General features: G+C 35.4%; 2 protein-coding genes and 1 long non-coding RNA gene across 3 annotated transcripts; all 3 read left to right on the forward strand.

The window, feature by feature from the left end:
- The first annotated feature begins 18,889 nt into the window (after positions 1-18,889).
- On the forward strand, positions 18,890-24,302 carry LOC121427882 (piggyBac transposable element-derived protein 4-like). The gene is made up of 2 exons (XM_041624455.1): positions 18,890-19,519; positions 20,746-24,302. Exons 1-2 carry the CDS (start codon positions 19,171-19,173, stop codon positions 22,272-22,274), a joined length of 1,878 nt encoding a protein of 625 aa, XP_041480389.1. The 5' UTR covers positions 18,890-19,170; the 3' UTR covers positions 22,275-24,302.
- A 21,690-nt stretch (positions 24,303-45,992) lies between these two features.
- LOC121427641 lies at positions 45,993-49,223 on the forward strand. Its single transcript, XR_005971707.1, has 3 exons — positions 45,993-46,213; positions 47,108-47,200; positions 47,727-49,223. It is a non-coding gene; the product is annotated as an uncharacterized LOC121427641 (long non-coding RNA).
- Positions 49,224-55,024: 5,801 nt separating this feature from the next.
- Positions 55,025-58,853, forward strand: LOC121427569 (collagen alpha-1(X) chain-like). Its single transcript, XM_041624024.1, has 2 exons — positions 55,025-55,704; positions 57,604-58,853. Exon 2 carries the CDS (start codon positions 57,773-57,775, stop codon positions 58,622-58,624), a length of 852 nt encoding a protein of 283 aa, XP_041479958.1. The 5' UTR covers positions 55,025-55,704; positions 57,604-57,772; the 3' UTR covers positions 58,625-58,853.
- Positions 58,854-72,089: the final 13,236 nt, after the last annotated feature.

Below are 72,089 nucleotides of genomic sequence, written 5' to 3' on the forward strand. Positions count from 1 at the left end.
TAAGCCATTGATTTAGTAGCCCAGTTGATTTAAAAAAAAACCTCTCCACTTGAACTCTCCATAATTAATAGGTCATTGCAAGCCATACTGGTCAGTTACCAAGGTTATGAGATTCCCACACTGGCATGATGGGGGAATCATTTTGTAGACCCCTGCCTCATGAAATGAATATCAGTAATTACAGTCCTTATATCTCCTTCTCATATACAACTTCAACTAGGGCTAGTCTGCAATGCAGACTCTGAATGGCTCGCGAGGTGGGATCTGCTACTGGTTTGCGAACCAAACCAGCCTGAAAGGACGAGCGAAGCGAGCCATTTCTCAGTAGACCCAGTCTGCTATGCAGACTCCTTAAATCAGCTGTGGTACACACTGCATATGTGGGTCTACATTTGTAGACTAAACCATTTGGGAAGAAAATTACAAAGGAGTACAATTATTGCATGAGTAGTACACAGTGAGTTACAGAGAATGCTTAAAATCAAAGTGTTAAATAAAAGAAAGATTATTTTAAGTATAAACTGGATAAAAAATTCAAATATCACAGCAAAAGTTTGATCCATATTTTTTAAATATTACATTAAAGCATGCTTTACACTTACTCAAATATACTACTGAAATGAAATTTTGCAATTACAATCTCAAATCTCTTCCTAAAGAGTGTAGATGGTCCACCCACAATCCAGAATATATAAAATGAAATATAATTTTTTTCTTTCTCTCTTTTTTAGCCCACTGACACCTGACCTTCAAATAAAATTAACTCTGTCTCGATTCTCAAAACTACCAGAGGTTTGGTCTCATCTCCGCAAACATTTTTACTGAGTATGAGATCCACTCCCATTCACATTAAAGGCCCATCGCAATTTTGTGAAAAAAGGGGACCAGGAACAAACAAAAATAACCCCAAAACTAACATAAGTTTTGTTATTTACAACGCTAGTGGAGCATGCAAGAAACTTGCATCAATTTCAGATCCCAAAATCAATCACAAGTCTTGCAATCAATTGCAAAAATGCACTCCACTGCTGGTTGATTTTTTGAAACAAGAAGTTCAAATTGATTTGCATAAGTTAAGATTGATGTATCAATTCTATATTTGTGAGGGTAATTAGCAATAGATTTCATACATTTTCTGGTAACATTTCACAAGTTTAAATCTAGCAGGGATGTGAAGGGGGTAACAGAATAGCTTCGACCCGTTTTTATGAACTTTCTTAAATCAGTTTTTGAGCCGTCTTGGAAGCAATCTTAAGTGGTCTTTGAAACCAGTTTTGAAAGAATGGAGTTGTCGAATACAAAGGAGAAGAGGGGGATTGGGGGGTAGGACCCTAATGAGTTGTGGCATATGAAGAAGAAGTAAATCAAATTGGGCTTGTTTTGAACCTGGAACATGTATCTCCCTATTCCAAGGGTATACAGTTAAACCCATAATGCCACACAGTGGCGACCCCCCCCCCCAAAAAAAAAAAAAAAAAAAATCATGACCAAGAAAAAAAAGATAAACAAGAAAGAGCAAAGGGTAAAATCTGATATTATTTTCTGAAAATCATGTCAAAATCTATCACAAAATTGGATTATTGTAATAAAATTATCACAATTTTTGCTCACTCACTTTGCGCACCTTTTAACATTAATTTTGCCTGATACGCCATATCTGGCCCCCTGAAAATATCAGGCTCATTATGCCATTGATGCCTCAACATATCTACATTATTTACAGGCATAATGCCAAGGCAAAAAAAGTTTAACCTCAAATCATTCAATTTCAACCCCAGGTATTTTTTTTCTCTCTTTTTTTTTAGAGCTGATCATCGTACTTTTTCAACACGAATGTCAATGGAAAATAAATGAATGGAATATGCTGGATGTTTCTCGGATCAAAATGGGAAAATGGCAGATTTCACAATGCCACATATTTGTAACAATTTGAATTTCAAACCCTGCTATTTGACTTCCATGACCTCTATGGTAGAAAATGACAAGGGCAGGTAATCTACATCAAATGATGAAAACAGGTGTGCACTTGTACTCTAAAGACAGTGACACAGTTCAGAAATATGTTCAACTCTGAAAATGTAATACAGCGGGAGGCGTGATAGAGATAGTGCCTAAGCATATACACTTAGTTAAGATTTTATTAAATAATATAATGAGCACCTTTAATACCTCCCACAACAACTGAGTTTAATTCACTTTTTTTTTCATTTATTTTCTTTTAAAAGTGCAAAAGTTCAATAAATGAATATACATTTAGGTACAGTCTATTTACAAAACATAGATATATGATTTAATGCAATTTCTTTGGTTTATAATTTTGATACTCATTGACAATTCATTTCCTTGTGTTCACACTATTGTCCAAGGCAGGAGGGGAATTCCTGCACTTCATAAAAACTTCACCAATTGAATGTGATTTTATCTAAAAAGGCATTTTCCAACAGGCTCAATGCTTTATTTTGGAAAGGTTTTTGGCCTTGATTACTTTTAATTTCCAGAGGGGTATTTCACACAGATTTAAGTATGACTCAGAGTCGCACTTAAATGCCTCGTTGTGTGTGGTATAATAGGCATGACCTCGTCGGCCAGATCATGCCAAGAGGACGAGCACCACTGCATATTGATCAAGAAGATTGCATGTTACATTTAAGTACAACTTAAGTCATACTTAATCTTTGTGAAACACCCCCCTGGTATTTTCTTTGCAGTACTTTGCCTTACCATTAGCAAAATACTTGATATTTTTTCTCATCGGGAGGTGTGAAGGCACCTAATGGCAGATATTAGATGGGTTAATATAATCCTTGGAATGCTCTAACTAGGTTCATTAGCATTGACCTTGCTGTGATATGACCCTCTATGAAGAGCCCCACAATTAACCCGAGATGAGTGTTTCATTGGATGCTGGGTATTGATACATCCCAGCACAGATCATTTAAAAAAATTAAAGTCCAGATGAAAATAATACCTATACGGCCTATGTATAGTTAAAAAGAAAATGATGCCAACGAAAAAATTAATGACGTGATTGGATACCTGACAAATAGATTAAGGGCACAATATTCTCACCAGGGGGGTGTTTCACAAAGATTTAAGCATGAATTAAGTCGCACTTAAATGCTGACGCGTACATGATATGCAACGCGCGATCTTATTGATAGATACGCATTAGTGCGCGTCCTCATGACACGATCTGACCAATGCGGTCAAGCCTTTCACACCGTACGCAACTTGGTATTTAAGTGCGACTCTAAGTCATACTTAAATCTTTGTGAAACACCCCCCTGGATATACAAAGTTCAAAAGAGCTGATGTTGGCCAAGATTAGCAATCATCCCATTGATATTATATTTGAAGACATCTAAAATTCTAATGTCTTTCTCAACAACTGTATCTCAATGATTTGTAATGAAATGAACTCTTTTCATGAAATTGATTTGAACTGAATTGAAATTGGAAATTAAAACACATGCAATGTCAAATATTGTCTTGGATTTTTCATTGTTGGATCTTCCCATTCAATGTCAGTGATCAATAATGAGGATACCATTATGTCCTTGAATGCATCATAACTAGAAACTTTCATCCTGCTGCAAGTACAAACCAGCAGGAAATCAGAATCTGAAAACAGTGGATTCAAGACCCTTGTGATGTTAACAAATCAATAATCCTTTCTGGATATCCACTGCACTTTAAATTCCAATCACAGGGTTACCAGTAACCATCTAAATCCTTTCCTCATCAACATTCCTGGATGACATAAAAGCATCCCCATGTTTAACTTCTCTTGTAAAGTCGTAAAAGCCTTCCTGACTTTAAACAGATGAAGGTGAATGTTTTTATGGAGCGAACTTGAAGGACACACTTGAACCTGAGAGCATTTCACAAACAGTACTGTAAGTGATTTTCACGGACTAATTTACTCTCAGCCAATCAGATACAAAGATTGTCAGTAGCGTATAACATTTTCTGGTGCAAATCACTGACAAAATTCTTTGTGAAATGCTCCCATAGAATGGAACTGACCACGCTACCTTTGGGCTTCGACAGTTCTTATGGTTTTGGGGTCTTCATCCCTACAATCATCCTGCACTTGGTCAACTGATGACAAGGTGATATCTCTGTGATATGTCACTGGACATTAAAAATTTAAAAGAGCATCTCAAGGATCTGTCACATCTGGCTGATCTAGCCAGCCAACACTGACATATCAGGCAAGCCATTCCATAATTTTATCCTATTTCTACATATCAAAGAATATAATTTTCTTAATACCATATCTTATAAAGGATTCTTGCAGAGTAAGACCGTGCCAGGTCAAAAACAATACAATTTCCAGAGCCCTATTGTTTTTCTACTTCTTATGGTAACAGTACAGGTGTACTTCTGGAGTTTTTTTTTTCACAATAGTCGGCCTCTCATGACTATTTTTTGCATCGAGAAATCACTTCGTGTCATTAAGCGAATGGCAATCATTGATAAGAAGAAATAGGATGAAGTTTCATAAGACAGTTAGCCATACATACATCTGCATACCCTTGCTAAATCCTTCAAATGTGACTGCCTCTCACCTAACTAGTTTACCTTATAGTCTACATATATTAGCTTCCTTTATATAGATCATGACAAATCCTTTTAACCCTTTCCCCCCCCAAGAACCACAACACCTTACCTCGAAGATCGCCTCTCTTCATTCATCGCTCTGTCATCATTCCTTCTGTTTTTCATCCCTCATCACACCATCATCCACTCCCCACTCACCAATCTTACATATCTATCTAATGAGGTTTTCACACCTATTGCAATGACCACAAAGTGTCTGTTTGTATAAATAAAAATTATGTGCCAAAGGATTCTGGAAGAAATTGTGTAATTGCTGAGAAATTAGCAAATAAGCACAGGATTCGGGTCAAGCGTCGGGCCGACATTTAAAGCAATAATAATACACTGTCCCACGTGTGCTTATCTGTGTTGGTGATCTTCAGTGTGAACATTTTTCAGGGTAGATTTTAAGATTTCACAAAGTTCAGTTTATGTAACTACCAGATCTAGATCCTCGATGATATAGTGACAATTAAGCTTGGTTTCACACACTTACCCGTGAAATCGGTGTTTACTGCAACTACTTTAATTTATCTTTAAAGCTGCATCTTCTATGCATCCTGCAAGAATCCCTTTATCACTGGTCCACACATTTATCATAGACATGAAAATGGGTGATTTCAAGTTCAGTGTTGGTATTGCTGATCTGTTGCTTGGTATTGGGAACACTATTTTGATTGCTGATCTGTTGCTTGGTGTTGGGAGCACTATTTTGATTGCCTAACCATGCTCCATTTCCAGAATTTACAGAAAATGATCCAAACCACATTATCAATACATGTAGCTCAATTATATGCTTTTTACACTGCATTTCCATATTCCCACACTTTCCTTAACCCCTGATTATGATTAACCCCGGACTACCCTTAACCCCATAGGCCTGTATTTTGAACTCGGGCTTAATTCCCTGGTTTAAAGTTGTGGTTGTAACTATGGATAGCCAATGGGGCATAAATCCTTAAACAGTACACATCTGATTTATTAAGTCATATGACACCCAAATTGTCTGGGAATGATATATTTCTTCGTTATGAAAGCTAATGGAAACATAAGAAAAATACAATTTAAACAGAATTTTTGAATTTTTGGCTCCCCATAATTGTAGCACAGAGTTCCTGACTTCAGAATATGGGCCATACTATTTGCTTAGCCTGGGGTTAACTCATTGAGTGCTTCGTGCACGTTACGTATCCTACTATAACATGCCACACTCGTGCTCGCACGCCTACTATTGATTGCTTTGTGCTTGCATTGTTTCCTACCCTCGCCTGCTTCGTGCATGACTGCGCACATTCGGAATTACAATCATTGTTACGCCGTTTTGCATTGTATTGCGCATCGCATGCACGCCGTAATTAGCACTATTGTGTGCAGTGCGAACTCTGCTTTCTGACAGATCAACTTACTCACGCGGTTTAAATTCGACTTTTTCGAGTATTTCTACATTTTTTTACAAGATATGGCTCCGCCTCTGAGAGGGAAGAGACCTAGGTTTTTTGATCCATACAAAACACTCCACAAAATGGAACTACTTGATACAACTCATATTTTAGCGGTAAAGATAACAACCAATCCATATAATGAGGACACCATTATAAGGGGCATGAAATTTCCTACAACTTTACTACACAATATTTTGTGGATAAACTAATCGTTAGAGAGTTACAAGCAATTGTAATCATGACTATTGAAAGGAGTGAATACGACTCGCGATCCCAAAATCAATGTGGCACAGGGGGGTTTTGTGGCTGGCACATGGGATTAGCATCGGATTAGCACTGTGGCATTGGGTTAGTAGTGTGCGTGGCATGTTAAGAGTTAAGGGGAAAAAAGTGCAGTGTGAAAAGCATAATAATATTCATCTGAGGATAGCCTCATTTTAAGTTTCGTGCTCTCAATTATGACATAAAAATTACCCAAACTCAAACACCAATAGGTCCACAGGGAATAACATGTAAATACAGTATACCCTACCTGATTTTGCTAATTACACAGTAATAAGGTTTTTATTTTTTGACAAAAAAATATGCGCTGAATATTAAGGAATTTTATACACACAAATCATTCAGTGGGTTTTACATTTCTTGATTTAGAGGAAATACTTAAAGCTTAAGGCTGTACTTGTATATTGAGTCAAGAACAATCAAGGATAAAATGTCATCACACCACGTTAAAGATATCACTCTTCACCTGAATACAGATCAAGAGCATCTTCAATTCAAAATAATCGTAACCTATCTCAATAAACATACTCTGCCTACTTGTTAAAGATACACTCATAAATACAGCACCATATCTTGCTGGTTAGTTTACCAAAGGATGGTGAATGGAGATGCACAGCATATCTTGGATGTTTCCTTCTGTCAAAGAATGAACTGGGGGCCGTTTCATAAAAATGTTCATAAATATATGCATAATTATACAAAGGCTTGGACTATGAAGTGCCAAACTGAGAGCCCAAATTATTTTCTGACATTAAAAAAAAAAGAGTTTTAATAGATTTTCGTATAATCTCATTTTCATTGCAACAAAATAAGTCACAATTTCACACTTAACATTGATTTGTTTTAATAGGTAGGCCCCTAAAAACTTTATTCATCATGTACACATTTTAACTTTATATAAATGTAGCCAAAGTTGTGAGAAGAAACTTAATATTTAAGTTATATAAGAAGGACAATTAATCTTTATCAGCAGATAAACTTTTGAACCAAATGATTTACAGGTTCTTTTTTCCACCATTTACCTCACAATTTCCAACAGATATATATAGGAGCTAATATCCAAAAGTAATAGTAGAAGTATAGTTATCTTTTTTTGCATGAAAGAAGATGAATATTTGCAATCTATTTCAAGAAAAGTTGTCAAAACAAAAATGAGAAATGAAAATAAATAATTTCATCATAAAAAGAATATTTTCAATAAAAAAGCAAAAGCAAAATAAAAAAGCTTAAGTGGGGGAAATGTGTTATTATTAAAGAGTATCAAAGAATAAACAAATCTACTTCGAGAAAAGGTTGTTAAATTTACCGGCCAAAAAGAGAAATGAACAAAACAAATTCACAATAAATAAAAGAAAATTAATTTTGTCTAACAGTAACTACATTCCCAAAAGCCGAAATAAGGGGGAAAATGTGTCATAATCTTCTGATTCGGCTTCCTTTAAACTGCATTCCAAGTGTTATTCACACCTGTCACATCGTTACATGTTATCAAGCTCTTTATTCTTGTTCCGATTCTTGAAAGGAACAAAAATGGAAGAAATGGACCACAAAGTGAACAAAGTCTCCAAGAACACCTTAAAAATATGCCAAAAGTCAAATTTCCTAGGAATGGAATTGGGTCAAGTGCAAAGTGCATGCTATGAATGAAGGGAAAACAAAAGACTCATGGTGTGTCGGTCTAGCCCTGTTTGATGTTGGGTAACTCTGCATTCAAAGGACCGGCTGCTGGTATTTGATCAAGGTCTGACCTGTGAAACGCTTGGTGAGGCACGCAACCTCCTCCAGTATCCTCTCCAATGGCCATACAAGAGATCCTGTAAGCACTTGTTGTGTATCAGTCAGCCTCCTAAAATCAATTTGTCAATGATCATCAAGTGGCAAAGAACAAAACAATTAGAGCGATCTCGGACCTACTTCTGAGGTCTATGGAGTGACCATGGCCAAGATATTCGGTCATGTGAGTGTGTAAAATGTGAAAGATCAATAATGGATTTTAACATAGATATTTACAGAAAAGCTGTCAAGAAAAAATTGAAGCATTGAATAAACTCATCCCAATTATCAATGAGCATAGTCTTTGATATTCTGGCATATTAGGCTATTTCAAAATTAATTCAGTTTATTGTTCATATCTTTGATAACCAACAAACATGATAAAAGAAGCATTTTGAAATGTAGTGTAGAATCACTTGTAGATGGAGTCATGGAGTTATTTTTCATTTTTTGGATGCAATAGAAAGTTTTCACGATCATGACATGGAAGCTTTCTAAAACGCAAATTCCTTTGAAAATACAAGTCAAATCTCAATGGAGAGCTGAGAGGCTTTTGTTGAAAGTTGGAGGATTGGGAGAGCAGCATCTTCTTATGACTCTGGACAATGCCATATTTTGAATTGTTTGTCCGGTTCAAATCTTTGGATGATGAGGTTAATAATAATATGAGGTTTTAATACCCCAGCTACAACATGATGCCCAAATAGTGTTAGATTTTACTCATTACTCACAGGAACAATAAAATACATGCATACTCCTTTTGAAAAACAATCCTATAGAGAATCATGATTAATTTGCCTGAAAGTAGCCACAGTGATATCATATCTACTACAGATCCAATCTACTGCTGCCCCCTAAGGGCAAAAGGAAGCAAGTGATAGTTCAACCAAAGTGGAAATATTTATATCTAATATTATACCTTGTGTTCTTTGGGGTCAATTTATTTCACAACTTTTATAGACCAGGGGGGTGTTTCATAAAGCTGTTTATAAAGTTACGCACAACTTTACGCATGGCTGGAACACGTTCTTAGGTCATAACTCAATTACATAGGGATATCACATTGCACAAGAAAGGATCAACAGTTGTGCGTAAAGTCATTCGTATCTTACGAACAGCTTTATGAAACACCCACCAGGAAAGATACCAGTAATGTAGTACTGCATTGAGGTCAGAGTAACCAATAGGGCCTTATAATTTTGCTTTTTTACAGATAATTTATGTGCCAGGTTTTGGCTTTTGATTTTTATAATTTTATGGGACATTTACCTTGAAATGGTATTACCTGCTGAACAATATTTTTAATAAATCATATCATACAAGACCCAACTAGCATTCATGCTATTTTCTGGTTCCTATTACCCATTATATTTCATTATACTTTTTTGATGTATAGTTTTTTATGCTGTAATGTTTTTTTTTATGATTAATAAAATTCAAGTTCAAGTTCAGTTCAGTTCAAATTATATGAAGCATTGTTATTTGCAGAATGAAGAAAATTCATACACAACCGACGGTATTGAAAAAAGAGAGATTGTGGTCGTAAACTTAAACAAGGGAAACTTGTAAAATGCAACATGCAGTGACGCCCCTTAATATTTTATACACTAATTACTGTTCAAAGGGGGAACAGGGGCACTGCATAGGCCAACAATGCAATAACATATTAAAATGTATGATATGAATATCATCTGATGGGTAGTGTTTATGATTGATAGCAGTGTGTTAAGATGGCATCTCACATTCTCCAGAGGGTCATCAAGTTTATATCTGAGTCATCTTGCAGATTGTAACATCATCATACAGCGCATCAATCTCCTACACTGACCAGATCATGGCTCTAAGATTACTCAACTCCCCTTCTGAGGCCCTGTGGTCATTGATTCCAATACGCCATCTACCTCTTATGATAACGTAACATAATACAAAACAACAACAGAACTAAGAACAACAGAAAACTACTATTTAGCAAAATGTTGACCAAGAACTATTTCACCTTTTTTCACCATTTGAACAGTCTTTAACTCCTACATGTATAACTATATCAGAATTCTTTCTGAGTATTGGCCCAGGGGGTAAAAAGGCCTAAAAAGGGCAAAAAACAAAAGGCTGATTCTCTTTCACATATATCTAGAAAGTAGCACAACTAAAATGTTAGTCATGTCACCAAAAATAAAAAAAATCAAAGATGAAATACAAATCTACATGATGCAGTAATCAAGAGCACTATAAAAAGCAAGAATGTATTACAAACACAAACATATGATCATTTTTTCTTAAGTAAACAAACATGACAGTTTCATGAGTCATTGCCCCTTAGGCCTGATAACCTCAACCTATCTTATAACATGCCAAGCTTGGAATGGCTTGGCATGGTCGTGTCAATTGGCAGTCATCATATTTCATATCATAACCTATCATTCAATTGTACATTCATATTACTTCTTCTAGTGGTATCATAAACAATGACATGTAACTAGTATCATATCAAGTCCTACATGTATTTGTTGAACAAGCTATATGGACTTACGAGTTTATGATTCAAATTTCTTTGATTCCAGTGGAAAAATTTTGGAGAATAAATGCTTTCGTTTCATGACATATCTGGCTTATTTTAATTGTTATCATGCAAGTACCTACATGATGGTTTTATGTAAGCTAAACAAACTGTACTGGGACATCACATCTTGGTGTGGATCATGTTATAAGTTATTTTGGAAGAACTACCATCTATCAGTCATGCTCATTTTCATTTGGGTATAATGTTTACAGTGGAAGAATGTGCGGCTACGTGCTATGTAACAAAGTATGTGTGTGGCCTAGACATTTGCAGGTTTTCAAAGAAATACAGCGCCGAGAAATCTCTGAGATACAAATGAAAGGAAAAGTTTTCACTATACTCTCCCCAAAAAGCCAGCAATTGCTCCTAAAATCTGGCATGCAAATATAAAGTAATCATTCAAACAAAGAGAACTTTCTTCCTAACTGGGGGAACAATGTTAGTTTATAAATGAAAGATGGGCACATCCCCCCCCCCCATACCCTTCTGCTAGATCTGTGCTTTCACATTTGCATTGACCCTTCGAGGCAAGGTATGCTTTTCGTCCATCTAAAATTCTTAACATCCTCTTTGGCTTCTTTCTTCTGTTCAAAAAATCTCCTTAAAGAAATCCTTCTCTTTCCCACAGGCAAGATCCAAGAATCATCCAGTCTACACAATCGTGATTTACAAGATTGCACAAGCACCAGCACATATCGGAAATTGTTCACAGATTTATATTTTTTTTCTATTGACTTCTTTTTCTTTTCTCTTGCAGGTACCAACCAGATGAATAAAACGCAAAAGGACCACTTTTCTCCTCTTCACCAGGCTGGAGGATTACATGTGCTCAGATGAATACATGTAACTATTCACTGAAATATTTTCACGCAGAGCGTAACCTATCCCTACATCAAATGGGCGGTAATTGAAAGGTCTTTATATTCAATATCATGCGTAATTGCTTATCATGGGGAAATCTGGCTTAGTATCAGTCGTCAAGATAATCCTTCTTGACTGCAATAAACATTTCCATTTGCAACCAACAAAGGATAAGAGATCCTCAATGAATAGGACATATTTGGGAGGAGTGGTTTGAATGGCAACAAAAAGTCAACCAAATAAAATAACTCATCCGTGTTAGGATCTTGTGCTCCGATCTGAGTTTACAAACTTTCCCGCTATTTCTGATCCACCAAAGCATCCCGACAAAAACAATCTAGATTAATTATAAAAAATGGAGATGCAAATCTCTAAAAACAAAATCTTGCAAGGCGGGGTAAAAAAACTTGATAGTTTGTCAGGAGGGAGAACCCCCTTCCCCGTTACCATGGTTACGCTAGACTAATGAATATGATCTTCTACCAACTGGAACTGGGTGTGCTCTGCGTAGTCTGTACAAATTCTATGGGAATATTTGAAATGTAATTTCTTCACTACATAAGCATTCCCTAATCATGGATTATATCGAAGGGGTGGTCGAGTATACAGTCATAATAAAAAGAGGATCCCAACGAGGGTAATAAGGCATAATAATTACATGTATGTGAGGGAAAGAATTGCTTGAATGCAAACGATATTGCTTTGCCTGAGGGTAGATTCTTGAGATATCAATGTTACAGAATACACAGACAGTAATTTGTATCCTTTGAAGAAGTTAATCAGGGTGGATTATATTGATTACCTGAATCAGTCATCTAGTAATATATTGCTCCCTCGAGTCTAAAGGTCCTCAATTACAATTGCATCCTCTTTTTTAATATGCTGCTCAACTAATTTGAGTTTTGTTCATGTTCCTCCAATCAGATATTACTTCATACATGCAGTTTCTATTTTTTCCCTTCCTCATTTTTTTTATGCTGTACTTACAAGATGACTCAATTGAGTGGGCAAAAATGGCAAAATGATATTTTCCTGAACCCTTCTCTTTTTAAAACTTTACTTTTTTGAACTTTTCTCTCTCTTATAATCTCTTATAACTCATAACTACTCCACAGATTTCAAAAAAACTTCCCTTGGGTTCTGAATAAAAAATACTTGGACGTCCACCCAATAGTTTCGCCAACTTTGTCTCTTTTTCTTTTACTATTGTAGGGTTCATCCCTGAGGATATCACAATATGACACAAATTAGATCCCATGGACCATTCACGGACCAATGCTAAGTATCTTGAACAATGTCAATGGCATACGGTAATAATAACAGATGCTGGAATAAGTCAAGAACTTTGAAAATAACCAGCTAAAGAAGACAGATGGCAGGCAGAAGCATAGCATGAAATATCACTATTTTTGTCTCGAAATCACTTCACAACCACAACAGCAGTTATTCAATTTCAAAAAATGGATTCTGTATGATTTAGAAAGGAGGTACTCTTTTACCCCCATGGATTGAGTTATGAGTATCTGGGTTGTTGCTTTTTTTCTCTCTCTCTCTAAACAGACAAGTGGATTTACAAACTTGAGGACAAAATATTAGTTTTAAAAAAAAAGAGAAGGAATACCTAGGTATATTCCTGATTGATTTGTTTTTTGCTTTATGAAAAAAAAATAAAATCAGAGCCAAGACCAAGACCCTATTTTTCAGTTATTGTTTATTTCTTATTTTAAGTTATTATTCATTTGAGACACATTTTAAAATCAGTTGTTTACTCATTTTATTATAGCGTACAGGTGGGGTTTAAAGAAAGGATTAGGGATAAAAGAAAAGTTAATCCATATATCCATTTTGATTATAACCTAATATCCATAGGTTATCAAGGAAATTATCTCTTTTCAAAATAAATGAAACTTGAATATGGAAGGATGATTTCACATTTTCTGGTGAAATGTTGCTACTCCTAGATTTTTTTGTTGTAAAAACACTATAGATTACAACTTTGTAAACATGCTTGCTATTCTTCTTAAACTCAAAGAAAGATTAGAAAAAATACAACATTTCCTGCAGGTTAAAATTCAATAGAATCAATCACAAGGCAAGTGGTCTGTGTATCTAACTTCAGGAAGGAATCAATTATCATTGATATGGCTTGTTTGAAAGAACAAATTATTATACTCAACAAGAATTGACTAAAACACATTAAAGAACAAGGACACTATGCTATTACTTAAGTTAGATGGCATGCTAATACAGGTGCGTTTATACCTGCTCATTCGTTAAAATACCTGATAAAGCTTAGAGGCAAACCCTACCAATATTCCCCAAATAAAATATTCATCAAAAAGGAAGTGCTTTTCCAACTATGAGAAGACCTTTTTCAGCAATTGATCTCTCAAAGAAAATCTCTCAAAGATCATCACATTGAGTTACTGCATTGGGTCGGGCAATCTTGAAACCCGACCATTCGGGGAAAGTGCCCCCTGAATTCCCAAAACGTCAGGTCCAGTTTACCGGACAATTCAAGAAAAGGGCCCCTAATTTTTTTTAAGTTCGGGTCCAATTGACCTAATGTTTTGTGAAAACTATGGCAGAGTTCTTGGTCAGGTAAACTGGAACCGACGTTTCAGGAATTCAGGGAAGACATTTTATTGAACAACCTGATAGTGCGACAACCCAATGTGATGGCACAAGCCTTCAAGCATTAGGATTTGTTGTCCAATCAGAGATAAGGAGAATGTTTAGAATGTAGAAAATTATCCACCTTGTTACTTAAATGCTCTTGAACTTAAGTATATGAACTTTGTATAGTAATGACAAGTTGTGAATGTACTAAAATGATTACTATAAATCTTAACCTGAACAAGGCTGGGGGGCCTAGCTCCCACTTTAAAGGAGAATGAAACCATTGAAACAAGATAGCTTGTCTGAAAACAGAAAAATCAAAGAAACAGATCAACGAAAGTTTGAGAAAAATCGGACAAATAATGAGAAAGTTATGAGCATTTGAATATTGCGATCACTAATGCTATGGAGATAGCAAATTGGCAATGCGACAAAGATGTGTGATGTCACTTGTGAACAACTCTCCCCATTACTTTAGTATATATTTCACTTGAATTGCCTCTTTTATCACATCTATCCATAAATCATACTGTTCTTTCTACATGAGGGCATGTAATACATATTTTTTAAGAATACATCATGGATAAAGAGTTTGTATCATCATAAGAAAAAGCAAAAAGAGAAATTTTGAGGGTATTTTATAGTCCACCAAAGGAAAAGTTGTTCATCAGTGACATCACACATCCTTGCCGCACTGCCAATGTGAGGATCCACATAGCATTAGTGATTGCAATATTCAAATGCTCATAACTTTCTCACTATTTGTCCGATTTTTCTCAAACTTTCTTTATTCTTATTATTTGATTTTTCTGTTTCTACACAAGCATATTTGTTCCAATGGTTTCATTCCCCTTTAACGTTATGTGCGATAAATCTGAATCGCAAATCAAAAATTATGCCCCGTCTTCTCCTGACTTTTTCCTTTTTTGCACAACTTTTAAGACCAAATATGCGACGGCCAGGACACCATGCGAGCCAATATCCGGCAGGATCACACATTTGATGGCCAAGATCATAAGGGGGCCTGGGAGGCCCAGCCACCCCCGCTTTGTAAACTACCAAAATTGGCCTGCCTAGTTAGAGTTCCAAATTTACCCAATTATCAGATTTTGAAGCATTTATCTGGATTAAATGGGTGGGAATACAGCTTAAGATAACATCTAACTTTCACTGAGGCAGAAATACACAAGAAGTCTTACATTTTCTTACCTCCTTTTAGTAGTTCTTAGCACTATCGGAAGAAAAGCATCAGTGCACTTACCTAGAGAGAGAAGGGTAAAATGGGAAACAAAGTCAATGCACTTTCAATCTTTGGTTCATTCGAGGTTAGATTTTACTCCTTTCAGTATCTCTCTAGAGAAGCTGCATGAAAAGTGTAAAGCCTTTTCTAAGTTTTCATACATTGGGGCAAATTCCATAAAATATGTACGCCCGACCCCCTCTACGTGGGACCTTCATGAAATTATCTGTCTCTGATTTCTTGTTCTTTTGACAGTCTGCAATGTTCTCAAAGAACCATGACTTGGTCAGTTAATGCAGTGAAATAAAACTTGAGAAAAATGGGGGTTGGACTTACGGTTGATTATTTTATGGAATTGCCCATCCCTGAAAAGTGCATGTCACTATTCTAATTAATTGCTAGATTATATGATTCTCTGTGTCCACTAACAATTATGATTTGGAGTAGATAAAACAAAACTTTGTCTCTTGAGAACATTTTCCAATTTTGCATGAAATTATATTCCGACTGGAATTCCCATCAAGATAGAATAACTGCATTTTATTACGTAAAACCTCCTCCCAAGTATGGCATGACCAGAAAATTGCAAAGTATAACCTTTGTCTCGTCTCTCGTACCTTACTGATATTCAATCTCTAATTTTTTTTCAGATAAGAGCTCACACTTTAAAAGAAAAAAAAAGGTGTTAAGTAGCTTTTGCAAAATCTACATTCAAATTTTAACAAGAAATCAACAATTGAAGAAATATCAAACGGCAACTACACTTGTGTAAGTTTGGCATGCTAGATGATATCTACATATTCACAACACTACTGTAACCCTCTGTCATGTTTAAGAAAGCTTTGAAAATGATTTAATGAGTCTCAAAACATTGTACTTTTCAAATCTCATCCATAACAATAACAGGATATTTTACCCAATTGTTCCCTGGGTCCATGGACCTATTACAATAGGTCCATGCTGGGTCTTATAGGCATCAATATTGTTCATTGAACAAAATAAAGACATTATAAAAACAGGATATCATTCCCATTGTTATCAAATATAGAATTAATTTAATTTATTCCCAGACTTGCAAAACAGTATTCTCATTCTTTGAAAGTCAACAGCACTCGGTGACTCCTCCCTGTACGCTCACAACAGCTTGGGAATACACTTATCACCAAATCATGAGAAAATATACATTTTCATCCCAAAATACAATCTTCGTGTTTTTCTTTTGTGTCATTTTGTTGCACTTCTGGTACTGATTTCTATTGTAACTTTTACCACACTTTTTTCAACCAAAGTGACAGCTTATTGTTTGCTTAATGCGTCCATGAATCATAAATTTTTGGCTGTATGCCATTCATTCCCAGGGGTAGCATTTGACAATTTTGTGGGTCACGGGATATTGAACTTGGTGTGTGTTGTATTCAGTCAGATCATTAAACATTTATCAAAAAAAAATTCATCCCGGTGCAGAGTAAGTGTAACTTGGTTCCTATCTATCACATTCTTTCATCCTTCCTGCTTTCCTATATGTTCATTCTCCATTTCATGCAGGTTAGGAGTTTGTCATCATGATGTCGTAACTCCTCATATTTTTAGATTACAAAATCACAGATTTTGTTTGTGAAAGTATTTTGAATCTAAAGAAAAAGTTTATTCCGAGATGCTTTAAGGGACTGAATCACTGTAAGGTTCAAAATATGTTTCAGCATACTTTTTTTAGAAATACCTACAGATGGAAGAGTTTGAATGAGGCCAGCCAGGGGTTGGGCTAGAGACCGCCAAAATGGAAAAACGTGGAGGCCTAATGTGCCACAGGGAACGAATGAGTATAGAAGTAGTAGTATACTTTTTTTATAAACATAAAGGTGCTTTGATTATGGGGTTTTAAAAAACCTTCTTGGTTCACACAAAGTTTTGCTGGAACTTGTGAGGGGGGAAGTAAATTTAGACAAAAAATGGGCTCATATAAATTCAGATGATGGAGGGTGGGGGTAATTGACACAGTGAGGCTGTTCTCACTACGTTCCTAAAACTAGTTTACTGGAAACTAGTTTAGTGGAAACTAGTTTAACGCGTAGTGAGAACGGTCAAAGCGGTCTTGGAAGCGATCTTCCAAACCAGTTTGGAAAACCACCTCGCGATGTAGTTTTCAAGATCGCTTTGCCTCGTTAAACTGGTTTTAGCGTAAGGACACAACCGTTCCTCGGGAAGCGATCTTCGCACATTTTGAGCGCGCTACTCCACACAACAGGTGTAGAATGCCTATGCTGCGGTTTCGAATTTTGCGCGAAACGTCTCACCCCACTGAGAGCGTTTCCATAGCAACAAGAGCGCTTTATGTGAAGTGATTTTGAAAACCACTTTCGTGTGATCAAGTGAGAACGCTAGCAAAGCGATCTTCCAAAGTGGTTTCCTGAATCGGTTTCCAGTAAACTAGTTTTAGAAAGCGTAATGAAAACGGCCTCAGTGTCACATTTCTCACTGCCTATATGGACATCGCTGGGTGATCCTTGCTTGATACATATCATTCAATTGATGAAGAAAATCATCTTGCAAACAAGAGCAATTACCACTGTTACTGTTACACTTTGCAATCTGAATTAATTATTATTGACCTTGTACTACAAATGAGGGAGTGAATATTGAGCAAAATTTAATATGGTTCAATTTCGTTCAAAGTGTCACCAAAATAAATAAAAGGCAAACTTATAGAATGAATAGCAATTTCCTTTGAATTACTGTCAATTATTCAATTTGTCATCATAATCATTTTTCAAGAGTGGGTGGGAAGAGAGCCACAGTGGAAACGTGACCAGACTTTTATTGGACAATTATGGGGGAAGAATCTAATATTTGATGAGACAGGTGTGAATTTAAACTTTAATTTACAAATAGAAGCTGTTTCTACTTTCCAATGCCCTATAAATCAATTTGAATTTACTCCAAGTTTTCTGAAGTCGCAAAAAAATATCTTCAATAAGATCAAGCCTGTACAATGTTCCGTTAAAAAGTAAAAAAAAAATGCTACCAAAGTCATAAAATTGTCACATTCCATGTAAATGAACTTATCACTTGTCAGGGTTGAACACTGTTTCATGTTTCTTTTAGCTATTCAAAGCGAATGATGGATGACGATGAGTTCAGAAGTCACTTGGGAAGTTGGGTTGAATATCTTCCTTCCAAAGCCAAAGAAATCCAAAACATGAATAATGTTTAGTTGGGAGCTTATTGCCTCTCCTTTTTCCGAAGTGCAATTCTGGCTCACACAGACTTTGAGAATCACAAATGTATCATAGAAATTGAAAGGCCAAATGCACCCCAACATTAATATAAAAAGAGAGGATTTAAGCAAGTTCAGCACTAAAAATTTCATCAAACGGGGTGTGAATTTCACTTTTAAGTTATGACATAGGTCTACTTAATTTCGTGCTCATTACATGAATCAGAAATTTGCACATCATACCCAGTATGACAGTAAGGTGGTGAGGTCATGAACTTTTTCTTTTTTTAACCCTATCGGGACCGTGGTCGCCAAAATGCGACCGATCGCGAACCTCCCAAAAAGACCGCGGTCGCCTTACGGCGACAGAAACAATAGCTTTCTTTAGGGTCTTATTGAAAGAGTTGTATACTCCCTCTACTGTTCAAAGTTGTACAGGCACGTTCTATACACAATAGGCTTTTGAATGGTGCGAACTTTGACCCACCTTCCCATAGAAAATTTTCGCACAATCGGTCATTGAACTTGTCATTCGGAGCTAGAATTCTCGCAATTTTCCTCAAATAGAGGCCGTTTCATGGCGGCCTGTAGTGATATTTCGTCCTCGTCGTTATCGGAGGATAGCAGCAGCGTATTGTCAGATGATAATTCTCGCAATTTTTCCCAATCTGACGATGAATTTATGGACATTTCTTCTTCTGATGAGCAAGAAGGAGATGCAGTTTTGGACCCACCACAAGCTCCAAGCAACCTCCGCCGTCCGCGCGGGGTACGTGTTCGTGGAGGGGGCGTACGCGGAAGGATGGTTCGAACGAGAGGAGGTGGAACTCCACCTGTGCGTGGCCGTGGTGGACGTGCTACAGTAAACTACCGTACTGGATGGCAAGAAGTGGAAGTATTTCAACCGGCTGACACTCCATTTACAGGTGATTTGGAATTCGAAATGCCTCCTCATTTATTATTTTTATTGATCTTATTTTTTTTATTCATGAGGTTCATTGTTTTAGTTTCCTAAATGTTAGGGCTAGATCTAAGTGATGATGGATTTATAATATGATTTTTATTCACCCTATCATTTTGTCAGGGCAATTTATGTTGTTTTTATGTGTATTCATTTTTTTATTTACATATTTATTATTTGCTTACATCTCTTATTTATTTATTCTTTTTTTATTTTCCTAATTCATACATGTCTACACTGTATCATTTTATTTCATGACATACATGTACTTCTGTTTATTATTTTTCTGGCACTAATATGCAGTTTCGCACCGGCTGATTACCAGCATACCTCATCCCCAATACCTGTTCCCAATGTCATGACAAATCCCTCAGTCACATTTCAATGTCAATATATCCACCACTTATCAAAATATCGTGGTCAGGAATGGCTGTATTTCGATCTCAATGTCGTTGATCTACACGTCGTAGACATCACTTCACAGATCGCTTGGATTCACCTTGCACTAAATGTTGATATGAACTGAAGTACGAAACCAAATCATGCGAACATAGATTCGCATGCTGCATGCTGGCAGTTTGTTCGCCACATTCGCATGATTTGGTTGCGAACTTCAGTTCATATCAACACTATGATGAATCCAAGCGATCCGCGAAGTGATGTCTACGCCGTGTAGATCAATGACGTTGAGATCAAAGCCGAAATACAGCCATTCCCGATCACGATGTTTGAAAAATGGTGAATATATTGACATCGAAATGTGACTGAGAGACTTGTCATGACATTTGGGAACAAGTATTGATGATGAGGTATGCTGGTAATCGGCCGGTGCGAAACTGCATTAGTGCCATATTTCTTTTATCCTCTCATCTTTTTACATGGAGATACATGTATTTGTAGCAAGGTTTTGAATTCGTTTTGAGGAAATTATTTTTTTATGTTATTTTTTTGAAAGGTTGAGTATTATTTGAAAAATGTGGGAACTCAAATTTAGTTTTTATCACCATATAAAAATTGATAATTTAGCATTGTCTTACCTATCCTTTCTACCTGTAGCATTGAATTTTTTCAATTTGCTAGAGCTTTGTTTGAAACAATATTTAGCCATAAAGGCAGACATAAAAATATGCAAGTGTTGATTTTTCTGTTCCTTTTTATTTATTTCATATTTTGTTTTATATTTTATTCCAGGTTCCCCAGGTCCCACGGCAGACTATTCAGGTCTAACTCCTGTAGAGATTTTCTTTCTCTTCTTCACTGCTGAAGTCTGGGACCTCATCGTAGAAGAGACCAACCGGTATGCCTCCCAGACCATGGCTGGATGGACCGATGCAAAAAGAGATGCGTATCGCTGGACTGATGTCGACCGACCAACAATGCAGGCGTTTATTGCTCTCATCATGGCAATGGGCGTAGTGGGCATTCCTAGATACAAGCTGTACTGGTCTACAATGGAGCCATTTGTGAATCCTTTTTTCCCGTCTGTGATGGCTAGGAACACATTCACGCGCATACTACGATTTCTTCACCTCAACAATAACCAGCATCCCGACCCAACTAACTCAAGAACCCGGAAAGTCGATCCGTTCATCAAGATAGTGATCCCCCTCTTCCAAACCAGATACATGCCAGCAAAGAACATTTCGCCAGATGAAAGTATGATTAGATTCAAGGGTCGCCTATCTTTCGTCCAATATATGCCCTTGAAGCCTATCAAATGGGGAATGAAAGCCTGGGCTTTATGCGAAAGTAGCACAGGTTACACATGGAGCTGGGCCCTTTACACTGGTGGCGATGGAAACAGGGCAGCAGGACCATTTGCCGTTGGAGCTGTGATTGATGGTTCCAGGACACACCCTGGTGAGGAACATATTTACAGCAGTGGGAAAGTTGTTCTGGAACTTGTGAAGGGCCTCGAAAACAAGGGACATCACCTCTATTGTGACAATTTTTACACATCACCAGCCCTCTTTGCTAAGCTCCAGCAGCTGGGGTTTGAAGCTTGTGGCACTGTTAGGGCAAGTGCAAAGGGACTGCCCGATGACGTCAATCAAAAAAAGCGAAAGACGAAGAAAGGAGATCCACCCATGTTCTTGACGAAGAGAGGTCAACTATGCATAGCATGGCATGACAAGAAGCCCGTTGTTATGTTGTCTACAAATGGGAATTGTGACATGATTGAAAAGAGAGTGCGGACCAGACATGCTCCGGGAGGTACCAAAGTGGTAAGAAAACCAGCAACGATCGAAGCCTACAACCAAAATATGGGAGGCGTGGACAAGGCGGATCAGTTTTTCCAGTATTACATTCATGCCCATAGGACTGTGAAGTGGTGGAAGAAGGTGTTTTTCCACATCATCGAGATGTCACTACACAACGCGTACATTATACACCATGCCTGCAATCCCGATTCCAAGTTGGATAGCCTTGGATTCCGTCTGAAGGTCATCCATGGCCTTCTGGAAAACTGGCCAAGGAATCGTACTCATATGAGGAGGCGTGCCCAAGGACCCGATCAGCCAGAACGCCTGACAGGGCGTCATTTTCCGAAGAAAGTAGAGGGTGATTCACGACCAGACTGTATTGTTTGCAGCAACAGATCAGTAAGAGGTGGCCGAAAGCAAACGCGTGACATGTGCAGAGATTGCGACCGCCCCATGTGTGCTGTTCCGTGTTTCGAACGATATCACACACTTCTGAACTACAGGCCTGCTCCATAAAGACACACCCTTATTTACATTGACATGTTGCTACGTATAACAGTACTCGCACATTCTCATGCAATATAAAGGGATCGTAACAATTTCATGCAATAATGATTCATGCTAAAAATATTGTTTCTCAACTTCTCGTGCAGTTTATAATTCATGCAATAAAACATGCATCTCACCTGTTATGTGCCAATTTGCACCTGCTTCTGTGCCAATTTGCACCTGCTTCTATGCCAGTTTTCACATGCCCGTCTTGTATTATAACCATTCTCTGTTCTCTTGACATTCACCTCTGTACCGTCCATTTACATAGGCTGATCATACAAAGTTATTTTGCCATGGAAATGAAATTCTATTCGAAACATTATCAGGTGTATATTTGTAATTTTTGCCATTTTATGCATCTCTGAGTTTTATCTATTTTTGCCAAGCTTTACATTTCGTAGCCAAAGATTATGTTCGTGTGAAGTCTAACAAATATCTTGATGTACATGTATTATTCCAAAAAGAGTACAGTATTTCATATCTTTATCCTGCTATACATTGCCATTTTTGCAGCTATAAACTTGGAAGTCTTTCCAGTTTATCTTGTTTTGCCAAAATTCAGTATTTGAGTATGATTTTTTTGATACCATTTTTACACAGTTTTAGAAATGTTGATTTGTGTCATTGACATGTCTGGTTAGGTTCTTAGTTTATATATATATATATATATACATTTTTGTAAGCTTGATATAGTTGTAACATTTTGCCAGTTTTGTGCACCTCTGACCTTGTATTTTTTTTGTCATGCAATAACCAGATCATTTTGTATGCTACCATAACAAAGTTTTGATAATATTTCCTTGAATGTATTCATCCTTGCCATCTGTTCTAGCCAATAATTTGTGCACATACGATACAGTTGTAGTAGTTTTTATATCTAATGCCATATGTACCATTGCCATTTATTATCTTTCTTAGCCAAAATTTGATCACATGCAGTTTTTTATTTACTTTATTCAGTTGTAGGAGCTTTTTTTCTTTATTCTTTTAGACTTATTCATTAGTTATTACAAAATCTTAGACAAAGATTGTGTTTATTTTATACATGTAGTATATCAGATGTATATCTCAATATACATGCAGTTCGTCATTTTTTCAGCTTTTGATGTACCTAGATAACTTTATTTATTGTTGTATAAATGTCTTACTATGTCAGTGAGATCTAAGACTTGATATACAGTATGTTATAACTTTTATGCTGCTTTGACATATTTGGAAATTTTCTGTGCTCATTTTGCACTCCTCTTAGCCATACATTTAGATCATTTTGGATCGATAAGTTTTTTTTTATTCACCTTGATGCAGTTGTTTACATGTACTCTGCTGAACAAAAATCACCTTGTAAATAACTTACTATACCTCAGTTATGCGTGTCTGTGGATAGTTTTTTTTTATTCATATACCTTGTTTTATGAAAGTTTTTTATCAGACATCTTTTTCTCAAGTGTTATCAAAGTTCAGGAAGTATGGATTTGTTCAATAAAGTTTATTTCTTTGTTACTATAGAGGCTTGTATTTCAAATGTTCCCTTTTATTGTGTAATATCTGTCTTTATATTTGTATTTTATAAAGAAGTTTGTATGAAAGCAATGAAACCACAAAGAGAGTAAAGCGAAAGAAAATAAAGAGAGTATTGAGGAGGGAAGAATGAGACATGTGGGGGATGAAAAGGGAAGGGGAGAAAATTGAGATATATGTAGGAAAGAGAAAAGAACAGCAGAAGATGGAGGAAGAACATAAAGGAAAAAAACGGGGTAAAGGTAGAGATAGAGAGGTGACTCTGTAATAACATTGAAAATAAAACAAAAACTTGTGTCAGGCTTAGATAAATAATTAAAAAATTCACTTGAAAAACTTCACTAACTAGCATAAAGTGTCAGAGGGAGAAAGTGAGAGACAGTTGTGACAGGAGAGAAAACGGGGAAAAAACAAGCAGAATTGTGAGAGTCAAAATAAAGAAATTCAAGAGGAAGGAGACAGGAGGGGGGGGGGGAGAGACCACAAGACAGTGAAAAAGAAAGAGGAGTGTTGAACTTGAATAAAATAAAACACATTCACATGGGATCTTGTTTTGACAACACTAACTTTTATTACCAATTTGCCATCTGAAACAACTTGGATATTCATGAGAAAACAAACAAGGACATTGTTAGAAAGTATAACAAAATCCCAATGTAGAACATAAGCAGTAGCACTACATGTGTTTGCAGTACACAGACCATACACATCCTAAATACAGTTATGTATCAGCATTGCCATGGTATCAGTACACACACACACACACACGCTCTCACCATGGACCTTGGCAGTATCATGCAAAACACACATGCAGAGGCAGTACACACGAACTGTACACATAAACAGTACACATGCATCTAGACTATCAACTCCTCTTTCAAACTCCCTGATGCCATATGACGTCATCACAGTGCGTGCGCTAATCTGTGCATGCTCTGTGAATCCTTCAACACATGTTTCTCCATAGACAACAAACTGCCTCACTTTTCTCAGTGAACCCAACTTTCTTTTGCAAAAAATCATGATAAGTATTGTGTTTATGTTTTGGAAAGATAATTCATTGGAAAGAGTAATTCATAAAGATAAAATTTGCTACAGAATGTACTGATGTTTGACTTTGTCTTCATAGGCTAATCAAGGTGGAAAGTTAGGGTGGTATTTTGGCTACATTCTGCGGGGAAACTGGTGGGCTGGGGAAGGTGGTGGGCTTCCAAGTGTGTGGTCACGATAGGGTTAATGTATTGTAAGAAATATCAAATAGTTTACCACTTCCTCCAGTTACGTAAAATTTATTCTTCATGGAACAAATGAAAACATTAGTATTCAAATTTATCAAACTTTAGTGAAGAGCTTCTTTACTATCAAAAGTTTACAACTATGAATTTGAATTGAAATATTTGATATTTAGAATTCTTTAATACAAAAGAAATAGTGATTGTGTGACATCTCCAGCTCTCTCATTGGCATATACCACCTAGGAGCGTGTGGAGCGTTGTGGCCTCTAGTGGATTAGTCTTCTGACTTTGAAACAGAGGGTCGTAGCTTCGAATCCCAGCCATGGCGTAATTTCCTTTAGCAAGAAATTTATCCGCATTGTGCTGCACTCAACCCAGGTAAGGTGAATGGGTACCCTGGTGGATTAATTCCTTGAATGCATGAGAACTGAAAGGCAGCCAGCTTAAGCCGGGGTAACAACAATAATAACATCGTGCCTCGGAATAGGATATTTCTAGATAGATGGCACTATATGAATGCCTATTATTATTATTAAAGAGTGGAATCTGTTTGTGAAAATAAGCAAAACTCTAAATACAATAATTCATCTTTAATATTTGAGGAAATTTTTGGTGCTATGTTTGTATGTTCTCCCAATGCTTTCAAATTAACTTCATGTCAGGGGTGACCTTGGCTTTTAAAACAGAACAGTGCATACCATCAGTATTGTTGCAGGATTGGCATCATAACAAACATTTTCAGACACATAAAAAATTGTACTGTGATGTTAAAATATTTGTATGTTGACTCATCAAACGTTGATTCCTTCCTCAAATTCATGGTGTGTTCTGGGTTTATTTTATACAAATATTGACTGCACATGAGTATGAATGTGTAAATTATCATTCCCAAGGTGCATTTCATATCCGCCCTTCTTTCACCCCAAGGCCTGGCCGAGGAGTGATAGTTGCCTCGGGGTGATGGTAGGGCCAGTATGAAAAATACAGCAAAAGTGATGATTTTCATTGTCATCGTAATACAGAGCTATCTATCTATCTCCAATCAATTGAATTTCAGGACCAATATAGTGTAACTCTAATCTCAGTTTGATTTTCTAAATAACTTTAAGTTGTAATTTAAATGAGCTGCCTTCTTGGGGCTGCATGCTCTGCTGCGCTGGCTGGCCAGGACAACCGATAAATAAATCCAGTTGGCTAGCCAGCGCAGCAAAGCACAGCCAGTAAGCTCTAGCCAGCGCAGCAAAGCACAGCCAGTAAGCTCGAGCCAGCTAGACACGCGCGTAAAAACATAACTTGTAGCCCCGCCCTCAGGGGTTACGAGTAATATCAGAGGGTTTTATAAAAGAAATGTACAGTAAGTCAAACCCCTGAGACGTAAATAGATGGAATAGCACTGCGTCACATGATGCAGTTTTGACCAACTCCCTCCCCCATCTGGATACAGAGGCATGTCTAGGAAAATCAGTGACTGGGGTGAGCATTAAAGTGCATCCCCTTCCACCATTTGTCACCAGTGGTGAGTGCTGTCAACATGGCCTCTTCCAATACCTGTAGCTTCTTTGGTTGTTCAATTTTATTATCATTCTTTTTTTTTCAGTTTTATTTCATAAGCCATCAAGCCCATAAAAATACAATATAGATATCAAAATACATATTTTGTTAGAATTTTTGATTTATTTTGTTACTTTTTAAAAAATTTCCCTTCTATTTGGCAACCCTGAAAGTGGTAACCAGAGGGCACATGCCCCTCCCCACAAAACAGTTTTCATAAATATCTCAATTAGACAGTGGCTAATACTAGACTGAGATGTGACTTGAATTCCAAGACATTGAACCACAAGGTCTAGGGTTCAAAGCCCATTGCATCACTTGCATCCTTCAGCAATGCATTTTATCAACATTTGCCAATCTTCACTCAGGTCTAGAATAGTAAATGGGTACACGGTAAGAAAAACAAAATTGAATGCTGAAGCACCAAATAAGAGTAGCAGTGCTCAAGCTACAGTAATAGCGCTTAGAAATGTGAAGCACAATTACAGAAGCCTCATGAATCTAAAACCAATATCTATGTTTCAGAGAAAATAAACTTCAATGTGAAGAAGAACATAAAATGAACAGCCCAGACAATTCCCAGTGGGGATTAAGCACCTTAGGTGCCAAGTGATGGAATTATTACACCCCAAGGACTCCAATGGGAGGGTAAATTACATGGTTTGGGCTGCAGACTCTCAGGGGTATTGAACCTTGAACTTCACCCAGCATGATAGGGTCAGAGGTTGTTGAAAGGGTGGGAGAGATGGAGGGGAGAGTGGTGTCATGCTCATCCTTATTTCTGATCCTGCAAATTATCCTGATAAGAACAATCTTAAGATTCTTTGCGCTATGAGCGTCCATAAAATATCAAATTATTTCAAATTCTGTAACTTTGGAGATATGCTCTTTACTGATTCACTATTAACTGAATATTGGTGACTTAACATGTTCTGTGTGAATTTAAATCAAGATTTACATAATTGAAGAACTATGGAAATATTTTCTTTTAAATAATATTTAAAAAAATATCAACCAAATTTATCTTCCTTTTTTTCTGTTTTTTTCCTTTGTGGTCAGCAACATTCCATATGTTGGGCACATTCTGAAAAAAATATTTGTAGCTTTTATTCCTCTCTTCTTTCATTCTTTCATGGTCACTTTTCATTGTTTCTGTTTGATTTTTGTAGAGTTTTTTCTCAATTTTATTTGTTCTTGTTTCTTTTTCTCATTACAGTTTAATATCTATTCATTCAAATAAACCCTTTAAAAAAATGGGCACATGACCACATACACCGGCTAGTAGTGAAAGACACCACAGGCCTCCCAGTTTGTATTTGATCTTGTGAAAATCACATTCCTAAACCAGCAATAAATATTATGATAAGATATTCCCACAAAAGCATGATATTTGAAATTGACACCTGTAATAATAACACTAGGATTCAGTCAAGGTCAAATCCACACATATGAGTGCCTTTGAATGGAGCATCAAATCATGAATAAAAATATATTTTGTTTGGTCTAAGGCACCTTTTGACTTGGAATGTCATCCATGATTTACCCAGAATAGAAGGCAGATTTTTCTTTAAACCCTTTCTCCTATTCTATAAATTCAGAAAAGTAGATGTCCATTCACAAAAGATTTTAAATAAATCAAAGTCATAGATAGCAATGAATAACAGAAAACATCATGGTATAAGGGCAAATGAATGATAGTGATCGTGAAGACCAATTTCTAGACAAAGATGTGTTCGGCACATATGACAGAAGCTTAAAGGTATTGTTTAACTTTGTGAGCAGCAGATTTAAAAAATTCTCAAACCAAGATGAAACATGTGTACAAGTGCATGTATTAGAACTAGTAAACCCTGAAAACAGCCATTATTGAGAATGAAAAGCTAAAACTACAAGGCAAACCCCAATTTTGTAAATAGGCATCTTATAGACACCTAAATAGTACACATAAGTGTATGGGATGAAATTAAGATGGTGTTTCCGGTCACTTTATACTTCAATTTTTGAAGCACTAAATAATTATATTCGAATGCAATTTTTTCTGGGCTTGTTTTTTGTAACATACCACAGACACAGGTGACAAGTGTGACCTTCTAGCTCAGATTTTTTAAAAGTCAAACCAATGTTAAAGCCTGTGTATAGCTTTGGTAAAGGGTCAATAATGTGATTGATAATCGAATATCATCTAATATGACAGTCTTACTGAAGCGTAGAGACCGTTAGATATTTTTCCAACTGCACTTCTCTGAGAAAATTTCAAATATTCAAATCTTGGATATATAGCGCCCTCTCTCGGCGATGCTTGTTTTAGATTTAAAAAATGGGCATTCAAGCACTTATCTTATAAATTTAGTGATTAGATATCCAAAAGTTACAAAGAACATATCTTGAAAGTTTCAGCCCATTCCATGATTTGGAATAGGATTTAACTGAAAGACAAAAACACACAGATATTTTAATTTGATTGGGTGACCCGGTCAAGTTAAATTTCCATGTAAAATCGCAAAATTTATCCTGTAAAACACATTTTCATTTCATATCCTCCACATCATAACTGTTATAGGGCATATCCATTCATATTAGCTAGCAATGAATTGGAATAGTGATAGGTGCATTTTGGTGGATTTACCAAAACTATACACAAGCTTTAACCAATCATTTTAATATGCCATATAAATTCAATATCCCTGTCAATTGAAACACTGAATCTTTCAACAATACAGATGCATAGTGGGTATGTGCCGCGGAGGGGACCCCCATTTTTACACCAAATTTCCGTTCCAAGGCAAAGCATTTTTTCTTATTGAGAAAAAAAAAACAAAGAAAGCCGCTCCATGGCACAGCATTTTGTTCTTATCTAGAAAAAAGAAATCCGCTCCAAAGCTTCGCATATTTTTCGTTACGCCGTTCCGGTCGCATTGATCTGCTACAATTTTGGTGAAAAGCGCGCTGTCCGATCATCGTCTCTGAGCAAGCGTACCCGACGGAGGCGGCGCTAGCTGTATCATGCACGGATGCCCGTTCCATAGGGATGCATATGCACGTACTCACACGCTGGCAATCCGTTCCAAGGACCCCCGTTTTCACAAAATTGTAGTTCATATGCCCCTCCAAGGTTCCGAGGACCCTCCTTTTTTCAATAAGGCCCCCGTTTTTTGTCTCGCCCGCGGCACACCCCTACCACTTTTTTGGTCGAGTGCCCCCCCCTGGGATCAAATGTAGACCAATTTGGTGTTTGTGCTCTATACTGGGGACTTCAAGTATGCCTACCAAAATTTTATTGTGATTTAAATATTGCAAATTCAAAATCAATATCTGGAAAATTAATATGTTATATTGGGGGAAGTTTCTACTTAATCATTATGTGCACTGTGCAAATTTTGTGCAGAATTACAACATACTGAACAATTGTCATTGCTGAATAAAACCCTATAATGGCCTTGATTGCAATATCATGAAAGGAACTCCATCTTATTTGATGAAAAGAAAAACACATTAACAGATATTTCCTTTGAATTATCATGATTCTTATCTCCATCCTTTGTAACATTTGAACATGAAAACTTATTGCCGGCACCACTGGGGTATTGAAGAGAATTTTCCACTCAATTACCCAAACTTAACGATATATGACATCCCAACTGCGCGACACCATTTGTTATACGGAGCGATTATCACAATTTGGGTCGGCAGGTTTCTATAACAAACAGACTAAGATTAATGAAATTAATCATACGCACATTAACATCATTATGATACTGAATGGAAAAAGAATGAAACCCTTTTTTGAATTGTCATTGCATTTTGGGGGGATGCCACACTTGTCGGCATGTATACATGCACATCAAAGCAATCTAATCATGAATAACTTATTCTAAGGGCTTAGAAAATCTTGATTTTATTGAAATTAGTGTTTATTTGGAACCTGTGGTGACTGATTGATCAAATAATAGAAACAGAGTGCAAATAAGGTTTATTTGTTTTCCGGCAAACTTGGAATGTTGTTTCTTTGATAGTAAACCATTTAACAGTCACTGACGAATTCAACTGAATTTAAAGAGAGATATTTGATGATTTGAAAAATAATAACATTTAGCAAGTTAATATCAATTTGTGTGTAATGAGCTATGGATAACTTTTACAAAGCAAATTTACTTACAGTTTCCATTGGTTAATTCTTTTCTGCACAATTGGTTAACATCAATACCTTGTTAAAAGCATGGGTAATTCTTTTAAAATCATACTTTACAAGGTGCTAATCATTTTTCAATTTGAACATCTTTTTGAACATTTACCTATTCAGGACTAAGCATTTACTTCAAATGCATTTATTTTATATACTTGTATTTCTTCTCATTCATTGTTCTACTACACATACTTATCTACATTCATCTAAATCCATAAAAAGGAGCTAGAACAAAACAGACTTCACCTCAATTACATGCTATACAGAAAGAAAATGGTAATATCGTCTATAAGGACTACTTAAATTTCAACTAAAAAGCACCAACGAACAAAGGATCAATGTGACCTTTCACATCTAAACATGAATGTTAGCTAATGAGCCATAACTGTCAATCAGCGATCAAGGCTTCATGTATTGACTTATCTTCTTGTGTTTACATTCGGGTTGAGGCTTTAGATTCCATGTACTGTAGGAACGCTCATTCATGATATTAATTCATGATCTATTTGAATGAATTACATAGCCCATGCACATACAAGTAAGTCCATGCTTAGCCTTGCTTTGCTTGCTTGCACCATGGACCTAATAATTGCTAGTAGGTCCATGCTTGCACTGGGAGAGGCTTTATCAGAACAGGGAGTTGTGAGGCATCAGAATAACAACTCCGCTGGGGTAAAAATATGATACCAAGTATCAAGCGCAGTATAATTCACTGTAAAATGGATATATTATTGCTATCTTTATCCGATAGTCATTCCAGAATGTTTGATAACTACACTTTTTTTTCCAGAACTCGCCTGGTGGATATTGTGAACAGAGTATTTTATGGTAAAAGGTTTTATGCAACTGACCCAAGGATAACATTTGCATTTAGGAGTAGGATTCAGAAAATAATAAGATTTCTGCTTTAGGGGGTTTTAGATTACAGTAAAGGTCTAAGTTAGAATCAACGAATCAAATAGAATTATACTCCATGGTCTGTATTCTGAAGTCTGGTTTAAATTAAACTCAGCCTTAAAGTTATGGTTTAAGTATGGAAAGTCAATTGTTACATAATTCACTAATAGTAGAAATATCATATTTCAGCTCGTTTGGCTCTAAAATCATTCATAAATTTTGTCTAGAAAGTATAGATAGCTGATTGTCTTCACTGAAGAATCAGGTTAATCAGTTAATATAAGAAACATACAACTTAATACAAATTTTGACACATTTGGCTTGCCATAATTCTAGCACAGAGTCAGACCATGGTCTAATTTAAACCTGACTTCAGAATACGGGCCAATCACTCTCCAAGATAAATAAGAATATGAAGGATACAAACCTTTTTACTTGAGTAACTTAAATTCAGTTGAAACTAAGTGGGTAATAGCAATACAATTGCACATGACTTACCTGCAAAAAAGACAAAAGAGAGAAAAATGATAATTCACGGTGAATGCTAAATAAATGGAAGTACGTTATCTTTAATAGCACATTGGTTTTCATGATTTGATAAGAAAAAGTTGAAATTAAAACAAAGATTATAATGAACACATTTATATTCACAAAATATGGAATGACAAAAAAGTAAGAGGATAGAATGTGACTGTAATGCTTGGTTAATATTATTAAACACTGGTCACCTGATGTCTTGTGTATTGATGGTGACATGACATTTGCTTCTGCAATTCTTCAACATTTGCTATGGCCTTAATATCTTGAAGGGCACAGGGTTAGAGTTAGATTGTAATCAAGTTTTTGGTTCAGAATATTGTAAAGATTATGATTAAAGGTTTATTTAGTTTTGGGAGTTAGATTTTATGTTTGGCTTAATTTGAAGATTTTGCATCAGATCAATTGTCGCCGGAGCAAATGTCATGGAACTGCATCGATGATTCTCCCTTGTAACAAAATTAGTGGCAGCAATGAGTAGTCAATTTTTTTCATTCTTTGAGGACGCAATTTGATTAATACAAAATTTCACCCAATAAAATACGAAAGAATAAGTGGAGATGTGACATCGTAAGGGGCCGATTGCACGAAAGGGTCTTTGCAAGGACCGTCTTTCGTGTCACCTATTTCTTATGATGCGCCATGTGAAACTCATTTTGAATAAATTGTCTGCAATTATATTTTATTCGTCCGTTAAAATAAACAAAATATTTGTTTATAAAATGATGTGATATATCATGAGATTGTGTAAAATTTGATTTAACCCGTTCGCGACGGCATAGTAGAATAGGTTCTAACACCCCAAACGAGATTAATCAGCCGGCCATGTCAAGTTCGAACAGCTCCATTGTTCCGTGCGTGCGAGCTGGATCGTTGATTACAAAAGCGTGTGTGCGATCCACGATGAGTGAATTGATCGATCGATAGTTTTCGCGCATGCGTAGTTCATTTCCTGTTTTGGCTGCACGGAGTTCAGAGCTCACCTGTCGCTCCAGTGCTATAATTATGTCCGTACAGAGTGACTTCTTTGAGAATGTATTGTTGGTGATGTGGGTTTTGAAGTTCTTCTTGGACTTCTTCTTTTTCGATATTACTATTATCATAATATTCTCATAATGTTACTATTATCATAATATTCTCCCTTCCTTCTTATTATTATCAAAATTATTATTCTCATTTCTTTTCTTCTCATATTCTTCTTTTTCGATATTCTTCTTATCTTATCATCCTCATTTCCTTTCTTCTTTTGTTCGATCTCTGTCTCATCTGTTTGTTCTTATACTTCCTATTTATAGACCCCCCCCCTTCTCCCTTAATATAGTCTTGCTCTGTTTCCTCTTGCAAATGAAATCCTCCTTGTTTTTTTTCTTCCTTTTTTATAATGCTCCCTTTTCATTTTCTCCTCCTTCTTCTTCACTGATAATTGTGTAATCCTACACCTCCATCTCCTAAGTTTTCTCTTTCTATTTCCCTTCTATTCATTCTTGTTATGAATTTGCTTGTGCTTCTTTTTTCTTCGTCGTCTTATCTTCTCTTTATACCTATTTTCATTCTTTTACTCCCGTCGTCCTATTTTGCTTAATTTTGTTCTCTCTGTTTTTCTCTTCATGCAAAATGAAAAAAAATGAAGAATATGATATTTCCTTTTAAAAGTATGCCCCCCAAAACATGAATCTTCAAAATATCGTTATATGCATACAAGTAATACTTTCTGAACAAGAAATCATAATCTTCTCGATTAAAATTTGCAAGGTGGTATACGACAATTATTATGAAGATTATTTATCATTTATCATCCAATTACTTAAGTTAGCCCACCCCATCCCCCATGATCACCATTATCTTCTCCCTTCATCTTTTTTTTCTGTTTTGTCTGCTTTTTTATTTTATCTTTTTTCTTTGTCTTATCATTATTATATTCATAATCTTAACCATTGTTGTTATTATTATCAATATTATTATTATTTTTTTATTATCCGATTGTTATATTTTCTTTTATTATTTGTTATTATCATTGTTAGTGTTGATAGTAATGTTTATAATTGTTATCATTGATATTATGTAAACATTTGAATATTTTACATGTAAAGAATAAAAAAAATTAGTTTAATTCGATTGAAAAATATTATTGTTATTGTCATGAATGCCATCCCCTCTACTCTCTCTAATCACCTTACCTCTAGTCATCCTCTACTTATATTATCTCTCTCCTCTATTTTCCCTTCACTTTTTTCCCTTCTATTCAATCAGTAGCTTACGCAGGGGGGGGGGGAGAGGGTTCAATTTCATACGAGGCGCTTTTAATCGAAAAAAAATGTACTACAACAATGCGCAGACAAGTGGGTTATGCTCTCTCTCTCTTCTTCATCTCCCGTTCCGTGCCCCCCGGCCCTCTCTCTATTTTTTCCCTTCTGAGTATATTCTCGTCATCACAGAAATATGTCCAAACCCGGCCCTCCAAGCCCAACCCATACTATAAAATAGAACCTACATTAGGATAGGTGCCCGGCATATTCGGCCCATAATCAATTTCAAATGATTTCTAGATTTTATACGTCGTCGAGAAATGTTCAACAAAAACCTCCAAATTATTTCCTTAATTCAAAATCCAACGGAGACGTTGCCATGTATTTGTGTAAAAAAATGAATATTATGTATCAAATGATTCTAGTAATTAAAATTGTATTAAAAACAAGACATTCTGCCTTTCTTTCATTATCCAAGAATATACAATAAGTCCCTGCAAACCGTTTTATTTATTGTGAACTTACTCAATTCTCAGTTTATTTCACTAGTTTAGAACGTGTGTGGTTATTTTCTTGACATTTATGTGCAAAGGATTTAATGATCAACAAATGATTAGTAATTCATGGAAAATGCGAGAAAAAATAACTTAAGTATATGTTGGTCAATTTAAAATGGAAAAAAATGAGTGTGATCAGAAAGACATTTTCGGTTTTGCTGGTAATCTAGTTGTCAGAGATCGGCGGTGAACCAAGGAATTCTTGGTGGAGGGAACTATAAATGCGCTACTTTTTCTTTACTTTTTTCTGACAAGCAAAGGGGGGGGGGGAGAAATAGAGGTCAGCAATGAAATCGCAACCCAAGTTACACCATTACTATTTTATAGCCTTTTTTATTCTAGTGCATATAAATTATATTCCATCATTTAACCCCCCCCCCCCATTTGTTTCGCCACACTCACTGTTAAATTTTCGGACAATATATGATTTGATTAACATTTTAGGAACTTTCCGTTCGGAAATTATTATTTCCTGCGTTCAGTTTGTTTTAATATCCAATTTCGTCAAGATGAAAAAGGACTCTGAAAATAATAACCTGCATTGCCAAAGTATAATTCTAAAATGTCGTAAGTGTATATAATTTCTCACCCGGTACATTCACCTTTACAGAATTTCGATGTATTAAAATAATTCTTATGTTTTATTTCTCCACTTCCTTTTTCCTTGTAGCCAACAATCCATAAGAGCTCCGATGAAAATACAAATATAACGAGTTAATTAGAGAACTGTAAGAGGAAGAGCGTGCTTCAAAAGAGATACATAGAAAGGCCATTCTCGCCTGCCTAAATATCATATTCCAGCTCATATTAAGTGATATATATTATCTCTAATTAATTAATTAATTAATTGTCTTTATTAATCAATTCATGTACTGATTGCTTTATCTCATATTTATCTTTATCAAAGTTGAACGTCTGTTATATTCTATGGAGTACGGCCAAAAATGAAACAAATAACTGAATGGACGTATATGGAATCACAATATGCTTTATGCCGTTTTTCTCGCACCCTTCTAACAAGCAATTAAAAAAAATTAAACGAGCCGCATGATGACAATGATTAATAATTCATATAATATCCACTAAACATTGTGATCAAGGCGCTCTACTTATTCATTACCCGGCTTACATCATTTGTTCCGTGAAAAGCATTATAGGCCTGTTTGCAGACATAAACATAAATATTTTATTTTAATATATTCTGCTTTTCATTCCCTCTATCTTCTCGAATAATATATCCATGGAATGCACATTTACTCCATGCTCTGGATTCCTATCGCATCACATTTTTTTTATATGCAGGTCAAACCAAACCACGATAACATACTCAATCAGAATAAAATCAATTGGGGAAACCTTAGATTTTTTTTTCGAAAATTCATATGAGATTACTGATATGGATAAAACATGCTTCATATACTTTGTACATCGTAAATAACACATATTAGTCTTCATTAGCATGATTATGCCTATGTCACGGCGTTTATCACTCTTTGGTGTTAAACCAAACTGACAAAGTGTGAATTCATCCGTACATCCTTCCCTTTCAAGTCACTCTTTTACATTGTTAGTAAGTGGCAACTTTATTGACCTTCGCTGGACGCCCTTTTGTGATTTTCAAAGGAAAGGGGGCCATGCCTCCATCAATTACCACATCCGTATCGTTAGAACAAAATAGAGTGTACGTACGATCCGAGGTATTCTCAATAGCCAGCTGTATACACTTTTTGTTTAGGATTATAGAAATCGATATCAACTTAAAGTCGTGTACTCTCTTCTAGTTTGATCTAGCTTGATCAGTTCATGAAGTTGAATATTATGACAACCATTTTCAAGAGGCAAAATAATGCACCTAAATGAAAGAAGAAAACAAAAATCGATGTGTTATAAACTGAAACCATGATTTTTCTTCTTCCTATATTTTATCAACGGCGCCATTTTTTTAAAAAGAAGTGCACACCTAGTTAGCAGTAATGCATATAGCATTTTCATTTATTTGAAAAGCAGGATAAAAGAGCATTGTAGATTAAATGCCTTGCTCACGGGCATAGGTGCCGCGGCCGGGATCGAACCCCGGACTTTTTGAAACCTCACAAGCAATCTTATAAAGTATCGATCGTTTTCAATCTATCGTTGATCATATCAGCGCACGCACGCAGCTCTGCGTGCGTTTTGGGTTGCATTTCGCTGCTCCCATTGTTTCCCTCACTTTTATTGATTACGGTATATACGTGGTTCTGCGAAACTGAAAATCGTTGAAATCAAGCTTCCATCGCGGCAATGCCCACTGTACGCCAATATTGGACTCTCTTCGAAGCATAACTCGTTTTATAATGCTTTATAAACTATAGAAACAAAAGGTAAAAACGTATGACTTTCTGGAATGTGTAGTTTAATTAATGGACATTGTAATTATAACACAGAAAAGGCAGAAACATAGTATGAAATTGTATTTTTAAAGCCTGCAAATGGATGCGAGTAATAGCCTTTGGGGAACCGACTATATACGGCTCCCGTACATGAATAGGTTTTAGGGAACCGTATATATCCGGCTCCCGTTGGCAACGGGTTAAAAGCAAGCTAACGAATCTTATTCTTTATCATAAATTTCAGAAACATCTTGCTTATAGCGTACCATAAAAGACTGGCGACACGAAAGACGGTCCTTGGAAAGACCCTTTCGTGCAATCGGCCCCAGATTGCTCATTGCATATTTATCAACACATGCAAAGAACTGTTTCATTGAAATGATTCATAACTTCAAAAGTGATAACTTTGCTATTCCTTCTCCGATTTTGATTACATTTTCAAAATTTAGTTTTTCTGATTTTACTTCCCTGTTCAAATACCACTTTCAGCCTGGAGTATCACTTTAAGTTTAGCCTCTTTATAAACAGCATATCGTAGGACACGTTCGAACCTTTATTTGACCATATATTGATTTGACAATTGACAATGCAGACTCTGTTTGGTAGCAATTTTTATTTCACAAATGGAGGTTTTCTATTGAAAGACAATTATTGAGGTGATGAGAACCAGTCCAATACCCTGTAATTATAGCACATAAAAGAGATAAAAGGCATTCCAAATAGCATTGCATCTATAGCTGTTAGAAACTGAGGGCCTTTTCACATGTGAATCTTGAATCATCATTGCAACAATCATAGCAATTCATCTTAAGAATCATCAGACCTTTCACACAGAAAATTTAAATGGTAATTTGAGTGAAACTTGTCTGGAATTCACCTCTGGAGTAGACTTTGAATTTGTGATTAGCATTCATGATTTTAGTTTGGTTTCACACATGCAAAAATTTCGTCATTAGCCTTATTTTTCACTGGAATCATCATTCAAATTACAATTTTTTTCCTCGTGAAAGGGCATAAGTCTCCTCCACACGAGTATATAATCCTGCCCACACCTACATTCCACACCCCCCCCAAAAAAAAAAAAAACATCTTGAGAAAGAAGACATATCATCCAGGGGAGCAATTTTAGTGAAGGGGAAGTTCAACCTGACAAAAAGTTTGTCCTCATAAAAAATATCACAAAAAAGATTAAATATATTGGTGGAGGTTTGAGGAAAATCCATCAAAGATTTGAAAGTTATTAGAATTTTAGGTTTGTTTGTTCTTTTGTGATGTCATATACAAGCAGGTGACCAAAAGTACTATAAAATGCATAAATTTCACATTTTAATGGTTCATGAGGACTAAAAATTGTCCTCTTTCATGAGGGGATGTAAAATAATTTGTCTAATGATATTGAAAGTAACATTATACCTCTTCATTCTTTTTTAGAATATAATGTTTCAGTGATTTTTTTTCATTCACAATACATGGGAAGCTGCTTGATATGAAGTCACAAATCAAAACATTTAAATTTCTAATTACTTTTCAAATATTAGATAAATCTTCGTCAACCCTTCAATATTTTTCTCCCATTTTTTCTGCTATTTTACATTAATCTTTTTGTCAGGGTAAACTGTCCCTTTAAACAGAACTAAGAATATAATAACACCTTTACACACTCACAAAATTTCACATTTTCCTTTATATTGTTTGTTTTCGAGGTGAAAACAATTTTGTTCCAAAAGTGATTCTAAATTGTGTCAATTGTTGATCATATAACAATGAGACTACCTGCAAAGGACATCTGCTAATGTGACAATCCTTGAGTACAATGCTACTCCATTAATATAAGTAAATATATGAACATTCCTATCTCTATTTTTCTCTTTTTAATTCCCATTTAAACTATTATTGTAAACCATTCCTCTCTTTCAAGACAAGAGTAAGAATCTAGCTCTCTAGTGACAATATTGGTTGGAGTGATGTATAGGTTATTCAGTTTATACAAATAGCTTTGCATTGTGTAAAAACCTTCGCAAATGTTAAGTGACAGTTTAAAAGTGAATTCTAAGTTGAGGTAACAGCCATCAAATGAATTTGAACAAACCGCCCTTTTTTAAATAAAATGACCACCCAAGTATTTAAGTGGAAAATTCCCTATACCGTTTTCACAATGCCTGATAGTTCCTAATTCTTCATACTCAGTAGAAAGACCCTTTAAACCTCCATTACAGGGTTTTCTGAGCAACACCCTGATAAAAGGGAATGGTGGCTCGGTGGTAAGCGTCCACCTCATAAACAGGAGGACATAGGTTCAATCCTCGGCCGAGTCATACCAAAGACTCGTGAACATGGGACCTACTGCCTTCTAGCTAGGCACTCGGCATTTAGATTGGAGAAGGGTAAAAACGCAATTATGTTATATAGGGCCCGCTGGTAGAGCAGTTTTCTCAATGAAGTGGCTACCCTGGGTAAATATTATAAAATATAGAGTGCCCCCTCCCCCTTACCCTGACCCAGGTTAGAATCTATGCAACCCTAATACTATACTTGAAAGTTATTCCTCTAAACTTGTCCTGAGTAGTAGTTGGACAGTACCAACAATGTATTTTCCTGTCCATCATCTTTACAAATATCCTTTACAGTGTACATGTTATCAGTATAGCATTAAGGGCTTATACCTCATCTTCAAAATTGAAAATCATGCAATAATCACAATAATTTCTCATAATTTTTATCCCATGGGTGATAGATTTGTGAGCCACTATTTGATTTGGTCTTCATCAAATACTCCCAAGAGTGCCATTGACACAGATTAAGGTGATATCTTGGTGTCAGAAATCTCACCTGGACACCACCCTCACCCCACCTTACTCATTTACCATGACAATACTAGCATACCAAAGATTAAAGGGATCGTCTACCTTTCATCCAAATTAAACATGTAATGCTGGTGCTGAAAAACACAGCATAATTTTGTAATGTGAACTGCCACTTTATGATACAGGCCTAAAAAAAATTATCTTTCACAGTTGGTGTTCAATGTAAGACCTAAATGTACAAGAGCTTAAAAATATGAGGGGGCGCGGGGCTGAGCACAAAAAAAATCACAATCAGATGGTTTGTAGACGGCTTTGGAGAAAAAAAATGGGGAAATGAAGCCCCCCCCCCCCCCCCCCGCCTGGTTCCCCAGTCCCTGCCATGAAATTTTACATGTATGCTAGTTACCATAAATATGAATGGCAAAGGTATCACAGTTGCAAGTTTCTATTAAACAGGCCTTTGCTCTCAGTGTAAACAGACCTCATGGGTTGACAAATGGATCTAGCAGTTCTCCTTACTGTTTTCCTAATTAGTCTTTAATGCCTCCTACTTCATTAATTGAGACAAGCACCTGTGCCACTTTCTAGAGACATTGACCTGATTGGCACAACTGTGATTGAACTTCTCAACTTGATATCAATACTGTTATCCTATCCTCTCCCCAACTCCTTTCATCAATTACAGTTTATATCAACTTGGTCTAAAACTAGTTGGTCTATTCCTGGGATTTCACTTGGTGTACACACACTTTGTCTCCTATAGTCTCACCCCACATGGTCTAATCCCAGTTTGTCTATTTACAACCAGACTATAGGCGATGCTGCACCATCCCGAGTTTGCTCAATCTCGAGATTTTAGCCCGACTGGCCCTCTTCGCGATTAATCTCGAGATTGAAAAAACCCTGTCTCCACCATCGCAAGAACAGCGATTCCTGCTCGAGCGAGGCATCGATGCGTTATGGTCTGACGCCGTAAATAAATAGTCCCGAGTGGGTCTGCACCTACGAATTAGCGTGATAATTTGTAAAATAGCGCGCTCTTTTGCAAATAATCCCAAGTTGACTTGAGATTAATCCTACGAACTAGTGTGATGATTGCGTCTCCATTGCAAATAATCTTGAGATTGTTCAAATCGGGATAATTTGCAGGATCAGAAATAGCGCGCTAATTTGAAAACTCGGGATGGTGCAGACGGCCCTTACATGTGTACTTTACCATTTGGTCTAATTGCCAGAATTACCCCCATTTTTAGTTAGGCTATACACCTATCCACTTTTCTGATATCTACTAGATTAACAAAACTGTGTATAAGAATCAAATTTTTCATTTGGTGAAATTATGTCATCTGATTAGTAGACTATATGCCAATTATTTAGACAAATTCATCTGAACCTCCTATGGAAGCTTGCTGCATTTTGAGTCAAAGTTTGTGGACTCGAACTTCACCTGTAAATGATATTCGCTTGGTCTATTAAAAAGCAGTTGGTCTACATCTAAGATCGTCTTCTTACCACATGGGATTGACCAATTTGGTCTACAATCAATTTGGTTTTATTCAAATTTGGTCTAGTCTACACTAGTGTAATAACACCTTTAATCTACAGGTAATTGGCATTTGGCCTAACGATCAGATACCCTAATTTCCACTTTGATACATGAAAATCTAGTTCATAGACAGAATCAGACTTTGTTGTGTTCCACCCCCACCTAGTGGATATCCAGAAAAAAGTGGATAGGTGGACAGCCTTACTAGAAATTGGGCTCAATGGCAAAGTCATACCAAAATATTAGTACACAAATGATGTGGTTGTAGATGAACTAGTATTATACCTTGGTAACATTTCTTCTACGGCGGCTGTATGGGGAGTCGAAAACAGCCATTTTAACATTTATTTGTACCAGCTACATATAGGTCGATTTAGTAAAAATAAATATAACAGCTTTTTTCGACTCGCCGTACGGCCGCCGTAGAGCAAATGTGACCATGGTCTAAGACCATATGGGATAAGACTAATCGAAAGCAGACATAGCGTCAACAAAGCGGTAATTTACCCCACTCATCCTCTATAATTTCCACTGATTTTCTTGTTGTTCTATTAAAACCCAATACATGCGTATCTTACTGGGAATTGATGGGTTAACTACAATTCAGACTGATTAGTGCACAGCTGAAAAAGTGCATGAACTCATGTATTATTAAATGTTCCAGTATTCTGGATACCAGCTGTCAAGATGTTTTAACTATGTTCGTGCCAATTTTTCAAATTTAAGCCTAGTTAAAATTATCTGTTCAAGTCATTAAAGAAATTTGCCTAGGGGAAAAACCTCATACAAAGAAACCAATTGATATTGATATAATTTAATATTCATATAATGCACTAAGGCTGAATGATGACATGTAATAAATTAAAACCAGAATTTACAAAATCCTTTATCATGACATACTTTCCATTTTGATAAAATATACATTCTCCAATTTCAAGAATCTATCTAATAAAAAAGTACTGACGAATTTCAAAAATTTATTTTCAATTCAACAATCTAAATAATACCACTGCAGGCATTATTCAATTATTGGTGGAATACTAAAGGAACCACCATAAGTTTTCACTCATAAAACATGCCAGTATTAGTTCTTAAGTCTGAAAAGAAAAACATATACCCCAGAGAAAGTTTATAAACAAAAAAGACTAAAATAATACTTGATATTAGGCAATAAAAAGCAAGTAAATAGGCAAACTAAGTAAATACTTTTTGTACAAGAGCAGTAATTGAGCAGTTATAAAATGATAATGATGATGATGATGATGAAAATTATGATGAAAATGATGATGGTGGTGGTGGTGATAGTGATGAAGATGATGATAATGATGATGATGATGATGATAATAATAATGCTGACAATGATGAGATTGATGATGATAATAATGATATGGAGGAAGAGGATAATGACGATGATGATAATGATGATGATGATAATGATGATGATGATGACAAAGACAACAATTTTGATGGTAATAATAATACTTTTGGTGGTGGTGGTGATAATGATGACGATAATAACAAACTTTACTTTTACGAACTTTAATTGCAGAAAAGGAAACTGGACAAAGTTCCCATGCACTTCATGCAAAAACAAACCCGAGAGTGCATAGGCCTATCCACGCATACCGACAACTATCGGAGGTGTTACACGTAAAGCCACAAGTAGTTACTTTCTCTAGGCTCTGCCCTTCCAGACTTCAAAGCTCATTTATTTCAAGTTGGGCCCCCTCCCTGCATCTCTGCGTTCTATGCATCTGATACCTCTGAGTAACATATGTGTGCCAGATCCTCCCCACGACATCAAGAGGATGGATACAAAGTGCGAATGGGTGGCCAAGTGAGCGTTTCAATGCTGCAGCTGAATGTCGGTGATAGTGAACACTTATTTGTGAGATTTCTCACATTTGTGTCTCTTGCTAGTTTAATATGACCAATGTCTGAAAAATTTGCCTAAGTGGTGGTCTCCATTACCGCCTTAGAATTTAAAATGCACTTTGAGGGAGAAAAGAAACATTTTGTAGTTTGTTTACTGTAGGGTTTGAAGAAAATTATAAGTTTGGAGTTGAAAATAAATGAAGTTCTAAATCATCAAACTGAAGGGGAATAAGTGAAACTGAGACGCAAATAAAGAGAACTTAAACCGAAGGAGTCTGGTTGTACACTGCTATATTTGCTGGGCTTCCTTGCCTCAGTAAAACTCATACAAAATTAGCATATATTTAAATTACACAAAATCAACCAATGAAAATAAAGAGAATGGAGAAGCCAACTGAAAGTGGAAAAGTCCAATTCATAAAAATAGCCAATAAGAGATAGAGGATGGAGATGAATAAGATGTTGGGATGATTACATAATAAGAATGTTGAACAAAAGAATCAGATGTGGGAATGTAATGAATGAACACATCTGAATAGGAAAGGAATGACAGGAGAAGCAGGTTGAAAGTCAAATGTAAATGGATGACAACAGAAGCATCAGGAATGTAAACAAAGCTGAACTAAATACCAAAGCTTGAACTGTAAATAACTAAACTGTTAAAGGAAACAAAATGTCAAAATAACAGTCCTACATAAACATCCTTCTTCCAAAAAATTGTCCTCAATTTTTAAAAGTAAAGAACTAAAATAAACTGCAAAACCAGAATTTGACAAGTTGAACATCTAACATTATTTACATAAAAGTATTTAAACAGAAGTAACGTAACCATGACATAATTCCATATTTACAATAAATGTGAAGACTAGGAGAGGATAGACAAAATTGAAGAAAAAAAATATTTTATCAGAATTTTGAACTTTTCCTTTTTGGCATCATATGTGTAACTTCTATGGAAAATGAACTTGCAAATAATTTCAATGTATATCTTATATGTGCATGCCATTAAATGAAATACCATATCAATTTTTAATAAGAAAAAACAAAAATTGAAAAATTTTGTCTTGATTTCGGAGAGGAAAAAAAACGTTATAATCTTGAATATATATATATATATTTTCAAATTATTAAAAATTTCTGATTTAGTTAAGATTATGCATGTCTTGCAAACTGGAAAAATGTATCTCCTAGACTTACAAAAAAAAATGAAGAAAAACTTATATGAGAGCACTACTAGACAAATAGATAAAAACAACTATAGTAGCTCAAAGGAATATTGAATAACATTGAAAAGTGCGAGATAAAATGCTACTGAACTTTACAAAAATTTAACATATGATGTTCAGCAAATAACATAATTACCAGAAATTATGAAAAATCAAACATTTGAATTTATATAAAGCCATATTTTCTGAAATTATATGACAAAGTATACTAAGTTCAATCTTTGATTTTACTTTAAAAAACCATTAAAATAGGGATAAAAAAAATTAGGAATTTTAACCGAATGTTGGAAAAAGAAATTGCTGAGTAATACAAAAAAAAAGACTTACTTTACATAATTTGTAAAATTACAATATGATGAAACTTCTATAGTCTAAAAATGATAACAAATGATTTGAACTGAACATTTAACTAAGTCTGACTTTGTGCAATATCATTGATAAAACTTCAATAAATATACAGTGATTAAAATTTGAAATAATTTTGAGCATTAAGGTATAAAAATGAAATATTTCAAAAATTTTGTTTGTCATAATCTCCTTTAGTTTTACAATTTCATATATTGCACTTAGTTCACATTATTTTCTGATTTAGAAATTGACAAAATCTAACTATTTAAACATCTGTAATATCAAAATATTATACATTCAGATTCAATATTGAGCTGAGAAAATTATAATTTTGATATATTGCACATTAATTGTAATCACTTGATCCATATTGACAAATCGTACATATATTTCAATTTATGTACATTTAAGACCCCAATTTAAGACAAATAAATACCTAAAGAAAATTATCTGATTCAATTAACAAAAATATGCTTTTGTAGAATTTGAATGATCTTGCTAAAAAAATGTTTCTATATAAGCCTAACATTAAAATCAAAATTAAGGCATGTGATTAATTCCAGTTAAGAATCAAATATAAAATTATGTATATGGGTTTGATAAAAAAGTGAATATTGATTGCTTTTTTTGTAATCGAATTCATTTGTGTATAAGAAAACACTCATAAAATACTGGAATTTGTGTATCATATCGTCCCTGTTTTCACGAAGTGACGGATAAGAGGAAAATTGTCACTTTTTTCAATTTTGAGTTTTTTGCATTTTTTGACATCTATGACTTATACCTTGAACCTCAAAAAGTTTCAGATCACAATAATGTCTAATTACGTTGCTATGACGACATGACATTCAATAAAATACCGGGTAAAAGGATTTCTTGTTTTCACGAAGTGACGGATAAGCAGCCGTCATTACGTGAAAACAAACGAATACGCTTTGCACTCAAGAGTTTTTTCACGAAGTGACGGAAGGCAAATATTTACAGTTTGGAACAGCCGAAGACCATGAAATGGTGAGTTTTTTGTAAATGTAGGAAAGGAAATAAATGTAATGCAGCCTTTAAAGTCATTTCGAGTGATTTCAACCCTTTTTAAACGTCTCTGATAGCAAAAATCCTTAAAATAACGTCCAATCTCTACATACATTGCCCCACATATTTATTTTCGTGTCAGTGAAAATTGAACTGAGTATTGCGTGTACTTTATTGTCACTCAATCGAACTTGAATGTAAATTCAGTCAAACCATAAGGGTTAGAATATTTCATAACATTTATCAAGACTAAATAGATTTAATGAAGGCTGAGGATTTGGTGAAACAATCGTATATAGGTGCAAAAGTTTAGGCCTAGCCTAGATCTAGTCTAATTTACATGCACTGCCAATGCCATTGTGTTAACTCATACTCGTTAAGTTCTAACTTGTCTTCACAAGTTCCCAGGCCATATGAATAGTATTTGCAATAAATTTCCATAAAAAAAATCACAAATGAATACATAGATTTTATTATCTGCTTTGCTATAGTGAACTCATCATGTAATTACATACTTAAAAAAATATGTAATGGAAAGATACCCCCCCCCCACTTGGGGGGGGGTCTATAAATAACAATATGAATGCTGAGATCATGAATTAATTTGGTAAAGTTAGTGGCCAACCTGTGTGGGCAAATAAGTTGAGACCTTAGTTAAACTGAAGATTACTGGGGATTTATGTTTTAAATAAATCATCTCAAGTCCAGACTCAGTCTACATCTAATGTAGATAGAGCTTTATACTTTGTTGTTTGGTGGCCACTTCCTCGCCCTTATCTCTATAACGTTTTACAGAAACTGAAAGAATCTACATAAATAACTGCACCTCGGATTTGATCATAATCATGATGATGAAGATATTTTCATTTTTTTCAGATGCAGTATATACAATAAGTGATGTTTCAGAGATCAAATGAGAGAAGTCCTGGAACTGGTACACTTGTTGCTGATGGTCAGATACAATTCCAGGTGAGAATTTTCATAGTGTTATAAACTCACATGACATCCTGTCAGTATAAGCAATTCATTGATTTTCACTCACTACCAAAATTAATTTCAATTGCAAATCTGGTAAACAATGAAGCTATAAAACTACGTTGATTCAAAGTTATAATCAGAAAATATTAATTTTGGAATACGTTATAATTTAGCAGATATACATGTATTTCTAAGTTGTAAAAGAACATTATTCTCATTTTAACAGATGCTTTGTGTATTGCCCTAGAGCATTACAAATTTGACATGTGATCATATTTTCAGCTGAAACTTTCTTATAAATTGGAAACATCTAATTGAAATATTTGCTTAAATTATCATTGGTAAATAGAGTGTATAAAGTATATTCTTGTACCATACTGACTGGGGAGGTTTATGTTTGGTAAGGGCAATTTAAAATATTGAGTCTGCTATCCATTTTACAAACTTGATATTGGATTGACAAAAAACTTTGAAAACAAACAGATAATTTGTACATTATTTCATTCCACACACATAGGTTAGATCCACGGGCCGACACGCTTGTCAGATGTGTCATTGATGATTCCCTGAACATCGCAGATATGATCTGATTTGGTGACGACAGTGGAATTGGTAGTGACTGGATTTTTATAGTGTGCCCTGGTTTTGAACTATTGAAGTAACCAAACTAGAAACATCTTCTGAGAACTCTGACTGCAATTCTAATGATGAAACTCTGTCTACACTTGTGAAAATGTGAAGGAGTTGGCTCTACCTCGTGGCCTTTCAGGTTCAGTGCTCTCATCTAACTTTTTCTTTTTCCAGCTGGGTAACTGATATCAATTTTAATTTTCTTGAGATTTTGACTTCAACATAAGTTCAGTTTTAATTTTGATAGGACTTTCAAATCTGGTTTCAGTTTTAGAGCAGTGTATTATATAAAGAAACTATACTGCTTGAACTATAAGTCTCTGCTCTTATAGTGATATGATTATGAACTCCTTTAAAAATATTTTATATATACAGTCAAATATAAAGTTCAGAATAGTCACTTATCTTCTATACTTACATGTTAAAATTGCTTATACACATCGTCCACATATGGATGCAGAATAATTACCCTTTTTCATTCATTTGATTCGCACGTTTTCATTTTGCTTGGTGCTATCTAAAAAACAGAAATACTGCATATTTCTACATTTAAAATAAAACTGAATGTTATTAGCTGTATTGTGCTTAAATGAATTGTGTTAATACTACATATTCTTTAATAATAACAATCATACAATTTAGACTGACATGCATTGTGATACTCGATAGCTGCATGATATATTACTAGTAAGGATGTAAGGGTGAAAATCATATTAGGTTTTTGTAAATTCATTTTCAAAAGCCAAATGTATTAATACAGACACCCCCCCCCCCCCCCCCTCTTCCATGAGGTAATGTTTTATTGGTTTATCAGGGGTGTGAGAATTCTTAAGCTGATTTTAGTTATTTTTTTGCTTTTTATTTTAAGCTTGATATCCCCCATTTCTGTACAATAATTTGAGAGCTCATTCAGTTTAATCCCCCAACTCTTTACAGAATTTTCAGGTCTTTATTTGTCATCGCTCACACACCTGGTTCATGCAGTTGATGTGTCCTAATTTTATTCCAGAAAATCCAACTGTTAGATTTTGTTATTCACGAAAGAAATAATACATGATTATGTTTAGCTGGAGGTTAAAGATACACTGCAGCACATGTTTTTCTGTCTATTTGTAGTAAGAATTTTACTCTTTTTTTTAATCGCACTAGATCAAAGATGTTATTTTCTAAAACCATGAAGACGATTTTTTTAAGTTTTCAGATTTGGAAGAAACTAAGGTGTATTTTAATATATGTTCCTGTTTTGGACTCTGACAATAATTTGCAATTAAAAAACAAGTGTTTGATTGGAAAATGTATTGATGAATGTTATTTAGCCAATGACTTGAGAATGATGGAAAAAATACAAATCTACTTAGTCATTCGTATTTTTTATCCTTGCATTTTTTTTTGCATTTGTCGCTGTTTGGGATTTTGATTATAAATTTGTTAAAAAAATTATCCTGTTTGATATGACGTTAAATTATTGATTTAAAATTATATTTCTTTCTTTGACCATCATAGTTTATAATTGTTTATTCAAATGTTTGCATGTTTCCTTCGGTAAAGATAAGCTTTTTGTACTATTGGACTTTTTAGTCCTTGACAGTGTGTAAAAACATGAAATAACTCTCAAGGCAATTGATTTAATTATGACATTCTTTTCATTAAAAAATTCCAAAGAGTAGTGAATGTAATAAGTAATGTTGACTATGTTACTTTTATTTTGATGGAAAAGAAATAGGCCATTATACTTGTATATGTGTATGTTAATACAAATATACATTAGAGAATACAACTTTCCTGCACCACTAGCATTAATTATTTTCCAGTAATCTTGTAATTGAAAGTTTATTAATTTGTCATTGGAATGTTTTGAATGTAGAATTTGGTACATGATAGCAATTCTGTATTTCTAAATGTGGCATTCCCAGACTAGGATTATACTGATTGTGTTTAGCAAGGTATGATATACAAATAAATACATTGTTGCATAACGGTATATGAAAGTTTTATGAAATGTATAAAATGACAAAATTCTGACAATGTGTACCTGATGGTTCATTTCCTATACCTTTCACAGTGCAATATTAAATTAATTTTAATAATTATGAATGTTGATGTGTTTGTCACTAGCGATTATGGTCCTATATATTATTGAATTTAAAATTTTGTCAAAAATATATTTCCATTGTTAACATTGTATGGAGATGATACTTTAATGAATTTATTAAGCACACCTTTATCATGTTATCGAAATGATTGATGTGAAAAAAAATGTTACATTTTAATTTTCTATTTGTCACTTGCTGCTATGATTTTATATGTTATAGAATTAAAAGTGTTCTTCTAAATTTATTCACATTGCTAACTTTGAAGAATTTATTTTATATCGTTAGTATTTTCAATGATCTATGACATAACTCTCATTTTGCATGAAAAGATATTTTAATAGGATTTTCAGGAGAGAATACATGACTATTGTGATAAAGGAAAAATGGAGTAGAGAGAGAATGAGGGGGGGGGGCGAGAGTGATATGTAACTCGAAATTTGTTCGCTTTATTTTGACAAATTCTTTTTTTTTGGGGGGGGGTAGCAATTAGTCATAATTTACCAATTCTTGTTGCCTTTGACAAGTTAGGTCCACATTTAGTTGACTACAATTTTCGAGGTATTAGTCTCAAAGAATAATGCTGAATTACTAACTCGGCCTTAACAAAGAATTAATACACAACATTTAAGAGACATTGATCAATCGGGATTTCATTTTATGAAGGGGGTAGGGAGGTTAATAGACTAACAAAAGTTTATAATGTTGAATTTTCAATTTCCAAACGGAGTCAGAGCACACAAAGGGTATATAATTAAACTCTTTATAAATTAACAAGAACAAAAGACAATTCGACTACATTGTAGTCACATTTTTCATGACCTGTTATACAAAGCTTTCGAATTTCATTGTTCATCTATCAAAAATGAATATGATATTGAAATGAAATAGGCCTAAGAATTTAAAACGTGTGTCTATTGGGCTTCCCTTTTATTACGTGAAAAAAAAGAAAACAGTATTAGAAGTAATTTTTTGTACTTATTAGCGGAAGCTGCAGGCCCTATTAATCTCACATTTAGGATTAATTTTGTTTGCAATAGGAAATAAAGAGTTTGTGTATATCTAAAACATAAGTATGGAATTGCATCCACTAGGCTATACGTGGGACTAAGGCGGAACCTCTTCCCGTCACTTCGTAAAAACAAAATTGAAGCGCGTCCTTGAATTTCGGGTTTTCACGAAGTGACGGTTATGCGCGCGGAGCACTATCCGTCACTTCGTGAAAATAAATCTAAGCGTGTCCCGTAATATTTTTTTTTTCACGAAAATATGGTTCTGTTTATAGCTCATTATCTTCGTAAATACTAAAGGAAAATGCAAATGATTGGAATCGAAGATTGTCTAGAATATGCTCTCTACGAAAATATGATATTTATTCACCCTGCATACATTAAAGAGGTTGAGATTGAGGTCTAAACCTTTGCAAGCGATTTACTCAAAACTGGCTTTTAAAAAGTTGCGCGCACATCCGTCACTTCGTGAAAACAGGGACGATATGCCTTTTACAGTATATCAAGAAATAGATCAGTTTGGATACATAGTTTGTCTAAAAATTGATAAAATGTTATTAAATTGAATTTAGAATTTGGCTATCTTAGTAAATATCTATCGTTTTTATACAAAACCGATTGAATAGAACTTATTAAAACATTTGGCAAGATTATTCCATTGATCAAACTGATACAAAATTATTGAATAAACAAAAATTGCATAAATCTAAAGTAAAGGGAATTTAATGATCACAGAAATATCTTGATCAGAATTTTTTTAAAGAATTTAAAATCTGTGACAAAATTGTTTAGTGTTCTCAACATCAGGGAAATAAATTGTCCAAAAGTTCCAATTAAAGTTTAAGAGTTTGAGAGAAGACTAGTCTGGTGTTAAAATGGAGACATCAAGTTCAAGTTGTTGAATATCGGACCTTCCTAGGGGCGAAAAGTTTTCACTGTGTGCATGAAGACAAGGGGATCAGCATCATCCACTCGTGGGCTGGAGCAACTGAAGAGCAAAAGGTGGCGGCTGGCTTCGAAGATCAAAGCAGAGCGTCATCAACTCTAGATGCGCAGGCGACAGAGTAACAGGCGAGAGGCTGGAAGGTGTCATGCATCGAGCGAAGATAGAGGGACAAAGCAACATGAAGACCAAAAGGCAGCATCATCCACTCGACGAAGAGAAGCAAGGCGAGAGGCTAGAAGGCATCATGAGGCAAAGTTGGGAGACTGTTGAGCCGAAGAGACTGAAGAAAAATAGGCAGCGACATCATCCACTCCATGTAGTCGGGCAATGGTTGTAGTTTAAGGCGAGAGGCTGACTCGCAGGCAGAACTTTCATCTACTCACGTTGAGAAAAAGGCGAAGGTTGGCTGGTAATCAGGCAGAACGTTCATCCACTCACGAAGAGCAATAGGCGAAGATCCGAGCTGGTACTCAGGCAAGGCTTTCATCCACTCACGTATAGAGCTAAAGGCGAAGACTGGCTGGTAGTAGCATCATCCTACTAGACAAGCCACAGCATTGACGTTGAAGTTGTAGGCGAGCTGCTGGCTAGCATTAATCAGGCAAGAGGTAACGGCTGAACAGAAGTGTGAAGGGCTAAATGTTTCTCCAACAGGAACATGATGACGATAAAGTTGACGAAATATGGTTGAAAGTTTGTGGCGAACAGATAAGCGAGGCATGAGGTTCGAACACCGCTGCTACCAGTTGTAGGGTTGAAGAAAATTATAAGTTTGGAGTTGAAAATAAATGAAGTTCTAAATCATCAAACTGAAGGGGAATAAGTAAAACTGAGACGCAAATAAAGAGAACTTAAACCGAAGGAGTCTGGTTGTACACTGCTATATTTGCTGGGCTTCCTTGCCTCAGTAAAACTCATACAAAATTAGCATATATTTAAATTACACAAAATCAACCAATGAAAATAAAGAGAATGGAGAAGCCAACTGAAAGTGGAAAAGTCCAATTCATAAAAATAACCAATAAGAGATAGAGGATGGAGATGAATAAGATGTTGGGATGATTACATAATAAGAATGTTGAACAAAAGAATCAGATGTGGGAATGTAATGAATGAACACATCTGAATAGGAAAGGAATGACAGGAGAAGCAGGTTGAAAGTCAAATGTAAATGGATGACAACAGAAGCATCAGGAATGTAAACAAAGCTGAACTAAATACCATTTAAAGCTTGAACTGTAAATAACTAAACTGTTTAAGGAAACAAAATGTCAAAATAACAGTCCTACATTAGTAAATAGAAAGTGAGTTCATACCGAGTTTAAACGATTTTCAATAGTATGAACATGCCGCAATATAAATTCAGGGCCCTATTGCATGAAAGTTACTATTATAGTTAATTTGCAATCATATAGTAAGTACTATGGTAATGACACCCAAGAGCCAATCAGAATCAAGGATTAAAGGGAAGTTACCATTTGAAGGCAAAGTTATTACAATTAAACCTTTTATGCAACAGGGCCCAAGATATTTCAGCAACTAAACGATATCATTATATAAACACTAACCAGAAAGAAAAAAAAAACATAGAAAATTAGATCTTTTCTGGTTAAGACATGACCAAAGGTGTCAAATACACTAATAATGGCAATACTCATACAAAAAAGTATGTTTTTAAAGAAAAGAGGAAAATTAGAATAAGAGTGCGATTCACTAATATTTTACAGAGAAATCTTTTTCCCTTAACTGTTTGGATTTCTCATGAAAAAAAATCCTTTATGAAGGGCATGTTTTATAGATTTTATTTTTGTTAATTACAGGAGTAAAATAGACAGAGAAAACAAAGTATTGAGTTAGTATCATTTGACCAAGACCCCTGTTACATCTGAAAGTTTCCTACCCGAGACCCGACCGAGTCCACTTGCAACCTTGACTGGGTTATTGGTGGATTAGCTTCGCGAACGGACCGAGTCCGAAATGTGGTCTGTTTACATCACAGTGTTCATTCCCTCCCCTTTCGCCCTATCTGTACTGTTTCGAGCGGCATCCGATTGCTGACACTTTTAAAAGGCGCTCTCGATCTAGGCTCCGAATAATTCGCGCGCGCTAATTGAAGTTACCCGAGATTCTGAAAGAATGCTGATGATCCCAGCAGTCGTTGAAGATATGATCGACTTGAAAAGGATACGTTTAAAATGCTTCTTTTCACTCAAATCAAAGACTTTATCAATCACAATTCACATGTCGCATGCCGCAAAAACATTCGAAGAACGACAGGGCTGGGGAGGGGATAGCGCGCGCTATGACGTAATTTGACAGCTGGCGAACGGACCGAGATAGGTTCGAAAGCTTGTGTGCGTTTACATCTACGAATCGGTGGACCGGGGCCGGCCCGATACCTACCCGAGACTACCTCTGGATGTGGTCTCGGGTAGGTTCGCTAAAAGGTGGCCCGAGGTAGGTTTGGGATGTTTACATCTGATTTCTTTCCGACCCGAGGTAGGCCCCGGGCCGGCCCGAGGTAGGGAATCTCTCAGATGTAACAGGGGTCTAAGAAACACATCTAGGGATGATTTTCAAAACCTGGGATTATGTTTTAGTGATTGGTCTTATTCTCCTTTCCCTCTGAAAAATGTTATCCTAATCTTTACTCTTCCCAACTCCCCCCCCTTCCTAAATCCCAAATGTCCCACCCTCCAACGGTGGATAATCTCATTTTCTCTCACCTGTTCTTTATCCTCCTATTCCTCTTTCAATTGGCTGACTAATTGAATCAGAACATATCTCAATTCCAAGTAGTCTTCTCTTTTTAAAATATTTCATTTCAGTTTCTGTTCCATTAGCTGGTAATAATTTACAAAGCTACATAAAGTTATCTTTATAGATTTTGTTTATCATCCAAGAACTATTACTGATAACTACTTACTTGCCTGCCCTCTAATTAATACAAAAATTGTTACAGTGCATGTGCTATCCCCCACCCCCCCCCCCCCCCTTCCGTCAGTCACAAGCAGAAGACGCCAACTCTTTCCCATTGGCCCAAAACAGTCAACTCTCAAAGACTGTGGGTGGAGCCTCTAGTCACTGTGGACCAATCACAGCCAAGCTCTGCCTGGCAGCCTCACAGACCCAGATTGCTTGCTGGTGGAATATAGTAGGTGTTGGTGTGGTGCGATTTACCCACTGCTCCGCGATCACAGATCTCATGCTCTTTCCCAACCAAATGCCACGTTTCTTCAGTCTGGATCTACAACGTTACTTCTTGACTCCCACGAGTGCATGAAGCTGTATAAGGATCAAAGCTCCTGGGGTTTATTACCACCCATTCATTGCATCACAGCCTGAACAGATACCTCACAGAGGATTTAATCTTTCAAAAGCTGGACACCACATTGTCCATTGAGACCTGCATCACTTACAAACCTGCAGCAGACAGGTACTTTGGATTTACAAGGATCACTCAAGACAGGATACAAATACTCCAGGACAACTGATCCTTGAAGTCTTACCACCTACCCAACATTCTGGAACTGGTATTTTCATGTAATCTTCACCAGCTTACAGCAAGCCAACAGGGTGCTTCACAACTTATCCACAACTTCTTCATACAAACAAACTCTTCTGGAGCCCAACCTCCCTCTTACCTTGACTAATCATTTGCTTGTTCTTCCAGTGTCTTATGTTTGCACAGAACATATTTGCACTGCTCTCTCAAGAGGATCTACTTGAGCTAAACAAAGTGGAATACCTAATGCCTATTTGTTTTAGTGGACTACTGTTAAAAAACGTACATTGAAGAAGAGCAGAGAAGCCACTTCAGTAAGTATCACAATATTTACTTCTTTTTTCCACAGGCATATAATTTCCTTGATTTGGGGGAATAATACAAGGGCAAATATTGGAAAGTCATACTGTCTTGTGTTGTAGCAGGGACATTCGTGGTTGTAGTAACTTGGGAATTTTATCCTGCTTTTATAAAGTTTGACAAATGAGTCATACTCATAGACCATGGGCTGGTGGATATATCATTCCAGACAAAAAAATTATTTCGTTTATTTTCTGGGGCTGCTCTTCACAACCTACTGCCTATATCCGCAATATTGGATATAAGCTTTAACATTGCAATGAAAGTAAATATTCCAGGGCTCCCTTTCTTTAGTTTCCAGGGCCCTTTTGAGCATTTTGGGGCTAAAAGTCCCCAAACCCCCATGTAATTTTTTTCTGTTTAATTCTTCCTGACTATTCATACACTGGAACAAAACAAATGACATAACATTTAGCTCTTATTTTAATTGATCTCCAAATGCATGTTCTAACAAAGTCAATACTTCATTATCAAAATTCTATCCCAAACATTGTTGTATCAAACAGTTCAGATGCTTCAATGTTTTTCCTTCATTGGTTAATGAATATCTGAAGAACAAACATTTTAGGCCTTCATAATATGATCAAATAAGATGAAACTATATGTTACAAATGCTTACCGGTAATATTTCCCTTTAACTTCAGCCACTTGTTCAAAAATAGAATCCGTATATTACACCTAAAAATGTTTTTGTAGAATTTTGAGAAGGTCGCTTGTTGGTCCAGTGGGCAACCTGAAAGGCCTGTCATTGAAACCTTCAGGTGTATAATGAACAGCTAACACCTCATCGCTGTCTCTTCCCCCCCCCCCCCATCAAATCTCCAAATACCATTGTAGAAGTGGTCATTTCTTTATTCATATCATCAATCAACAATTATCACCAATCACTGTATATTTCTTTGAGAGCTGGGAGGGTGTAGTTCAACCCTACAATTTAAAAACAGTTTTATGCAGTTCATGCGTGAGATATTCAAGCCTATGCATTTATATTGATACTGGCAATTCAATAATTCATTATACTTGGTGTCATCGTATAATGATTATTTCATTTTGGCAATTCACTGGAATATGCACTACAACTTGTTGTCTGAAAGGAAATACAAATTATGTTCTCAATGGGATTTCTCCTACATAGTTATGAGGATAGTTTTGTATTTATCAATCTTTGATTTCCATTAGATGTTGTTGAGTTAAGGTTACTCCCTGGTGAAAAAAATAGTGCAGAAACCTCACAAGTCTTTTCAACTGAAAGGGTACAATGTAGCTCAAAAAGAGGGTAGAAACCTCACAAATCTTTTCATTAGAAAGACTGTAGCACAGTGTACATGTAACTCAAACTGAAATTGCCAACTGGGTCCAAATATAAATGCAGGGCCTAATTCATAAATTTCCAGTGGGTTTTTTTTATAGCATGTCAACAGTAAATGCCAAAAGAGATCCATGTACATACCCTGCTAGAGAAACGCATTTAATTACTGTCATATCATTTCAACTTTTTAGAGCATCCATGATATTCAAAAAGGTTGCCCATTTGGAAAATTCCGAGGAAATAATTCATTTTTGGCAATTACAGAGGCACCTGAATAAAGTGTCTTACTATAAAGTTAGATATTACATTGCTCTCTAGTTACTCAAAGAATTTGCGTCACTATTTTTTTATAACGGAATTTAATTTCTTACATGTAAATAATGTATTTTAAAGGCTATATCAATAACAAAACTTTCTAAGTTGATAACCTTTGGACTTACTTTTGCAAATGAAGCTGATGAGTTCTTACAGAATCCAATTGAAAATACTTTGAACCTCTTCATCAATATAAAGGGTCTTTTTTTCTTCTTTCTTTGTTTTACAGTGAGACAGAAACCAGTTTAAAAACCTGAACTTGGAGCAAATACTAAGGATATACTCAATGACTTTCAAATTCCATCAAGGAACACTTTGGCATTATCATCTTTAACTGACAATACACTCATACTATATATTTCTGCAACTGAAAACTGAGAAAGTGAGGACAGGAAAAAATGGGTTTGACAGCCAAGATTCTGATGGTGTTAGCCTTCATTGGGTCCATCTCAAGTTTGTTTGCCCAACAAGATTACTATGAGAGACTACGTTCTTCTAGATTAGGAAGCATGGCCAGCACTACAACTCCCCCTCCAGGTGAAGAATCTGAGTCTCAGTGTGTGCAGTGCTGTCAAGGACCAGGAGGAACCATGGGCATGCCTGGACCTAATGGCCCACCAGGAGCAGCAGGAGCTCCAGGGATCCCTGGAGTACCTGGGAATCATGGCATCAACGGACATGATGGCAATCCTGGTTTACAAGGAGCCAAGGGCGACATGGGTCCTCAGGGTCTACCGGGTCTCAAAGGCTCAGCAGGAACTCCTGGAAGGCCAGGAGTACCTGGACTCCAGGGGAGAGTTGGGCCACGTGGACCACCAGGATCTGGAAATGCAGAACCTTCGGCAACCAGAAGTGCTTTCTCTGCCGCACGACTTACAACGCTAACAGCCCCTCGCGAATCCGACATCATCATCACATTTGAGCATGTCTTTGCAAACTTTGGAAACCACTTCGATGCATACACTGGAATCTACACAGCACCTGTGGCAGGCGCGTACTACTTCATTTTCAATATTCACATGGCATCTACGCACAAGAATCCCTACGTGAAGCTCATGCTGAACGGCAAAATGCAGGTTTCGGTTCACGATTACGACAACAGAGATGCTTTTGATTCAACGACAAACAGTGTTATTCTTGAACTTCAGGCTTCTGACCGGGTGTGGTTACAACTCGACGCAGATAATGAAGTCAGCAGCAATAGCAACAGATACACAACATTCACAGGGTACATGATATTCAAGTTATAAAACTAAATAGACATGAAGACACTGATATCTGAGATGCAATGGCAGATAAAACGATGATTGGTATTTGATGCCACTGTATTGGAACTTTGCATTTTCAAAGGGGAAATGAACAGTGGAATGCCATTAGAATTTGCCATTAATAGCATCTGAGAGAGACAAGATAACAAGTGGAGTACCATTTCGACAGAAAGAATTTTTTTTCATCTCATGTAAGATATTGATGTTGTCATAATTATGGGCAAGTCCAAGAATTCGCGCGCGTTACGTATGGGACATTTCAGAGGCTTTAATGACCTGAAAAATAGTGTTAAATGACTTTGATTAGATTGAATACCCTCATGATGGTAGACATCTAGGAGAAGAATAATTATGCAAAAAATTGTGACATATGACCTTGAACTTGACCTTTTAGAGCGAAAAGATGCGCCGTTACGTATGGGACGCAGAGAAAAGACAATTTTTAATACATTTTTTTCAAGTTGAGAATTCTCTGAAAGTATTTCACTTGACAACTTGAAAGTTAGTGTGATAGAAGTCTCAATACTATAGTATATTTATGGCAAGTTTCATGTCATAAGCCAAATCCATCTAATTACAGACTCTAATTAAACAAATTAATGACATGTTACGTATGGGACAGTTACGTATGGGACATTTTGTCCCCATAGAGAACGTACACAATTTTCCCCATAATTCAAAAAATTGAAATAATTTAATATATGGAAATAACAAAACAGTCTTTCTTTTTGAATGTTCTACTGAGACATATTTGATATGACTGAAGGTGAAATTAGCCATTTCAACCTTTTTATTCCTTGTTTTTCATGGTTTTATGAATTTCTTATGTATTTCTATTGTTTTTATTTTTTCATATTTTTCCATTTTCACATTTTTTTTTGCTTGGATTGTATTCATTAATCAGTATTCATAACAAATCAGTGTTTAAAAACTAAAGAAAAGGTAAATAATCACTTTTTAGAGCACTCTTGAAATTTGTTTTTCTCCATTCACTTTGTACACAAATCTCCCCATTGACATTGTGTGTAAATGTCCCATACGTAACATGTTGTCCCATACGTAACAATTTTTTAATTAACTTTTAATTAAAAAGTAAACTCCATTTTTGAAACTTTTTGTGGTATAACATTTTCATACTTAATAAATTAGAACTTCCCAGAGATGCAACAATACGAGTATTGTATTATGAGAAATAACTTGAAAAAACATCCTCAAAATGTTACGTATGGGACATTCCATCCTTGGACAAGACCTAATTTGCATAATTAATTAGATGACACCACTTTTTTCTGCCAAAAGTAATAAGATGTAAGGGGGTCCATGTCCCACCTATGACTAAATCTCAGAAGTTTTGTTTTCATTTTCTATGAGTTTTTATCATTGTCCCATACGTAACGCCCATTTTACTGATTATGCAAATTAGGTGCCCCAAATTAGCATAAATATGCATATTATCAAATTTTTCTTAATGAAATTTTAAAATTCAACATTTGGGCTTTCTTACCCCACCAAAGATAACTTCTGAAATTAAAGATGAAATTTTGCCTTCCAGGGTGACCTTTTCTTGGACTTGCCCTTAATTCATTTTCAGCTCATATTTTGCCAAATTATAACATTTGATTACTTTCTAAGCTAATTACTTCCTCTTCTCCATATTTACTAAATCTCAGATATGGGACCCTAAATGTTCATTATATTTGAAAAATTCATCCTTTAAAAAGAAAATGAAAAGACAATTTACCTCGAGAGCAAAGAACTAGAGAGGGTATCTTCATGAAGCATATTATCAGTGATTTTCACTGAAACAAATTGCTCTGAACCCATCCTAAGCAAGGATTGATTTCAGTAGCTTATACAAAATAGTTCTTTAAAAAAATTACTATTTGTTTCATAAAATGCTTTGTATGCCATTATCTTTGTAACATTTTTCAATCTTTATGGAAACATCCCTGGCATGTGAGCAATTTAATTTCTCCAATGCACCAAACAGATAGCGTAGACAAGTCATTCATGTTCCAAGATTTTTATCTCCATTTACTAGACCTTCCTGTTTGATGGTTTTGCGAAGGTGAAATCATTTTTTTTAACGCTTGATCTTTCAAAAAGTGCATTGAAATACCAAAACGGGAAAACACTTTGAACTGTTGAACTTTTGTTTGGGTATAACATAGCTTTAAAAAAATTTACAAATTTGTTATGACCGACTTTTGAAGCCAAGTGTACCTCTACAATCTGTTTTTATATAAAATGCAGTCTCAAGAACCTGTCCAATTAAAAAGCAGCTTAAGTTACAACTCATACATTGTAAAAATGTGTAAAGAGTAATCCAAGTTAAGACTCATTTATTTATTGTCAATATTATGCTTGAAAGATGAAATTTTATACTCTGTATGCATGTAATCCGCCGCCTTCCTTATAATTGTGTGGTTTTGTTCAGGGGTTTTCTTTGAGGTTTAACAGGAAATGCTCGCAACAATCGCCCTGTTGTCAGATACCATTTAACCAAGTCCATGAACATTTAAGAAAACTATAAAATGTAGCTAATGCAGTGGCTGGTACTTAAAGGATAAGTCCACCTTGAAATCAAATTGATGTTAACAGTAGTAGATCAGAAAGAGAGAGATATCAATGAAGATTTACAACACAGAGTTATGAATTCTCAGTTTACTTTTGCAATGTCATACTATGTATACCAGATTGTCCCCATATAGTATGTGATATAAATTCCATAAATGGCAATTTTATCCCCCAAAATGAAGATGGGCTGTGATTACAAACAATGTAACTATTTAAGGAAACATATTCAACCTTCATGAACCATTAAAAAAATGACAATTTTAATGTACATGTAGACTTCATAATCATGTATATTGTGAAGGAGCATCTCAGATGTGACATCACAAAATTAAGAACCCTAAATCAGAAGTGCATCAAACTTAAAAGCACTTTACAGAAATTTTTGGAAAAAAAATTGGACAATCCTCTATTCCTTTCTTGCAATCAAAAGGATGAATTCTGCTATATTTTTTCTCTTTGGAATTCTGATGTAATAAAGATCTGCAACAAAGTTGCATCACTGAGTATTTGTACATAAAAGCATTTTGTACATTTGAAGCCTATTTAAATAAGTACCGGTATTACTCGTATTTTGAGGACCTTTCACATCAATCCATGCAAGCCTTGTGGGCGAGTTGCAGGTCGCCACTTACCCACGACAAGTTTTGAGCATGTTCAAAAGTATTTGCATGCAAGTAAGACTTGCGTGTGCTCCTGCGGGAACTGCATGGGAGATACGTGTGTGATACTGTCAATGTGGGCAACTTGCAAGCAACTTGCGGGTAGCAAAAATAACCACTTACAAGTCACGCACAAGGCCTGCATGGAACAATGTGACAGGACCTTTTGGAATGTTCTATGATGTTCATGTATTTGATGTGGTAATTTTAGCATTGATATCTCTTGCAGACCAGAAATATTGCTAAAATTTGAGCCATTTAATCATTGTAACAATGTCGAAAAAAGATTCAATATGCATGCTTATTTGTATATCATGAACAACCATTTTGAAATTGTTATTTCAAAAATCTGTATTTAGATCATGGTTTTAAGATTATGTAACCTATGGCTATGGACCTATTTATTTAATCAAAAGATGGTCATTTTCGTACGAAAAAAACTCAAAAGCATCTTGCAAAAAAGTCATTGCAAGTCTTTAAAACAAAAATGGCCATTGACATTGACCCCAATATGTGCAAAATAGGTTTTAACTGATAAAAAGTTCAAATAATCCTATAGTATCCCATTATACATCAAATTGTGAAAAACGAAACTGGAGTTATATTGAAATCACCGTAGTAATTAAAGGTGTTTCTATTTACTAGATTCAATTTTCTGTTTCATGTGAATCCTAAATGAATAAATTTACTTACATGTTTTTGAATACATGTCTGATGAATCTCATCTTTTCGACATGAACTATACAATAGTTTCAAATTGAATTAATATTGAATGATCTGAACAATAAAACAAAATATACCCAGTATCAATTGCTAAAAATTTCTGGTAACAGTGGGATCTAAGAGTCGAGTACAACTTGTTAATTTTAGTTTGTTGGTTTGTTAATTTTTGACAAATTCAGGCCAATAGTGTCAATGGTGTTTTTCAAATATTTTTTTTTTAGAAACCCAATCAGCAGTTGCCTATCAAACTAAATTTAGTAAATTACTCAACTTGTCAATAGCATAAGACAGCTCTGATGATTAACTCGTTTTATTCAAATGATTCTTTTGCCAGGGCTAGACTTGGCATTTAAAAGAACAGATGGGACAAAAATGTTCCTATATCATTCAGCTCAACAACAAATTCACTCATTTGTCTATCTTCACACTGCATTGTTTGTTAATGGAAATCTATCATATCAGTGCTATTTTAAGAAAATAACAAATATTGGATATATAACCCATTTTGTCTTAATGAAAAAGAAATGATTACATCACATTAGTCACACAAAAATCATAGTATGTACTCCAAGGGTTTAAATTAATATGATGAGGTATGTTGAGAGATTTTGAAAATGTGATTAGTCATAACAATACTATTTTTACGCAATTCACATCCTCAATAATTACACATGGCTTTTCAGCTGTTATATGTCAAATTGAATCATCGTGAGTATGAGGGATGAACACATGACTTGAGTATACTAAATTCATTCTGAAAAGCAACATTGAATTAGGGTGTGTTTATGCTTCCATTGCGAGGACAGAATCAGCGTTTTCAAACGTCAATTCAAAACGCGGATCATAAACGTGGTTCTGGGAGTGCTGTTTATGCTTAACTTTTCAGAGGCGAAATCACGATCTCCAGCTGGCTTCGCAGGAAAGCGAGGTCAAACTGGGCGCGCCCTTTTTCGAAAGTTTTTTTTCCAAGTGTTGTTATTACGTGGAGATAACATGGAGCAATGCGACTGTATTTGCCCGCAGATTTTCATCTCACCGGAAGCATGTACCAAATGACGTCATTTAAACACGTTTACGATCGTGGTTCTGTTTATACTTCCCCAGAAAGCCTGATTCAGGTCAAACGACGTTTACAAACGCACCTTTTTGTGAGTTTACGATCAGCGTTTTGAAACAGCGTTTAAATGAAAGTAAGCATGGACGCAACCGTGTTTTGGACTAATCACGTTTGGAAACGCTGATTCTGGCCTGAAAAGAGGAAGCATAAACACGGCCTATTACAGATACTAAACAATATTCAAGCTGTTTGTGACAAAAAATAATAGAAATAACAGAGAACAACATTCTTTCTCACATCTTAAGGCAACAAAATGCAAAACCATGGAAAGAAAGTTGAAAATAGATTACAAAATACCCATTTCCCACTTTTTTTTAATTTCTAAAATTATATTGATGTGACCAACTATTACAGGATGAGGAAAAAATATATATTTAGCCTGTTATACCTACTAATCATCATAAATATCACTGGAGTACTGGCTTAACACTCTCTCTTTCTTCTTTTATTAAGAATGGTCAATTTATTTCTTATTCTTTTTATTTTCTTGTTTTATATCACTCTTTCCAGCTCTGTCACAAAGTGGGGTAAAATTTGAAGTTTCTGACATAAATCACTGATAACTCAAATATTTTGTATTCCAATTGTGTGATTACTATTGAAAATTTTTCTCTAGAAAATTATTTGCATATTGATTTGAGGCTGACATTTTTATTTTGATTAAAAGTTTATTTTGTTCCCCAAGCCATGGTGATATACAGTTATACATGTATTTACAAAAAAGTATTGTACTGAAAACTCAATATGATATGAATGAAAATATAAGTTTACCTCAGAATGTAAAATGGAGTAGTAATTGAATTAAATGCAAGATGTATTTTGAAGCCTTATTGTTAAACTATTTAAGGGTAAAATACAAAAATTTGGACTTTTTCAGCAGCTAATATTATTAAATATATATATATTTCACATATGTTTCAGTTTGTCGATTCATTGATTTTTTTTTTAAGTTAGCATACTGTCTTACTGGCATAAGATTTTGGTTGAGTGTACAATTATGTGTTCAAGATGTGTATCAATTTGAGAGTGGGAGCACAACCATGAATAATTTTTTTTTTTTTAAATGCCAGAATTATTAGGAGAGAATGCATGTGAAAATTTTCTATAAATGTTGTTCATCTGTTTCAATAGTTTACCGCTCAGATACAGGTACATGTATCACTACAGCATACTAGCTATTTATCGTGTAAAATGATAAAGAAAACAAAAATCATGATGTCAGTTTAATTTGATATAATCGAACTACATAGTGTCTCAGAAGAAAAAAAAGGGATTTAAGAACTTTGCCTCTAAAAAGTTCAATGTGTGTTTGCATCGTTGGGTGAAAATCTTTGATGAGGAACTCATACAACAAACATTGATTTTTAAGAAAATTTCTGAAGGCAAAGCAGTTCATACAATCGATTAGTGCACTTTTTCTGGGACATCGAGTATATAAATTCAATGCAGGGAAAGAGTTTGGCTAAAATTCAAGCTTTGAAATAGTCCAAGGCTGCAAGAAATTATTGGCCACAAAACCCTCTAGAGCAAAATGCCCCCCAAAATTGTTTTTATTTTTATTTAGCTGTGGTGCCCTTTTCACATGAATGTGAATGTTTAATAATTCAGGCCCCTTTAAAAGTGCCCTTGATGCCATTTGCTGCCTGGCTATCTGAATAAGCAGCCCTCTCCCCAAAGTGACATTGTTTGGCCCTCCAAAATCCTACTCTGAGACCTAGAAATTATTCAAAGCAAGGATCCTACTAGATAGTGATATGTCTTTTCTACTATATGACATTCAAAACAGTGATTATTGGCAGAAATTTGGTGAGAAAAATTTGCTTGGACCAACTTTTCTGTTTTAACGGGTATTTCAACTGATGACGTTGGCAACCAACTTCAAGTGTGTTATTGGTAAAGATGTACATTGGATCAATGGACACTCCCAATGTGGATTCCAAGCCACAATTGATTTTCATCACATATTTGTTCAACAAAACAAATTTGTTGGAAGATGAAAAAGTACTTGGGAAAGGCTGAGAAAATGTACCTTCTCAATCTCACACGGTTGTTTTTCGACATACTAGTACTTGTCATTGAAACGGAAATAAAAGTTGGGATTCTCCTAAATTAACTAAAATTCTATTTTCAGCATGTTTTAATTAAGGTTTGGTCAAAACAACTCTTCTCACACTTCAAAAACAATTTTGATTAACATTTCAAAGTACACATTTCCCATAGCGGAACTCGAAACATTCCAGATAACATTTGGAAATATGAATGTTCTAATTTGCAGAAATCTGTCTACAGTATGTACATTCTAAAAGCCACATTTTGAATGGGAAAATACAAGCAGAACATCAATATTTGTATTACCACAGACCAAAAAAAATCCCTTTGCTCAAAAAGATTAACCTTTAAAATAGATAAACTGATCCTTTGTACTATTTTCATTCAAAATAATGAATATGCTATGAAACAGGTTTTTTTTAATGATCATGATGATGTACACTAGTTATTTTTATTCTGGTAAATTTTCATATCCAAAGGAACTGTTAGTGCACTATAGCACCATGAGCGTCTCTGGAAGGTGTATACGTGCGCTCAATAAGATATCACTATTATTATCATTATCAGATTAAGTAACCATTTTGTCTAAACATGAACTTCAAGGCTATGGGTATACATTTTTATCTTTATTTTGAAAAAAAATGCCAAAATCATTATAAAAAGAAGCAGTCTTCACTGGGAAAAATTATGTTATAAGTGAAAAGAAACCTATTGAGCTGAAACATGCATTTTGATTCAAAATCACATGCTAATGAAGACAAATGCAGTTTGTCAGGTTGGGGCACCGAAAATAAAACTATGGTACATGTACTTGTTTAAAGAGGAATTCCAGTAGTTGCAGTAAACACTGATTTAATGAGAAAGTCTGTAAAACAAGGCTTAATTGTCAGTATATCGAGGATCTAGTTCTGGTACATTTACATTAACTGAACTTTGTGAAATCTTGAAATCTACGCTGAAAAATGTTCACAGATAAGCGCACGTGGGACAATGTATTATTATTACTTAGAGCGTCAGGCCCGACGCCCTACCCGAATCCTGTGCTTATTTGCTGATTTCTCAGCAATTACACAATTTCTTTCAGAATCCTTTGGTACATGCGTTTTATTTATACAAACAGACACTTTGGTGGTCATTTCATTGGATTCTGTACGAACTCATTTTGATATTGTTACCAAAACTAGCATTTACCTTTAAAAGTCATTTGGCAAATTCTGTAAACCTAAGCAAAAAAAAGGGGGGGGGGGTGAAATTGAAAAGAATCAAGAGATATCACCCAAGAACTATAAAGGTGCTAATAGATATTTTCACAAATTCAAACATGTGATAGTATCCGTTCCATATCTTAATATTCCACTGATTCAATATCAGCAGCCCCAGCTTTATCTATAATTGGGAACATATCTATGAGGGGTCTCACCTATTAAAATGAAACCATATTTATGAGCCCCCCCCCCCTCCACCTGTAGATTCATCTGGCTTTATCTGATACCTTCATATATATTCTGTAGGGCCCATATCTCTTACAGATTTCATGACCTGGTAATAGTCTAGAGAGCTTTGTCATATTTTCAGAGCAGGTGAATTTGATATTTCACATTTAAATGACTTAACACAAATGACAACCAGTCACAACACCTTGCAGAAAAAATGAAAATCACATGTTTTTACAACTTTGTTGGGTATTCAAAGCAGGACTGTTATTTAGCCTGTACATTACTGAAAAATAGGGAAGTTATTGTGCTCAGTGTATTTGACGGGACACTGCTTTATGTATCAGGATTTCATGGAGGGCACAGAAAATTAAAGATTTTCATAAAACATATTTCTTTCTGTTGCAAAGGGGGAAAGGGGTAGTAGAAAGGGCCCTTATTGTCACCATAATTAAACTTGTTCAGCTAAAAAAATGGGTACACACTTCACAACAAAAAGCATGCTTATTTCCATACTCTCACTTCTGAAGGGGGCATAAATGGGGGTTGTTTCACCCTTTTCACAAGGGACTTTTAAAATTGCATTAATTTTGACAAAAAGGGGCACACCCCTGTGTCCCTTTTTCTCTGTTTAAATTGATTTTAATTGATGTAGGTTAAAAGTGCTAAAGTAGGCCTACACTAAACACTTTATCTACATAGGCCTGTGTATATTACAAAAGATCAGAAATGAAAAAATAATAACACGCCCATTTTTTTATGAAGATTTTGAAAGAAAATTCATTCAACAAAACAAACCAAACGATGTAAATACTAAATTGAAGAAATTTGCAGAGATACAACAATACAATCAAGATTAAAAAACCCAAATCATTCTGAAATTATGATAACATTAACACTCTGTGGAAGTGTACACAAAAATGTATGCAGGCACATGAACTTTAGGCTTGCCCTGACATCGATATTATTGATATAAGAAACATGTTTGATTATAGACTAGACACTCAACAGACACAAGAGCATCAAACAACATTTAACGTCACATTTAAACATTTGGTTGGCGCCATGAGACAACTGCAATAAATCTTTCATTGACAACTACAATCATATTATGTGCCATAACCAGCTGTGGCAAATTATTCTCAACTATTTCCTTCCCCATCTTACCATACATTTTAACACAATAATATTGTTAGGTTTGAAATCCTACAACTGTTCTCTTCAATACAATTTGCACTTCTGCAGAATCATCCTTGAAACCAAACACATATTCAAAGATAGAGATTCAGGCACTAATTTACATGCTATTTTGAGAACTTGGCATCTAGCTTTCATTTGCACAATATCCATAATAATTAATATATTGAAAATATGTCTAAACACTGTCTTGTTTGCCATGTCATCTGCTGTTATCAAAAGATGAAAACCTTGACTTCACAGTAATTTGGTGATTAAATTATTATCAGAATGTTTTCGAAAAGCAGGCCCCATCCCTTGAAACGATATTCTAAAGCTGCAGCCAAAGTAATGTTAACAACGGCATTTAAGCATCACAAAAAGTGACGTTGAGTGTTTTGTTTAAGTTGCATTATCATTATTGTTGCAAACTTGAAATTATACATGTAGAGATTTAGGTATTTCAGCCACTTCAATCTCTATAATATCAATATACATTCAGATCATTTTCTCTGCAGTTTGAAAAAATAAATACTTCTGTTCCAAAATATATTTGTCCACAAATACCAGGTAGAACTTAGCAGAACTATCATAGTTCATAAAAAAAACTGAATAAGAAAAAGAGTACACAACCCCGTTTAAGACAAAACATATTTCCGATCGAACACCAATTCTAGCTTTAAAAAGGTCCAGAACAAATACAACCCTACGACCAATCCCTTCAAAGTCAAGCACCATGTCTTTAACAATGAGATGAGTGTGATACAACCCTGGACCTTTCATCATCAATTCCCGCCATCATTTCCATCTTAGATCTACAGTGTCAAAAATAATATTTTCAGGACAAACTCTCCCCTCTCTTTTATTGTCAATGTCATTTTTTTTTTCAAGCAGAGGGCAATGATGACGTTACTGTGGGCGATGTTTGCTGATGTATGGTTCAAAGATTCCCATTTTGTCTGTGTTTTCTTGGTTTGTTAACTTTGGTACATACACTGTAATTGCAAGGCCAATCACTGATAGCTTTGCAAATTTACTTGTGCACTGATTCTTTACCTTCAAGTCACATTACAGATGAAAATTGAGACTAATGCTTCAAAATTATCACTTCATCACATATAGGTGGATACAGGTTCTTATAATGTGGTCTAAGAAATAATAAAAACATTATTTGACCATGTAATTAGAAATATTCCTAGGTCAACATAAAAACATTCATTTGTCAGATTTATCTACATGTACAGGTACATCAGGGAAATTTGTTTTTTTTTTCCAGGGCTTCTTTTGAGCTTTCAAGACTAAATTTGCCACATTGTATTAGGGTTTACATTGGACTTGGACCCTACTCTATGTGAATTTCAGGGGCTCTCAGAGCCCCCATGTAATATTTTTCCCTGATGTACATACTGTATACACCATTCATTGAGACATATTTCTATTTTTCTAGTCTTTCTTCTGATTCTCCTCATTTTTCACACATTTTTGAAGTGACAGGGCTTGTCAGTCAAAACACAATCAAGAAGTCAATAGCAGAAATGGCAGAGGGCACATAAATTCATGGACTTTTTTTTAATGAAACAGTTCAAATAGGGTGTCTGATTGGAAAGACTCCCCAACCTGATTTCACTAGCTATCTTGAAAACATGTGATGAAAATGATACAGCAAGGACCAATATCCTTCATCATGAAGATCGGACAATCTCTATGGATCAGTCTCTGTCTATCTTCATGTATCTCTAATTACAAAAACTGCATACTTAGTGTATCTGTGTAATCCTGTGTTTATCTCCTTCTTTATCTGTCATCCTTTACCACATCCCAAAAGCATGTTTGCTCAAACTTGTACACTTATTGGTATAATTAACCACTAGCAGATAGTCATTCCATGCAGGGATACAGTATTTGTACTTTAAAGGTGAAGAATAAATCTAAGGATATTCAAACTGTGATTTAATTAGCACAATATTCATTAGTACAATAGTTTCTGATTTATGAGTAAGTCTTGTACCATGGCAATTGGACATAATAGCTAGTTTTCGCAAGTAACGGGATGAATTCTACAACATAGCAAAAGTTAGTGAAAATGCTGGTCAAATCTGAACAGCAGAGAGGTCTTTGTCGAAAATTGGTGTACCCGGACGACTGATGGTGTAAGTTTCGGAATTCAGAGCAGACGGCAAATTGCAAATATGTTGTTTGTCCAGAGTCTCAGACGGCACACTAAATTTTGACAAAGACTGCTTTGTCATGAAGGGAATTCGACAATAGATTATCTATGTCCCAGGAAGGGTCTGCATAGTGGTTGAGAAAGGTCCCTATTCTGCCAACGATGTAGGTCTTTTCCATTCTTTTGGATAAAACTGAATGGGAGGGGGCACAGTTTTATAAGATTAAGATTGCACTATCTCTCCCCCCCCCCACCCACACACTTCCCTAAACTGAGAGGGGAGTTTCCAGTTTCCACCTCCCAAAAAGAAACATTTCAACATTTTTTTTCATCCACATCACCCGAACATGGTTCATAGGTGTAACCAATTCCTCCATAATGTCCTCTGGAATCTGGACCCACCTTTCTCTGCCTGCGCTCTTTCAAATATTCTGTTACATGTCTGCACCGATCAACAATTTTATGCGGTTCATCATTTCTTGGAAAAGAAATTTGTCAGTTACTGCTGATGTGACACAAGTTATCTTTCATACATAAACACCACCACCATTTAAGATCACTACAGCGTGTCCATGATACAACCGACCTACATGTACATCCCAAGATATCTTGAACAGACCAGACTGGTGGTATGCACAGTTGTCCTGTCTGTACCCAGGCCGTCTACCTTCAACTTGAACACCAGGTGTCCACCTGTAGGAGGCTCTAGCTACTACCCTATTCACACTGGATTGAATTTCGAAGAAAGAACAAGCACTGGAACCCCTACAGAAATTTCCAAGCTTGCGGGAAGCGTGCGACTAGCTTGCGGCATGCTAGTAACTAGCATGCGGCTAGCTTAATAAGCGTGTAATATGCGTGCAGAGTAATAGTTAAGCGATCTTTTAGCGAGCAGGGACTGTTCGCTAGCATGCACTCGCTTATTAAGCGAGCGCCCTGCTAGTCGCATGCTAGTTACTAGCAAGCGGCACGCTTAAATTTCTGTAGGGGAAGGATTCCCGTGAATTCACAATACAGGCCGTGAAAAAATGTCAGAATTTATGCATTTCTAATGATTTTTTTTTATTTTTGGTGATCAAACGTTAACAAATATGACAAAAAACAGTGTCCCACTTTTCATTCACTTTTCATGAGCAATACTCTTGTAAGACACTTAAGACATATTTATATACAGAAGTGTCTCAGATGATTTTAGTAGTAAGAATGAGGGTTCATTCTGCAAAATTTTCAAATAATTTCACTGATGAAATTGGCAGTAAAGATCAAGAAAACTTATTGCTTTATTTTCATATTCCAGACAGTGTTCTTTTCCCAGTTATATTGTTCTAAAATTACTTAGAATATTTGTTCTAACTTATAAGAATCCTACATGCTTCATAATCTCATGCACCATTGCCATAAAGAACATCAATGTTTGTCTAAGACTGAAGAAAGCATTTAGTTTGGTGGGAGATAAGCATTTGGTGTACCACAAGGAAGTATTGCTGGTCCTGACCTGTTTGTGAGAAAAAAACTGCCAGAAATAAACCCACTTGTTCTCAATTAT

The sequence above is a fragment of the Lytechinus variegatus genome, chromosome 14 (assembly GCF_018143015.1).
Source record: "Lytechinus variegatus isolate NC3 chromosome 14, Lvar_3.0, whole genome shotgun sequence".
In the NCBI taxonomy this organism is placed as follows: domain Eukaryota; kingdom Metazoa; phylum Echinodermata; class Echinoidea; order Temnopleuroida; family Toxopneustidae; genus Lytechinus; species Lytechinus variegatus.

Coding starts and splice junctions, on each gene's coding strand:
- LOC121427882 (XM_041624455.1), top strand. CDS start 19,171: ATGGCGGCCTGTAGTGATATTTCGTCCTCGTCGTTATCGGAGGATAGC. Junction 19,520..20,745: donor GGCTGACACTCCATTTACAG/GTGATTTGGAAT, acceptor ATTTTATTCCAG/GTTCCCCAGGTCCCACGGCA.
- LOC121427569 (XM_041624024.1), top strand. CDS start 57,773: ATGGGTTTGACAGCCAAGATTCTGATGGTGTTAGCCTTCATTGGGTCC.